This window comes from Mobula birostris, chromosome 7 (genome assembly GCF_030028105.1).
Source record: "Mobula birostris isolate sMobBir1 chromosome 7, sMobBir1.hap1, whole genome shotgun sequence".
Classification (NCBI taxonomy): domain Eukaryota; kingdom Metazoa; phylum Chordata; class Chondrichthyes; order Myliobatiformes; family Myliobatidae; genus Mobula; species Mobula birostris.
In genome coordinates this window covers 59217428-59274080 of record NC_092376.1, presented here as the reverse complement: position 1 = coordinate 59274080, position 56653 = coordinate 59217428, and the positions used below count along the sequence as shown (strand labels likewise).

The following is a 56653-nucleotide window of genomic DNA, read 5'->3' as shown; positions in this document are numbered from 1 at the left end:
ACGATGGTTTAATTTACCCTAATCAAATGGTCTCATCTTGTGTGCTCATATTTTCTTTATTTCAATTTCCAACATGCTTTATATATCTTGTATACATCAATAGGAATTGTGAAATCTTTCTAATGTACTAGGACAGAAATTAATTAAGTACACACTGTCTGAATCATTCTGTTTTATGGCATTGGGTGCAATGACAGTTTTAAAAAATGTTTGTTCATCGGATGTGGATGTAATTGGCAATAAGAAGATCTATTGTAGATCTGTAATTGCTTCTGTATTAATGAGGCAGTGAGGAATCAGGAGACATGCAGGACTGCAGATGTTGGATTCTGATGTGAAAATGAACTGCAGGAAGAATTCAACAGATCAAACAGCACCTGTGGAAACAAAGGAATCCCACTATCAGCCACATTTGGCCCTCTTCCCCATCCACCCAACCTTCTGCTTTCCACAGGGACTACTCTCTCCATAACTCTGTGGTCTACTCATCCATTCCCATCCCATCCCATCCCTCAACCTGTCTGTCCTTGGCCTTCTCCACTGCCAGGGAGAGAGCAAACACAAACTAGATTAAAAACAACTCAAATTTGATTGGGTAGCCCACAACCCAATGGCATAACCTTACATTTACCAATTTCAGGTAACTCGCACCCTCTGTATTCTATTCCCACACCCACCAGTCCACCAAAATTCTTTCTCCATTTTCTTCATTGGGTGTTGCACTCTGCACCCGTTCCTAAATTGACTAAAGATGCTAAGAGGTGCATAAAAAAAACACGGAATTTAGAAGGATGAGAGGGTATCTGATTGAAACATATAAGATTATTAAGGGATTGGACATGCTAGAGGCAGGAAACATATTCCCGATGTTGGGGGAGTCCAGAACCAGAGGCCACAGTTTAGGAATAAGGGGAAGACAGTTTAGAACGGAGTTGAGGAAAAACTTTTTCACACAGAGGGTTGTGGATCTGTGGAATGCTCTGCCTCAGAAGGCAGTGGAGGCCAATTCTCTGGATTCTTTCAAAAAAGAGTTAGATAGAGCTCTTAAAGATAGCAGAGTGAAGGGATATAGGGTGAAGGCAGGAAAAGGGTACTGATTGTGGATGATCAGCCATGATCACAGTGAATGGTGGTGCTGGCTCAAAGGGCTGAATGGCCTACTCCTGCACCTATTGTCTATTGTCTGACCTCTTCCATCCCTCCTCACTTATAACCTGGACTTGCAACCTTCTCCGGCCTGGTTCCATCTTCCATCATCCATATGACTATTCACATGGGCTTTTTCTCACTTGGTTCAACCATTCCTAATCACTCTTCCTTTCATACCTGTTTCCATCTGCCCCCACCCCTCTCTTATCTGTTTCCACCTACCACATACTAGCCTCTATCTCACACCATCATCTCCCTCCTATTCTCAATCTTCAAGTCCAAGATATGGACCATCCCTTTACCTCCACAGATTCTGCCTGGCCACCTGAGTTCCTCTAGTAGTTTATCTTTTGTTCCACTGAAGAATCAATTTTGTACTGCTGGGCCGGGAGTATCAAATAGAAACAGATAGTGCTGGAAAAGCTCAGCAGGACAGTTGGCATCTGTAAAATGATTAACAGTCAATGTTTTGGGTCTGTGACTATTCATCACGTCAGACAGATTGGGTAAGGAAGGCAGATTTCTAAGAGTAAATAATAGCCAATGATGAAAACCTGAAATAAAACAGAGTATGCTAAAAATACTCAGTCAGTCAGGCAGTATCTGTAAAGGGAAGAATTCCTACATAACTGCAGCTGTTGCCCTAAATATTTATTCCCTCCAACACACCATGGCTGTTTCGTGCATCATCTTCAACGTGCACTGCAGCAGCTTGTAACAGTGCTTCACAAACTTGCAAACACAACTGACAAAAATGGCAGGTGGATGAGAAAATTACATTAGGTATACACTGGAAGAAGTATATCGACTTCTCAGGGAGCAACACTGACTCTGAAGTCACCAAAATTCTATCCAGCATGTTATGAGAAATCACAATCCCCTTCTCCTTATTTTAAAAGAACAGGCATGGAACCAAAATGCTGCAAACAAGATCAAGTCAATGACAAAATTGCTATTATTATTCTCCCCAACCCCAGAGTTGGACTGCAAAGTTGCCATGGAGTAAAAATTCATGAACTCAAAGCTCTTCCCTGTCAAAATGTGCTTCCTCTACTGAGGGAGTAATTAAAATTGAATAAGTCATGCATGTCCCTACAAGAATAAACTGGGCTCCAAATGGACATTATTGAAAAGAGTTTGCATTAATTTTTTATGTGACCCTTAAGTTTAGTGGTAATCCCTTCACTAGAAGAACTGCAGCTGACTGAGATGGCGGTATCATTTCTCAAGATCAGTTGTGATGGGTATTAAATATTTGTGACACCAACCATAACCATTCCCGTCATTTTAATTTTTAGTTCCCCTTTTACTCTGACCTCTCTGTTCTCAGCCTCCATCAAATTCTAAAAATGCCCAGTGTTAAATTGAGGAACAGATCTCACCCTCTGCCTTAGCACATTACAGCCCATGGGATGATTTAATTTTTAAAAATTCAGTTAATGACCTTTTTTCCCTCTCTGCACAAGTGGCTGTACCTTTCTGTTTAAAGTTTTTTGAAAATCTTTTCTGCCTCTAACCACTGGTTTTATTATTATTTTGACAACTTTGGTTGATATTCCCTCTCCAGCCCTCCATTGCTTTTAAATTAAAACATGTTTGTTTTTTCAACTTTTTCAATTCTGATGAAGGGTCCTTAATTGGAAATATCAACTCTGTCTCTCCCCATAGGTGTTGCCTGTGTGCTAAGTGGTCCCAATATTTCCTATTTTTCTCAGATTTACAAAGTCTGCAGTTTTTGTTACAATTATGAAAGCCAATGTGGGTCCAAGGAAGTCATGGAAAGGATTTTTCCTCTTCTTTCACTTTCCTACTTCTGAAAAAAGTTCAGCTTCCCTTATTTTTTAAAATAATGGCTTATACATGTTACTTATCAATTTGTACAAACAATTCCAGAATCTATAGAGTTTTGGAACACAACCACAAACATATCCACTAATTCCATTGTACACCTCTGGGATGTAAATTATCAGATCTTTGATACTTTAAAAATGTTCAGGCTCATTAAGTTCTTAAAGGTAAAGTTTCTTTCAATGATTCTACAGTCTTTTTTTATCTTGTCATTGTCGTTTTTTATTGGTTTTTTGGTTCTCCAGTACTTGGAGGTTTTATAAGAATCTTCTTTAAAGATAGACATTATTATTTGTTTAATTACCCAGCTCTTTCTTAATTCCCTATCTTAAATATTCCCATCTCTGAAGAAGAGAAATTATGAAATCACAGTTAACTATTTACAATTTCACTCACTCTCTTTGTCAAAAGACTTAGGTAATTCATAATAACACACACAAAATGTTGGAGGAACTCAGCAGGCCAGGCAGCATCTATGGAAAAGCGTAAACTGTCAACATTTCGGGCTGAGACTCTTCATCATCTCGTGTTTGGATAATTCATATCTTTTTTCTTCCATGATAAGTTTGCTAAGTATCAAGATTTTTGTTTTCTAGTGAATGCAGCAACTGAAGAATCAGTTTGGCAATGCTTTCAAAATAATAAAGAATATGTCAGTGTTTTTATAAAAGCAAAGGATTTTGAGAAAAAAATCTGAATGTTCAGCTGATAGAGCAAGTTTGATAAATGGCTCCCTATTTCCCAAATTACAACTGTGTATTAATAAGCACTTGGCCAGTAAGTGAAAGTATATCTATTTTAAAATTCTTTGTCTTCTATTCAAATTAAGAAATCACTACTAGTGTCTTTTTCTTATTTATTGAGTTTAACATTTCTTAAGTTGCATTTTATTCTGCTTTACATGTGCACTACTAATTCATAATTGTTTTCTACACAAATCTCTATACAAGAAAGCAATGACTGTTGGGTAAGAAGAAATTAACTTGTACTCAACCATGAATTCATAACTGATAAAGATAATTTCTCTTTTTGTTATATACTGTATTTGGTTTAAGAACAAGTGATTACATAGTGTCCTCTTGAAGTATTTTGTTGTTGTTTCACAGTGGCACAGTAGTGCAATTCAGCTGAACTCCCAGTATCAGAGATGCAGTGTTCTTGAAACACCATGAATTTAGAGATACTGTCATATTTTTACATTGAAGCATTTGTTTCTTCTGTAGCCTTTAGCTGGTTAGTTGCGTCATGAAACTTTTCTTTGCCTGTGCTGGTAATTGGAGCTCTAGCAATGCCACTCAAAGGAACAGTATTAATACAAGAAAGCACTGGATACCATTGGTAGTGTTAAGTAACAGAAGTAGAACTTTGGGATTGTGCATTGAAAATTTGAGAGACCATGAAAAGTAGCAGATAGTCGTGCCTTGGTTTCTTGCACTTGTATCAATGAAACTAATTTCTCAACCCCTATCCCTATAGTGGGAGCATTTAGATCATTATGTTCTGGATGGGGAAACTGGTTTGAGAAATATAGGTTATATATTAAGAATGATTATAGAAACATTGCTTCCCCATATTCAGGGATAGAGGAGTGTACATTAAATATATGTTAAACATACAGCTCTTTCTTAGCCACAAAATCAATAATATTCTGGGTTATTTTGCCACTAAGTTCATTAGTAGATCAATTACTGTCTCCAATGACTAATTGGTGGCAATATACTTTTTTTAAATGATTCAGATGTGTTAATGTAGCCCATATAGTCCATTTGGTTTTATAAACACCTAGCAACATTTCACTAGCATATTTCATGTGTATGTAACATCCATTTCTCACTGAAATTCACCTAAGAATCTACTCTTTGGAAATCTCCAAACATTTCAAGTTGTATCTCCAAAGAAAGTGCTTTAAAGTGGTGTACTACAATTTTTCAATATTAACTGTATCAACAGGAGCTATAACAATGTATTTTTACAGTGCCTTTAATCAAAGAAAAACTTTTAAAGTGTTACATAGAGACATGAAGGAATTGAAGGCAACATGGCTGGAAGTGGCTTGTCAAAGGGCGAGGTTTTGAAAAAGAATCTAGGTGGAGAGACAGAGTCATAGCAGAGAAGAAGAATGAGTCACAAATCCATGGACAAAAGAAACTGCAACATTCTCACAAAATTTCACTGTTGTAACTTGACAATGTCAATATTAATAATTAACTTAGATGGTTTAGTTAACTTTTAAAGAACACAGGGAAAAGAAATTAACTCATTTCAATAATGTTTTAACCATTATTTAGGCCCAGAAAGCTCTTCATGTATTTTTCACATATTCCAAGAAAGCAAATTGTGCAAGTTTTTGTATGAAAAGTTACGTGATACATTTTATAAGACTGCCAAATGTAAAACATTGTTCTATTACAAATTAAGTGAATCACCACAGATTATTCAACATAGCAGCTGTACCCAAAAGGTAGTTGAGTCAAAAGCACCCTGCACATTTAAAATGATTTTAGGCGAGGGCTTCATACCATGGCCACACAGTACACAGAAACCGCTGGAGGCCATTTCTTCATCACTGGATGTCTGCTTGCACAAACCTTTAACTGTCTTAACAAATACCAAGCTCATTACAAAACACTCTCTTGTCTGTACCTGTTCTACACATCATAGCTTTTGAACATATGACATGTAAATACATTACTGGGATCAAATACCATTCTGTTACAATATTATATCAAAATCCATGACACTTGATAACAAACAATCATAAAATGCTACAACAAACTAATGTACTTCCCTGAAATTTTAATTCAAGCAAGCAGTATGGTTAATATATACTGATATATACTAATGCAGAATAAATAACTCAGGCCATAATATTCTGTAATTAAATTCTGGAAGCTGCATGCTGTCATGGGTTAATCTCACGGCAGAAAAGCAAACTTGAAATCCCACAGAACGTTCGCAGGATTTTGTTAAAATAATGAGCAGTTCCAAACCACAATATTTTTGTGTAAGCACTTTCAAAGCATCTTAAAAGCATCTTAACACAATTTTTGTGTATTTTTTGGTTTATGGACAAAATCAACTACAGAATTGAAGTGTAGTTACCCATTCCTTGCAGCACATGATAGCACATCAATGCAATTAGTAACGGAGTAAGCAATAAATACTGCTAGGAGAAGATGCAAAGTTGCTGTATCTCCTCCCAGTTCCCAGAACTTCTGAACAACAAGACCATGGTAGTACCTTCACCACCTGAACTACACAGGGGTTTAAGAAGGTTCATTACTCTTTTCACAAGGGAAATTAGGGATGAACAATCAATGCTGCCCTTGATAGTAATAAATACCTTGTTCCTTTGATACCCGACCAGTATGCCCAGAATGGAATAGAGGATTTCCACCCTGAAGATACAAAATGGACACCCACAAAAAACTGTAAACAATGTTTTATTCTTTTCTGTGTCCTCTTTTAAAACCTATTCAATCCTCATTGGGTTAGCTTTGAAATAATCTTCTACTGGGATTATGGTAACCCCTCCAAACCAGTTCTGGAGCCATACTTGTTGAATATTCATTTTCATAAAGAACCAGTTATGATCTTGAGACCACTTCTTCATCACTGGATGTCTGTTGGCACAAACAGTTAAACATTTCAACAAATACCAAGTTTATCTGTACAACTGTGCTTTTATACACAGTTTTACTTATGTTCAAAACATTTTATAATTGTATTTGCAGATCTGCCAAACAAAGCTGCTTCAGAGGATGCCTTCGTTGATTTAATTTACTATGTTATTAATTGCAGTTATGCTCTTGATCAGATAGCAAAACTCCCCATGGACTTTATGAACAAACTAAATGGAGAATAAGCTAACAATGAAAAAATATTTCTGGACCCTTATACTTCTATAGTGCTTATTAAATAGAAAGAGATATCTCAAATTTGTGTTAGGTTGAGGCAGCAATGTCAGAAAGGGTTAAAACACAGAGAAGGGGGAAGATCTTGAGGTTTAGCAAGAAGTAAAAGTCCATAGGAGTTTGCTGATATCTGTTGTAGGAAGGCAGTATTGAACAGTAGGGCAAAACAGGGGACTAGACTATTAAAAATGGTTTTCACATACATTCTATTCCTGGATTTAGGATCTCTGACTGATGGACATCTGTTTATATGAATGAGCTCCCGTAATATTCAAAAGTCCAATGTCTGTACACACATTTATTTCAACAAATGGAAAAACTAGCTTCCTGTCCCTCTCCACTTTTAGTAATATTCTTTCTTACCAGTCAAACATGCTTTTGATGCCTTTCATTACAAACACCACAGATGTATGGCTACCATATTGAGTAATTTTTGTGTATTTTTTGGTTCATGGACAAAATCAACTTATGGACATCTGTAAAAACAGGCTCTGTTCATTACCTGGGAATGGCCTGGACAAACTTTGTGCTATATAGAAACAAGTCATTTATTGTAATTGTAATGAGCCTTGGTGAGAACACACCTGGAGTTCTGATTATAGTTTTGGTCTTCTTGCCTAAAAAGGGACATACTTGCTCTCAATGGAGTGCAACAAAAATTCAACAGACTAGTTCCTGGAATGGCAGTCCTGACAAATGAGAAGTGATCCAATAGGCTGCATCCTCCAGTGTTCAGAAGAATGAGAGGTGACCTCAATGAAACTTACAAAACTGTTAGAAGGCAATAAAGAGTAGATATAGTGAGGATGTTTCCTTTGACTAAGAAGTTTGGAACTAGCATTATAGATTCAATTAAGCACCTTAGCACAATGTTTCACAAGGGAAATTAGGGATGGACAATCAATGCTGCCCTTCATAGTAATAAATATCTTGTTCCTTCAACACCATGTGTTTTTTTGTCTGCACTCGTTCACTTACTTTTGCAGTCCTCTCTGGGGTTTCCATCCAATGTCATTTTCTCCCTTATTTCAATCCCTGCCTTTTTGAATTTCCCTAGGACATGCCCTTAATTATTTTTGTCCATTTTATCCGTCACTGCTCTCATTCCATCCCTAACTCAGGCCCCAACCTCAGTTTTCAGTCACCATCCTTTCACGGTCAAGTACTCTGATCATCAGGAGGGATTTTTAACTCAATGTTGATTTTTTTTTTAAAAATTGGCAGGTAGAATGACATTTTGAAAAATAAAATCTTTGCCCCAATAGTGTTTGTAGCAGAACTCAGTTGTCCCTATTAGTTCTGCCAAAATCCAAATGAAGCCATGGAAATTTATATCCTAGACTGGTTTCAGGATCCTGATATAAATTTGTTATCATCCATGTTGCTATAGACATTCCTTAACCCCTTCTCACAAGCCCAAGGGAATCATATACAATGATAGTTATCAGCATTGCTATCAGTAGAAAGGCTGGAAGGGTTTATTAGGAATTTTACTTATTTTGAAGAATATGTTTGAAGATGAATAATCTCAGGAATGAAAGACTTAATATATGAGGAGTGGTTGATGAGCCTGTACTTGAAAGAGTTTAGAACAATGAGGGGGATTTCATTAAAGTACTAAAAGGCCTTGAGAGACTGGATGTGGAGAGGAGTCTTCCAGTAGTGGGGGCACCTAGGATCCGAAGGCACAGCCTAAGAATAAAGGGATATTCGCTTAAAATTGAGATGAGGAGGAATTTCTTCAGCCAGTGGGTGGTGAATCTGTGGAACTATTGCCACAGCGAGTGGTAAAGGCCAAGCCATTGCCTGTATATAAAGCAGATATTGACAGGCTCTCGATTGGTAAAGGGATTAAGAGTTACATGGAGAAGGCAGGAGAATGAAGTTAAACAAAGCAGCCCTGATTTTTACTTGCATTTCCAGCATCTGCAGATTTTTAAATTTGTGATTGGAACCCTAATTGAATGGTGGAGCAGACTCAATGGGCCAAATAGCCTAATTCTGCTCCAATGTCTGATGGTCTAATTCCTTTCAACTTCCCCCTGGGAAAAGATTCTGCTGTATTATGAAACTGATATAACAGACTTTTCCATCATGGGAAAATGATATTTAAAAATCTCTCCCAATTAATAGATTATAATAGTAACTAGATGGAACTGTGAACAAGATCAAGTGTTAAGACTCAAAGTTTGGCTCATGAAAGATTTTCTGTCTGAAGAAACCCAAGTCATGCCATTTATTTATTTCTAATTTTAAAAAATTAACTCAGCTGGCATGGTGTGTAAAATTATCAGAACAGATGTTTCATAGAAGGTACGTCAGAATCAGTTTTGAATTATTCTTAGTAGTATATAATAATGCTGAAACATTCTGACTTTGAAGATGTGCAATTCATATTACCCTGACTTCCTAATTGCATGAAGTTCATGTCAGAGACATTAATTTACAGATAAATTATAGTGGTCAGTATGATTAAAGGACAAACCTTGAAAAGAGGGCTTGTTTTGCGAATTCAGTTTCGTCAGAGGACACAGTCACCATTTGGCCTGTAACAGTCAGCTTGCTACATCTCGGATCCTCGTTGTTAATGGGATTTTGCCTATGCACAGATAAAGATAAAGAAATGAATATACAAGAAAAATATAACCAGCAGATTAACTAAGATAACACATTTGGTGTGGGACTAACTCATTTTGCTTCATGAAATTATCATTCAGGTGCATTACAGATCCTGATTGTCTTTAAAAGAAATGCCAATTCATATATGGTCCAAATTCTATTTCTGATGGGAGACCCAGCCTGACAGTAGTTAGATTTCCTTCATTTTCCCCTTCAGCAGTTTCAGTCAATTCTAGATAATCCAGGCACTTTTTAAAAATTTTAAAAACAAGTATTTCATAAAGCAACACAATGAGCTTGGATTTTTTTTCAGAATTTTGGATTGCTTCTGATCTGTTCTGTTGGTTCTCTTCCAGCTCAGTGTCTCTAATTTGTTGGTCTAGTGCCATTCATCCTCCAGAATGCCTCTGCCACCTTGCAATGGAATTTTTGGAGAGGTAAGCATCAGAAACCTCAGAATGTGAAAGATTTGTAGTTCCAAACCTTTTATGTTCACTATATTGCTCCTTAGACCATGTCGAAACTTTCTTTGGAGTAGCCATTGGGAGAAGTGTAAGAGTGGGGAGCTGAACCCTTATCAAAAAGGAGCAGAAGGTAAGAATGGGTTAGTTTTTATTTTCCTGTTGATCCGACCTTTGACTTAGGTAAAGTTGACAAAATAGCAGTGGAATGCATCTCCTGCAAGCTATCTGAAGTCAAAGTAGCTCATGGTGTCCCTGACAACTACATTTGTAGGAAGTGTTGACAGACCAGGTCAAAGTCCTGGAGGTGCAGGTGGATGTATTCAGGATCATCTGGGAAGCTGAGGATGTCATTGATGACAGTTGTGATTGTGAGAAATCGCACCTCCGGTGCAGACTACTGATAGGTGAGTGACCAACAGCAGTAAGGGAGTAAGCAGCCCGTGTAGATTCCCCTGTGGGCAATCCCTTCCGTAACAGGTACATCCCTTTGGAGATTGTTGGGGGAGATGACACTTCAGAGGCCAGCAGCAGTAGCTCGGTTAGTGGCACCATGCCCAGCTATGAGGCAAAGAAGGGAAGGATGAGCTCAGGTAGAGTGATAGTGATAGGGGACTCAATAGTGAGGGATGCAGGTAGGCTTTCCTGTGTGCAATCAACACTCCATGATGGAACGTTGCCTCCCTGGTACCTTGGTCAAGGACACTTCGTAATGGTTATCGGACTTTCTCAGAGGGAAGGGTGAGCAGCCAATGGTAGCGGTCCAAATGGGGTGTCATGGTCCTGTGGCATATAGCACATTACAGCGCAAGTGACCCGGGTTTGATCCCTGCTGGAGTCTACAGGGAGTTTGTATGTTCTCCCCCAAGACCACATGGTTTTCCTCTGGCTGGTCCAGTTTCCTGGTATGGTGGCAGAGACAAGTACATTAGAGGTTTGGAAGATATGTTTGGACAGGTATATAAATATGAGGAAGATGGGGGAATATGGACAGTATGTAGGTAGGAGGGATTAGTTTTTGGGGGTTTTTCGATTTACTCTTTAACTGGTTCAATTTTGTGGCCAAAGGGCCTGTTCCCGTTCAGTACTATTCTATGTTCTACTGCAAAGATATACAGGTTTTAGGTTAATTGGTCACATGGCTGTGATAGGACAGTGCAGGCTCGTTGGGCTGGAAGGACCTGTTACCGTGCTGTATCTCTAATATATAGGTTACCAGTGACATAGACATGAGCAGGGATGAGGTCCTGCAAGGGACTTTAGGGAGCTGGGTGGATAGTTAAAAAGCTGGATTTCCATCACTGCAATCTCAGGATTACTACCCATTCCACTGCTAGTGGGGTGAGAAATAGATACATAGTGCAGTTCGATACTTGGCAAAGGAACTGCTGCAGAAGGGAGAGCTTCAGACTTATGGATCACTGGGACTCTCTTTCAAGGGAGGTGAAATCTGTACAAACAGGCTGGTTTGCAATCTGAACTGGAAGGGAACCAATATCCTTGCTGGGAGATTTGCTAGAGTGGCAAGTAAGTGGATGAGAACCACAGAGAGGGCAACAGGTGGTGAAGCTGAGGGCAAGAAAAATGGTATGACAAGTAAGACTGAACGGAAGGACAGCAATGGGCAAACAAAGATACATGGTGGGACTAATAGGCTGACGTGTCTACTTCAACACAAGGAGTATTATGGATAAGGAGAATGAACTTAAGAGCTTGGATTAGTACACGGAATTACAATGTTGTTGCATTACAGAGACCTGGTTGCATGAGGAACAGGAATGGTAGGCCAACATTCCTAGATTTTGTTGTTTTAGACATGATGGAAAGGGAGGGGGGTGAAGATGTGGAGGGGCTACTCTTGAGATAATGGGAAATGTCACAGCTGATACCAGAGAGGACGCATTGGAATCAAGATGGTGCCAAGCTGCAGTCTCTTGAAATTGTGGCTCAGACTGACTTGTTTTGTTAAATTCGTAGGAATGGTTTTGGGGAGATAGAGGTGAGTTAGGGGTCAGGTTAAGACTTCAAAACAGTGATGTGGAGTAGTTAGAGGTCAGATTAGGGTTTAGGGTCACGGATATGGAAGAATTAAAAGTCAGGCCTCCTCTCCACATTCCAAGTCCAGCAACATGGATGGGTGACAAAGGGCATCTAGATGCTCTTGAATGGACCTCCTGTATGATAAAATAGACGCTTGGCCTCACAATCTACCTCGATATGACCTTAATCCTTATCGTTTACCTACAATGCAGATTTTTGGTAGCTTTTACACTTTATTGTGCATAGTTACTGTTTTACCTTATTTAGTTCAACGTACTGAGCTGTATGATCAGTGTGCAGGACAAGCTTTCACTCTATCTTGATACAAGATGTGACCATAATAAATCAATACCAATATCAATCTAGTAAACTATGTTGCACTTCCTCTGTTATTCCTCATGATTCCTTTTTTTTGTGCTGTTTATTTTTTTTGAAATCTATAGTAATTTTATGTCTTTGAATTGTGCTGCTGCCATGAACAACAAATCTCAATCATATAAGGCAACGATAATAAACCTGATTCTGATCATCTATCTTTAGCCAGTGAGACCCATTCTAAACACACTATTTCTGATGTGATCTCACCAGGCACATATACTCAGTGACCACTTTATCAGGTACAGGAGTGGGACCCAGTGAGTTCTGCTGCCGTCGCCCATCCACGCCAAGGTTCTACATGCTGTGTGTTCCCAGATGCTCTTCTGTACACCACTGTTGTGACACATGGTTATTTGAGTAAACGTCACCTTTCTGTCGATATTGTGGGAGAGTGCAGAGCACACAGCAGCACAGCACCATGCAGGCTATTGAACTCAACTTTATTGATAACGCTGTATGTACAATATGCGGACTCCTCCCATGTGGGATTGGCTAACTGAGTGGCATTGGAATAACACTACTAACTACCACGACATCTCCCCTCCTTGAAAAAAAACTAGGTATGAACTTCCTGTCTATAGAACTGCACTGAAATTATGGTCACTAAATTTGAGTGATTTGGTTCACTTTACCAATAGCACATAACTATGCTCCTTACATAAACATAAAAAAGAATTGCCAACATTGTAATTGTTTTTCCTCTCTGTTTTTAACGGTCCCACTCTCGGTTTTCCTCCTTTTCTTAAAGAACATTCTGATTTCATGAAATATTTTCAACATTTGAACTCCTTTTAAAAAACACTAAATCTAATGGAGGTCAGGGTAGATTACCCGAACACTGCGGCAAAGTGAGAAGATTATTCTGTCTCTTCAGTCACTTGCCCTAAACTATTCGTCTCCACACCCCACTGCCCATGGGAGGACTGCAGTGAGGAGGAGTCTGTGACCCACCTCTTTGCACACTGTCAGTTCGCAAAGAGGGTGTGGAGGAGGATGGACGGGCTGGTGTCACGTTTCATCCCCAGCAGCTGCATAACAGAGGACTCTCTGATCTACGGGCTGTTCCCAGGGACACACACGGAGACCCTCATCTGGTGCTGCTGGCAGATCATCAACTCGGTGAAAGACACTCTTTGGTCAGCCCGAAACTTGATGATCTACCAGCACATGGAGATGTCCGTGGGAGAATGCTGCCAACTGGCACATTCTCGGCTGCAGGAGTACGTGCTGAGGGACGCACGGAAACTCGGTGCAGCCACCGCAAGGGCCTGGTGGGGAAAGACCATGGTTTAGGTTTCTCCAACCGTGGGAGTGGTCGGTGGGCGGGGAGTATACCCCTCAACAATGATCTGGTAAGCTGAACTACTGGAGTGCCACATGGGTGGCTATAAATACGGATATGTACTGACTATAATGGAAATGTATGTAAAGGATGAAAAGTTCTTGAATGGTTTATTGTATATATTTATTTTTGAATAAAGTATATTTTGAAATTTAAAAAAAATTAGGCTATTGAGTATATCTCTGTGATGGGACAGATAAAACAGCCTTAGCTGGTACAGGTTCCTGAAAATGCTGGAGAAGATGGAGATGAACAGACACATCCAGCTGAAGTAAATGGGCCTTGTCATAAAGATCACTTTGTTTCTTCCTCTACATTTTGTCGACTTTGAAGGTTGATGAGCACACGCCTGTATTGTCTGATTTCACTTTGTGATGCTCTGATCACAAACGATCGTGGTGCATGCCGCTGGGCTGTGGCTCCGTTGGTGACTTGGTCTGAAACCCGAACAGCTTCACCTCTCCTGAGTGGCGATGAAGATTTTGCTCTGTGTCTGAGATCATGCATGCTCTTCATTTTCACATGCGGTGTTGTCCCAATCAGCTTGAAAATGACTGCCTAAAACTTGTCATGGAAAATCTGGGAATTCTGTGGGACAGAGAGGTTCAGTACGATTTTTGTACAGTTTCCTGCATGCTTCACACTGCCTTACATAATCTCCAACTATGTGCTCAGACCTGGCCACCATACAGATTGCCTTGCTTTTAAGCAACATTTTTCGATGCCTTGATGTCCTTGGTGGATTTGACTGATGATTTTGGCTGCATAGAAGCAGGAATGATGAGTTTGGAGCCCTTTAGCAGCAAACCATGAAGAGTGGTGAGTGTATCTCTTTCACGTGTGTAAGGCCTGAGTTCATGAGTTCCCGTTCGAATGGTTGGCCATCCACATTCACAGTACTGCAAGACCTTGCTGCAGATTTGGTCCTTTTTCAACTCAGTGAGAATTTTATCCAGTTTACTCTGTGATGCAGGCAAGCTTTCACATACCTGAGCTAAGTAAATGTTGGATCTTCCATGAGGGAGGAGTCAGCTTTCATCCACTCACTTTTGCACGGCATCCTCGACAGAGTGTCAGTGTTGTGAAAGATTAGACACTAGACGCTAGAATACTACAGCACAGTACGGGCCCTTCGGCCCTTGATGATGTGCCGACCCAGATATTCCTTAAAAAAAACATACTAAACCCACACTACCCCATAACCCTCTATTTTTCTTTCATCCATGTGCCTGTCCAAGAGGTTCTTAAATACCCCTAATGTTTTAGCCTCCATCATCATCCCTGGCAAGTCATTCCAGGCACCTACAACCCTCTATGTAAAAAACTTACCCCTGATGTCTCCCCTAAACCTCCCTCCCTTAACTTTGTACATATGCCCTCTGGTGTTTGCTATTCGTGCCCTGGGAAACAGGTACTGGCTATCCACCCTGTCTATGCCTCTCATAATCTTGTAGACCTCTATCATTTCCACTCTCATCCTTCTACACTCCAAAGAGAAAAGTCCCAGATCTGCTAACCTTGCCTCATAAGACATGTTTTCCAGTCCAGGCAACATCCTGGTAAATCTCCTCTGCACCCGCTCCATAGCTTCCACATCCTTCCTATAAAGAGGTGACCAGAACTGAACACAATACTCTAGGTGTGGTCTCACCAGAGATTTGTAGAGTTGCAACATGACCTCTCTATTCTTGAACTCAATTCCCCTATTAATGAAACCTAGCATCCCATAGGCCTTCTTAACTATCCTATGAACCTGTGCAGCGACCTTGAAGGATGTATGGATTTGAACCCCAAAGTCCTTCTGTTCATCCACACTCTTAAGTAACCAACCATTAACCCTGTACTCAGCCTTCTGGTTTGTCCTTCCAAAATGTATCAACTCACACTTATCTGGATTGAACTCCATCTGCCACTTTTCTGCCCAACTCGGCATCCTGTCTATATCCTCTTGTAACCTTCAACGACCTACAGCTCCATCCTGTACTTCTCCAAATGCTCGTAGATCCTATCCTTAAGAATCCTTTCCAATAGTTTGCAGACCACTGAGGTAAGACTCACCGGTCTATAGTTCCCAGGATTCTCCCTATTACCTTTTTTAAACAAGGGAACTACATTTGCCATTCTCCAATCCTCCGGCACCTCCCCTGCAGCCAAAGAGGATTCAAAGATCATAGCTACTGCTCCAGCAATCTCTTCTCTCACTTCCCACAGCAACCTAGGGTATATCATGTCTGCCCCTGGGGGCTTATCAATCTTGATGGTTTTAAGAAGATCCAACACTTCTTCTTCCTTAATCTTCATATTGTCCAGCACACAGGCCTGTTCTATTTCGACCTCACCCTGATCAAGGTCCTTTTCACTTGTGAATACTGAAGCAAAGTATTCATTTAGGACCTCCCCAACCTTCTCTGCCTCCAGGCACATATTACCTTCTTTATCCTTTAGCAGCCCCACCTTCATTCTTGTCGTCCTTCTGTTCTTCATATACGCATAGAACGCCTTGGGGTTCTCCTTAATCCTACATGCCAAGGCCTTCTCATGCCCCCTTTGAGCTCTCCTAAGTCCTTTCTTAAGCTCCTTCCTGGTGCTACCCTATATTTCTCATGAGCCCCTCGTACTTCCTGCTTCTTATATCTAACATAAGCTTCCTTCTTCCTCTTGATGAGTTGCCTCACGTGTTTCGTCAGCCACTGTTCCCTCTTCCTACCATTTTTTCCTTGTCTCAGTGGGACAATCCTATCCTGAACCCAGCACACAACAGGGATTCTGCAGATGCTGGAAATTCAAGCAACACACAAAGTTGCTGGTGAACGCAGCAGGCCAGGCAGCACCTCTAGGAAGAGGTACAGTCGACGTTTCAGGCCGAGACCCTTCGTCAGGACTCCTTCGTCCTGACGAAGGGTCTCGGCCTGAAACGTCGACTGTACCTCTTCCTAGAGATGCTGCCTGGCCTGAACCCAGCACAAGTGGTCCCTACACTTCCTCCACATTACTTCTGTGCTTTCACCCTTGAACATCTGTTTCTAATTTACTCTCGCTAGTTCCTGCCGCATCCCTTCATAGTTAGCCCTTCCCCAGTTAAGCACTTTCCCATTTTGTCTGTTTTTATCCTTTTCCATAGCTATGCTGAACCTAAGGGAGTTGTGGTCACTCTCACCAAAATGTTCCCCCACCAAGAGGTCTGCCACCTGGGTTCATTTCCCAGAACTAGATCCAGTATGGCCTCTCCTCTTGTCAGCCAGTCCACATACTGTGTCAGGAATCCTTCTTGAACACACCTGACAAATTCAGCCCCATCTCTCCCCCTTGCAGTCAGGAGGTGCCAGTCAATATGAGGGAAGTTAAAATCACCCATAACTACAACTCTGTATTTCCTGCATCATTCTAAAATCTGCCTGCTTATCTGCTCCTCAGTGTCCTGGGGGCTATTTGGGGGCCTATATTCTACTCCCAGCACAGTGATCGATCCCTTCCTATTTCTGACCTCCACCCACACGAACTCAGTGGACACTCCCTCTGCAGCGTCCTCCCTTTCTATAGCCGTGATACTATCCCTGACCTGTAATGCTACTCCCACCCCCTTTTCTACCTCCCATCTTATTCCTTTTAAAACACCTCCGCCCCGGTACCCGCATCAGCCCATCCTGCCCTTCCTCCAGCCAAGTTTCAGTAACAGCCATAACATCGTAGTTCCACGTACTGATCCGTGCTCTAAGTTCATCCCCTTTACTCCTAATACTCCTAGCATTGAAATAAGACACATTTCAACCTCTCTAACTGGCTACGTTTATGTTTTGTCCCCTGCCTGTCCTTCCTCACCAACTCAGAACACACAGCATCATGCCCTTGACCTTCTCCCCTAATCTCTGCACTCACATTCTGATTCCCAACCCCCTGCAAAACTAGTTTAAACCCTCCCCAACAGCTCTAGCAAACCTGCCCGCCAGGATATTGGTCCCTTTCCAGTTCAGGTGCAGGCTGTCCTTTTTGTACAGGTCAGACCTTCCCCAGAAGAGATCCCAATGATCTGGAAATCTGAACCCCTGCCCCCTGCACCAACCCTTCAGCCACGCATTCATCTGCCATAACTTCCTGTTCCTACAATCTCCGTCTTGTGGCACAGGCAGCAATCCAGAGATTACCACCCTAGAGGTCCTGCTTTTTAAACTTCTTTCCTAACTCTGTGTTGGCAGGTGGCCAAGTGGTTAAGATGTCGGTCTAGTGATCTGAAGGTCACTAGTTCGAGCCTCAGCTGAGGCAGTGTGTTGTGATCTTGAGCAAGGCACTTAACCACATATTGCTCTGCCACGACACTGGTGCCAAGCTGTATCGGCCCTAGTGCCCTTCCCTTGGACAACATCGGGGGCTTGGAGAGGGGAGACTTGCAGCATGGGCAACTGCCGGTCTTCAATACAACCTTCGCCCAGGCTTGCGCCCTGGAAACCTTCCAAGGCGCAAATCCATGGTCTCACGAGACTAACGGATGCCTATATAACTCCCTATATTCCTTCTTCAGGATCTCGTCCCTACTCCTATCTATGTCATTGTTCCCCACGTGGACCACAACATCTGGCTGCTCACCTCTCTCCTGAGAATACCGAGAACTCGATCTGAGATATCATGGTTCCTGGCACCAGGGAGGCAACAGACCATCCGGGATTCTCTATCTCACCCACAGAACAATCTGTCCCCCTTAACTATCGAATCCCCTATCACTACTGCTCCCCTCTTTTCCCTCCTTCCTTTCCGAGCTGAGGGTCCAGTCTCGCTGCCAGAGACAACTTGTCCCTAGTAGGTTGTCCCCACCAACAGTATCCAAAACAGTATACTTATTGTTGATGGGAACGGCCACAGGGGTGCTCTGCTCTTTCAGTCTATTCCCCTTCCCTCTCCTGCCAGTCACCGAGTTACCTGTCTCCTGACTTTTAGGGGTGACTGTCTCCCTGAAACTCCGATCTATTACTGCCTCTGCCTCCCGAATGATCTGAAGTTCATCCAGCTCCAGCTCTGGGGAAATGTTTCTTTTTCAATTTGGGCACAATGCTGTTCAGTAGGAGTCAGTATTCTTGATGCAAATGCCACTGCTTTCCATACACCACTGCAGCTTTGCATGAGCTCTCCCCCAGGCCAATGAAAGAGGCGTTTGCTGAGACCTTGGTTGCTTTGCTTGGATCGAAGAATGCCAATATTGGTGGTGAGGTAAGCTCTGCTTTAAGCGGTGAGACCGATTTCTCCCATGGTGTGTCCCAGATCCACATATTTCTCTGAGAGAGCAGGACACATAATGGCTTTGTTTTCTCTGCCAAATCTGGAATGAACCTTCAAGCTACACACATCAAAGTTGTTGGTGAACGCAGCAGGCCAGGCAGCATCTCTAGGAAGAGGTACAGTCGACGTTTCGGGCCGAGACCCTTCGTCAGGACTAACTGAAGGAAGAGCTAGTAAGATATTTGAAAGTGGGAGATTTTTACATGCTATTCAAAACGTTCAAAGGAACCTCTAAACAAGCCTGATGCATTTTGGAAACAAGTCCTGTGGACTGATGAAGTTAAAATAAAACTTTTTGGCCACAATGAGCAAGGGTATGTTTAGAGAAAAAAGGGTGCAGAATTTCATGAAAAGAACACCTCTCCAAATGTTAAGCACGGGGGGGGGATCAATCATGCTTTGGGCTTGTGTTGCAGCCTGTGGCACGAGAAACATTTCACTGGTAGAAGGAATGAATTCAATTAAATACCAGCAAATTCTGGAAGCAAACATCACACCATCTGTAAAAAAGCTGAAGATGAAAAGCAAATGGCTTCTGCAACAGGATAATGATCCTAAACACACCGCAAAATCCAAAATGGACTATCTCAAGAGGCGAAAGCTGAAGGTTTTTCCATGGCCCTCACAGTCCCCCGACCTAAATGTCATCAAAAATCTGTGGATAGACCTCAAAAGAGCAGTGCATGCAAGACGGCCCAAGAATCTCACAGAACTAGAAGCCTTTTGCAAGGAAGAATGGGCGAAAATTCCCCAAACAAGAATTGGAAGTCTCTTAGCTGGCTACAAAAAGTGTTTACAAGCTGTGATACTTGCCAGAGAGGGTGTTACTAAGTATTGCCATGCAGGGTGCCCAAACTTTTGCTTCAGGCCCTTTTTCTTTTTTGTTATTTTGTAACTGTAAAAGATGGAAATAATAAAGTAATCTTGCTTAAAATATTAAAGAAATGTGTCATCTTTAACGTTATGCCTTTTGGAAATCAGTTCATCTTTTACTCACTTAGCTATTCACAGTAACAGGAATTTTGACCAGGGGTGCCCAAACTTTTGCATGCCACTGTAGGCCTCAGGCTTCCAATGAAATTGGGTTGTTGGGGTGGGTGTGAGGCAATAAATTTTACAGAAGAACCAATGGCAATTCATAATATAATAATGATATCTCAACCATATCCTTTTAATTCATACAGTGTGCTATTTATTAAGGGTCATACCCTGTTGATTTAATTTCTCTCCTTAAGTCATTAATGGTGCCTAGCAGTTTGATGGCAAACAATGGGGGGATAACATCATTGCTGGGGTGAATTGTGAAACAAAGTCTTTGATTAATTTCTCAATGGGAGAGAGGGAGTGAGCTCAAACACTTCAAAACATGCCATTTTAAAATTCAAAAGCAAATGAATTTTGTTTAAATTAGTTCCAGCTCTGAGCTGTATGAAAAGATAGCAGTGGTCGGAGTGGGCAGCAGAGAATTTTGTATTTTGCTGTTGTTTGTAAAGAACCAGACTATTTTGTGTTCATGATGTGTTTAAATATGGCTAAGAAGCCCTCATGCTGAGCTGATTGATTGAGCTAGGAGACGAACCGTGGGCCAGTGGTGAGGAATCCAGTGGAATTCCAAGTAACATAAAAATCTCCCTTAAGGATGTCTGGGTTTTTAAAGTCCACTAATTAGGCTTCCACACTTCCTGGTACTAGGAGAGTGACAAACATTTTGCTCAGTTTTACCTTAAAAATATATCTATAGAGGAAATTGACCACCATTTATGAGAAACCTCGGAGTAACATGACAGGCCTGCAATTGCCATTTACAGGTCTGCGTGACCCTAGGTGATAGTGAAGCTGGGAAAGATTCACCCCTCACACCCAGACCCACCCTCCCACATAGCAGCCAGCATTAAAATATTACCCAGAACTCTTACATATTTGGTAACTGTAATCTCTCCAGAACCAGTTGGTTTAACTGCAGTCTTCCTCCGACAAATTGACCCAAGCTGCTTGATACTGGCTAAAGAGACATTGGAAACAATTGCACAGCAACCACAATAATATTTTAATTCTTAAACTCACTTTAAGTCTGTGAGAATGCTGTCACTTATTTCCCAGTTCTGTTTCATCAAATAAACTGAAAGCAGTTAAGAGTTAACCAGAACAGTTTCTTGACTGGAATCACTTAGACATTAAATTGGTTCAGTTTCAGGTTCTCTTTTTCTGAAGCCTTTTGAAAATGTAACTGCGTTACATTCTTTACTATTCTAGTTTTGCTCTGGCTGTGGCCCTCAAAAAGTCATAGGAAAGAAAAAGTTATAGGAAGTTAATTCACTTTCTTCCCTGAATAGATATGCCTTAATTGGGATTTATACAGAGAAAGGCAAGTTTATCCAATTAGTTTCAGATAGAAATTTATCTGTTCAGCAGGGGGAGAGTTGGACATACCTGCAGTAATTCGGCTCAGTTTCTGACAATGTCAGAGACGCACTGGGACTGGTCATCAGATCTGCAACTGTTCTGTCTGCTTGACTGACGTAGAAGAATGGAATACCAGTACTGTTGTCTGCGGAGCCATCACTAATCAAAAAAATGTTTCCAAAAGGCAGACCTTTGATCTAGAAATAAATTTTCATCTGCATTATATTCATAGAAAAGATTTATTCTTAAGTCAACACTGCAATAACCATTCTGGTTTGGTTCCTGGCATCTGATGCAGTAGGTCGCCAGTACAAATGACCTATAACATTGCATTTATGTCACTAATAGAACAAAACACTTCTTGGAGATTTAGGGAAAATAAGGGAAGCTGGTGAGAATATATTAAGAAGTTGCTCAAAGTTTCTCCCCTCAGGCAGTTAACCTGAAGAACCATTCTAGTTTTCCACCCCAGCCCCCTCTATATAATATATCAGTCACTGCACTGCATTGTAAACATTTTAAACCACTTTTTATAATCCTTTTTACATCTGTGTAATGTACATGCTGGTATTTATGTAGTTATGTACATTTTATTCCACATCCATACTTTAATCTCTAACTTTATTTTTTATATAATTCTTTATTCTTCCAATTATTAATTAATATTTTTGTTACCCGTCATGCCAACACACCCCAGCAAATTCCTAATATATGTGCATTTATATGATGATTAAAGTTGATTCTTGATTTGAAGACATGCCATGCAAAATAAGATTCCAGAACATGAGCTATAAAAATAATCGTTTAACTTGCAATGTTGGTGTTAAAGAGGAGCTTTTCACCAGACCCCAGGCACTTTTACAACTTCCTTCTCTCCAACACGTTCTTCATCACACCATAGAGCAATTACATCAATTGTTGTTCTTACTGCACACATACACTAAATATCTTCCTTACAAGCTCCTTATGGCCCCGTGGCAACATTTTCCTTTCACTTACATCTATTTTAGGTCAAGATAGCAAACAAAATAATAAGCAGGGTAAGTCCAAGATGAAAGGAGAAGCAAGTGGGAACCCATTTACATCCAGCAAGCAGTGGAAACATATGGACCTATATGAACTGAAAGGAATATCCATTTGCAGCTAAAAGCAGCACTGAACAGAATTGCTGACAATTATGTAATGCTTAGATTAATCTGAAGAACAAATTCAGCTACGTAACTTGACTACTTCATTTTGCAAAATACCGTACGTCTGTCTTCTAATTCCAGCTCAAGCCTAGTTTTTTTTTTACTTCTATTCTATAGGTGTCTACTGCAGCTGACAAATCCTAAAGAAAGCAACTGAGAGGAAGGTAGAAACACTCCGCCGGTCAGGCAGCAGCAGAAGAAAGTAGGACAGGATCAAGGAGACAGAGCAAGACAGTCTCTCGGAGGAAGCAGATGCGTATTCCATTCGTACCAAAGAGTAAAACTGCGATTCACATCAAACCTGTGTTCGGAAGTGAAGCTATTTGTTTTGCTGGTGACACACCAGCTACTGGAAGACTTACAATCAGCACTGACTACCCGCCTTTTGATCTTTGCTAGGGAAGGAGCCTGTGAGTGGACTATCACTGTGGGGTAACTCCCTGTGCCCCAGGGGTAGGCCTTGCACTTTCGATGATGTTACCAAGATTCCGTGTTTATGGATTTGGACTATGGACTTTTTCAGTCTTATGGTTTTTATATTCTGTGTTTTTTGGCAATCCTTTCTCCTTTTTTAATGTGCAGGGGGCAGGTGGTTTGGAGGTCGATGTTATTGTTGTGTTTTTGTTCATTTTTTGTGTGGAAGAGGGGGATTTGGGGGCTGATGTTCTTGTCGTGTTTTTCTGTGGGGGAAAGGAGTTTGGAGGTTTGATGAACATCTTGCCATTTTGTTTTTGTGGGGGGGGCAATGGGTTTGCTGTTTGAACTGGCTTCCATGGTTTTCTTTGTTTTATGGCTATCTGGAGAAGAAGAGTTTCAGAGTTGTATACCGCATACATACTTTGCTAATAAATGAACCTTTGAACTTAACTAAAGGTATACAGGCATCACGTGCAACCTTGTTTGCATCATCTGACATGGCAATAATATTCTGCAATATAACAGAGAATCAGTCACTTCCTGGAGCATGTTGGCTAAACTCTCACAACAGCCGGTTATGTTCTGGAGGAAGTTTACAAAGTTGCCATGCAGACTCTGGACTGCAATCACTTTTCCTAGATTACTGAATGGAGTGATTTCCAAGTAGGAAAAAGTGGCGTAGAGGATGTGTTTGATACTGTCAAAATTTATTCACTCACCACCAGTAACTGAAAACCAGCCAGATAAGACAACAGAACTCTGCAGCCAGCACCATTTAGCTTCCACCACACACCGTCTGGCATGATGTTCTTAGCCCACAAAAGCACTACTCTTCCAAAGCTTCAAGGAAACAGAGGCTCTATTAATTGTATGTTATTATTGATTCCTGTAATTTCTAAACCCCACACCTCCCTTCAATCCCTGTGCATTTCACTCCTGGTTCATATGGAAATCGAGAAAATTGAGTGTGAAGTGGAGTATTAAAAAAGAACTTTGATTGAATTCAGGTTGGAAAATGTGTTTGAGTAATGCAGTTTACAAGCAAAATCACACTAGGATGTAATATTCCCAAAAAGAAAAATCCTGCTTTTGCTGTCCTTCCTTAGGGCATAACATACAGACCACAGAACTACACAGCATAGGAACAGATGCTTCAGCCTACAACGTTGTGCTGAACAAATTCAATTAGTAATCAAATGGCTAACTAAACTAATCCCTCCTACCTACACATTGTCCATATCTTTCCATTTTCATCACATTCACGTGCCTTTCTAAATGTCTTAAAAGTTCCTAACACATCTGCCTCTACCATCACCCCAGGCACCCACCACTCTGTGTAAAAAATTTGTCCCTCACATCTCCTTTGATATTACCTCCTCTCACCTTAAATGCATGTCCTCTTGTATAAGATATTTCAACCCAATGAAAAGATAGAAACATAGAAACCTACAGCACAATACAGGCCCTTCAGCCCACAATGCTGTGCTGAACATGTACTTACTTTAGAAATTACCTAGGTTACTAGATTACTGGATACTGCCTGTCTACTCCATCTATGCCTCTCATATTCTTATAAATTTCAATCAGATCACCCCTCAGCTTCCACCACTCCAGTGAAAACAACCCAGGTTTGTACAACCTCTCATTATGGTACATGCCCTCTAAGCTAAACAGCCTGGTAAACCTCTTCTGCAGCCTTTCTAAAGTCTCAACAACCTTCCTATAATGGGATGACCAGAACTGTATGCAATATCCTAGATGCAGCCTTACTAGAGTTTTATAAAGCTGCAACATAACTTCCTGACCTTTGAACTCAATGCTTTGAGTAGTAAAGGCAAGTGTGCCATATGACTTCGTAACCATCCTATCAACCTGCACAGCCATTTCCAGGGAGCTAAGAACTTGGACCCTAAGATCCCTCTCCTCATCAACACTGTTAATGGTCTTGTCCCCAGCAGCATACTGTCCCTTTACATTTGACCTACCAAGGGGCAACACTTCGCATTTGGCTGGTTTAATCCTCATCTGTCATTTTCTCCATCCATATCTGCATCTGATCTATATCCTGCTGTATTCTTTGCCAATCTGACATTATCCACAACACTACCAATCTTTACATCATCTGCAAGCTTACTAACATACCCATCTGGATCTTCATCCAGGTCATTTATATACACCGCAAACATCAGAGGACCCAGTACAGATCCCTGTGGAATACCACAAATCAGACCTCCAGCTAGGATAAGTCCCTTTGACCACTACTCTCTGTCTTCAATGGGAAAGCCATTTCTGAATCCAAATATCCAATTCACCATGGCTCCCATACATCTTAATCTTCTGGATGAGTCTCCTATGAGAAACCTTGTCAAACGTTTTACTAAAATCTATGTTGACAACATCCACAACTCTGCTTTCATCAACCATCCTTGTCACCTCGTCAAAAAACTCAATCAAGTTAATAAGACACGACTTGCCCAGTAGAATGCCATGCTGGCTCTCCCTAATTAGGCCATGGTTTTCCAAAAACTCATAAATCCTATCCCTAAAAGTTTTCCTCAGTAATTTCCCTGCTACTCACACGAAACTCACCAGTCTATAGTTTCTAGGATTATCCCTGGTTCCCTTCTATAACGGAACAGTATCAACCACTCGCCAGTCCTCTGAGACGTTGCATGTGGTTAGAGAGGACATGGAGATATTGGTCAAGGCTGCAGCAAGTTCTTCCCTTGCCTCGCTCAATATCCAGGAGTATATCCCATCAGGCTCTGAGGACTGATCCACCCTACTGCTCTTTAAGAGACCAAACACTACTTCCTCCTTTACTTCAAAATGCCCTGGCATATTAATACCCTTGGAACTGATCTTCCTATCCTCCATGTCTTCCTTGGTAAATACTGATGTAAAGTACTTATTAAGGACCTTAGCCACATCTTCCTCATCCAACAAAATATTCCCTCCTTTATCTCTGAGTGTTCCGACCTTCTCCCTAGTTATCCTCTTGCTTTTGATATGTATATTCTCTGTAATCCACTTCCCAAGGACTTTTCATGGCCCCTCCTGGCTTTCTTAATTCCCTTCTTGAGTTCTTTTCTGGCTTCTTTTTAATCCTCAAGAATTCTGTTTGATTCTAGCTTCCTACACTTTACCTACTTACTCCTTTTCTTCTCGACAAAATTCATCACCTCTCTCAACATCCAAGGTTCTCTTACCTTGTCACTCTTATTCTTCCTTCTGACTGGAACATACAGTATTGGGCAAAATTCTTAGGCACAAACACATAAAGCTAGGGTGCCTAAGAATTTTGCGCAGTATTGTATTTGCCAACATGGAGCGGAGAGCGTAATTCTGGTGGCAGCAAAGGATGTTGAGAATGGTGAGGGTGCTGTGCCGCAGGAGGGTGTGGGACAGGTGGCGGAGGAGTGCCAGAGGTGGGGAGGTGGCATGAGTGCAGACACACCCAGTCCTGGGACACCAGGCAAGGTCATTTGATTCCAAATAATTGGTTTATTGATCATTACAGAATGTCCCTCTGGTGCTTCACTCTCTCTCCCTTCTCCCTTCCCCTTTCCCCAACCATGATTCCCCTCTCCTTGCCCCTTCCTACTCTCGGTCCACAAGAGACCCATATCAGAATCAGGTTGATCACTCATATTTGTGTTTTTTTCTTTGCAGCAGCATTACAATGCATTTTTTAATAGGCATCCGTTAGTCTCGTGAGACCATGGATTTGCGCCTTGGAAGGTTTCCAGGGTGCAGGCCTGGGCAAGGTTGTATGGAAGACCGGCAGTTGCCGATGCTGCAAGTCTCCCCTCTCCATGGCACTGATGTTGTCCAAGGGAAGGGCATTAGGACCCATACAACTTGGCACTGGTGTCATCGCAGAGCAATGTGTAGTTAAGTGCCTTGCTCAAGGACACACATGCCTCAGCCAAGGCTCGAACTAGCAACCTTCAGATTGCTAGACGAATGCCTTAAATACTTGGCCACGTGCCAACACAATGTAAATTGCATTACAATGTAAATTACTACAGTAATTCAAAAGTCTTAGGCGCCCTAGCTATGTACATGTGCTTGAGTATTTTGCACAGTACTGTACCTGTTCTGAACTCTGTGCAGTTGGTCTTTAAACACCCTCCAATTGTCAGATGTAGACCTGTCCAAAAACAGCTCTACCTTGTTCCTGCTGAATGCTCTCGTAATTTGCCCGGCTCCAAGGTCTGTGCTTACCCTTATCTATAACTATCTTAAAACTTAGAGTTATGGTCACTGTTCCCTAACTGCTCACCCACTGAAAGGTCCATTACCTGGCCTGGCTCATTACCCAACACCATTCCTCTTGATGGACTATCTACATATTGATTTTAGAAACCCTCCCAGATGTACCTAACAAATTCTGCCCCATCTAAACCCCTTGCACTAAGAAGGTCTCAGTTTATTTTAGTGAAGTTGAATTCCACATGACAATAGCCTTATTGTTCCTTAATTGGCCTGCATATCTGTTCCTCAATATTGCAGTGGTTATTGGGTGGTCTGTAATACAATCCCATCAGAGTGATTGCACCCTTCCTATTTTTGAGTTCTATCCACATAAAATCAGTGGACGAGTCCACCATTATGTCCCCTCTGAGTGCATCTGTGATATTGTCCCTGAATAATGGTGCAACTTCCCCCCTCCCATTTTAACCTCCCTCTCTATCTTTTTTGAAACATTGAAACCCTGGCACATTAAGCACCCAATCCTGTCCCTCTCTCAACTAACTTTCTGTGGTGGCCACAACATGACAATTCCATGTACTGATCCATGCTCTAAGCTCATCATCTTTACCTACACTTCACACACACACACTTCAAACTATCCATCCCATCCTATCTATTACTTTGTTCCTGTCTGTTTTTACTGGCTCTGACATCCACCTTTCTCTCCATCCCTCCACTTCCTGTCCTGGTACTCAGCAAGGTTCTCTGGTGCCCTGGTTCCCATTCCCCTGCAAAACAAGTTTACACCTTCCTGAGGAGGTTTCCAGCTAGAATATTGCTTCTTCACTAATTTAGGTACAATCTATCTCTATTGTACAGGTCATCCTTGCTCCAAAAGAGGTTCTAAAGCTCCAAGAACCTGAACCCCTGCCTCCCTGCAACAGTTCAATCCAATTCCTTGACCTGCTCAATCAGGAGCTGAAGTTGGGTGCACTTCCCACAGATGTAGTCATCAGGGAGACTATTAGGTACCCTGATATCCCCACATCATACAGGAGGAATATTGCACTGCCTTAACTGCCATTTTGCCTACACTGAATTAGGGACTATTGTTATCTACAGACAACAAAAAAAAAGCTTATCCGTTCTTACCTGTGCCTTCTTCTGAGACCTAGATTTCACACTCACCTATGTCACTTACACAGCCTCTCCATGCTGAGCTTGTTATACCTTTGACTCTAATTTATGTTTAAGTTCTACAAATAAATAAATGATTCTAAATGACTCAGCTCACTTGCCTCTGCCTGCTCTCGCCGAAGCCAGTTAAGTCAAAGCCTTCCACTCTATCTCTGGCCCACTCTAACAATGGCCACTCTCACAATGGTCACTCTCACAATGGTCACTCCACTTAAACCTAACTTATTTTTATTGGCCCTTGCTAAGTTAATAATAACCCAAGTAATCTCCCACTCTGATAAGCCCCGGTCTCTTTTTAAAACTGGTGTCTAAAGTTCACAAGGAACTCATTCTGGCATCTCCCGCTCCACAGACACATGTCAAACAACTCATCAAATCACGACAGCAGCAATGGTGAAAATTTGGAGAAAATACTATAATTGGGCATTTTGATATGCAATTCTGCTCTAGTAATACATACCTCAAAGTTCTGCAGTTGTATTTTGATTGTTGACTAGGCTGAGCTTAACTAATCAACCTTCGCAGAATACATACCTTTGGACTATAATCAAGGTTTTAAAACTGACTCCAAATTTCAACTATGAACAGATTGTGAGAGGATACAAGTGAACATTCCATTTCCTGTACAAATAACAAGAGCTTTAGGTGGTTACTGTGCTGGACAGAACATATGGCTCTCTCCAGAGTCAAGCCACAGAAATGAGCTAATTATGATTCGCAGTTCATAAGTCAACAAATACTTGTATTTTCAGAAGCCTTTGACAAGGTGCCACACATGAGGCTACTTCACAGGACAAGGTCCATGGTTTTACATGACAGAAGATTGGCTGACGAGCAGAAAGCAAAGAATGTGAATAAAAGGAGTCTTTTCTGGTTGGCTGCCGGTGACCTGTGGTGTTCTGCAGGGCTCGGAGTTGGGTCTGCTACTTTTCCCTTTACATGTTAATGACCTGGATGAAGGAATTGATGGCTTTGTGTCTAAGTTTGCGGATGCTACAAAGACGGGAGGGGGCAGGTACTGGTGACAAAGAAGGTAGTGTGCAGAAGTGCTTGGACAGATTAGAGATGAGCAAAGAAGTGGCAGATGGCATACCGGGTAAAGAAGTGAATGTACATGCACTTTGACAGAAGGAATAAAGGCATAGTCAATTTTCTAAACAGAAATCAGATGTGCAAAGGGACTTGGGAGTCCTAATGCAGAATTCCCTAAAGATTAAGCTGCAGTTGATTTGGTGGTAAGGAAGGCAAATGCAATGTAAGCATTCATTTTGAGAGTACTAAAATATAAAAACAAGGATATAATGCTGAGGTTTTATTTTGCATTGATGAGACCACATTTGTAATATTGAGAGGGGTTTTGGGCCCCATATCTAAGGAAGGATGTGCTGGCGTTTGAGAGGGTCCAGAGGAGATTCATGAAAATTATCCTGGGAATGAAAAGGTTTACATATGAGTCGTCTTTGATGCGCTGGGCCCATACTCACTGGGGTTTAAAAGAATGTGGGAGACATGGACAGGATGTTTTCAATAGTGGGAGAGTCTAGGACCAGAGGGCACAGCCTCAGAAAAGAAATGTGTCCTTTTAGAAAAGAGGTGAAGAGAAATTTCTTTAGCCATAAGGGGGTGAATCTGCAGAATTAATTGTACAGACAGCTGTGGAGGCCAAAACATTTGGTATGTTTAAAGCAGAGTTTGACAGTTTCTTTATTAGTGAGGACAAGAAGGTTATGGGGACAAGGTAGGAGAATAGGGTTGAGAGGGAAAATAAATCAGCAAATGTGGAGCTGACTTGATGGGCCAAATTGCCTAATTCTGCTCCTATATCTTATAATTTTATGGTCAAATGCAAAACTGTTACAGAAAAGATTAAAAATCCAATAGTCGGTCATGGTGAACATGAAGCATTTAAGGTTGAATGTTTAGCAATGGCTTTGAGTAATTCGATGTTTCTCAATTAAAATTCAGCTCCACTCATAACTTAGTTTAAGAGACAATGGAAAGGAGGTCAATTCGATAATTTTGTTTTGGATTCTATAATTCTGTGGTATTGTACAGCAAGGTATTGTACAACTTGGCATGCTGTACGTTAAAACTCTGATAAACAAGCTAGTTCGTAATGTAAATAGAAGACAGTAATCAGCTTGAAGTTGAAATGAACGGGTTGGCAAACAGAAGCACTGTATATAATAGACTTGCTGGCTCATAGCACCTGTCTTATTGCTGAAGAGTTGAAGTACAATATTAGACAACAGGTTACTTAATTTGTCTTGTTTCAAAACACAACGCTGGCTAAGTTGTTTAATTCAAGGAAGCAACAATCACTTACACATCAATAACTGATCTATTAATAAGTTATGGTATATGTGTACCCATGGAGTCACTTTCACAGCATTAGTCATGGATGCCTGGGAACTATGTCTTCATGAAGTTTTTAAAACGTTTATGTTAAAAGGTACTTGAAACAATATCATATATGTGTGAAGTTACCCAAGCGGCAAAGAAATTGTATAAATGTCGACAGCAGTACAGGCTTATTAGGAGTGGTTGAGGAGCATCAAGAAGCATGAAAAAAAACATGGGGTGAACTACAGAACGTTCCTCTGCCTTTGACTTCTGTGAGAAATGACTGGTTTGTCTACATCATTCGCGTATTCTTTTAGTTTATAGAAAACGTAGCTGTGATTTGGAAATCCTTTGTGTGTTCAAAATGGTTTGTAATTTGTTAGTCTTTTATAAGGTAGAAATCCTCTGAGTTTTAAAATGTGTTTTATGAATATGGTTTGGATTTAATCGTGTATCACTGAAATAAGATGAACTGTGTTTAAACTACTTTGTTAGCTGTAATTATCTTCTCCTTGGTAGTGATGGGAAGGGGACCCACCACTCAAATAGTAGATACTGACAGCTAAACTTGCCATGGAGAATAAACAGGGAAGTGAGTTAGTCTTTGAAGATTGGATAGTTACAGTACAATCTCCCTTTAGTGAGGGTACCTGTGGCTATTTATATTGGAAACGGCTTAACGTCTTCATTTGATTTTAGAACTTTGCGGTCAGCAAACCCAGTATCATCACAGAAGTATGTATCATTATCACTGGTTAAATTTTATGTTGCTGTAAGCATTTATCTCCATAGCACAGTCCTTGTCTACCATTAACCTTGGAGACCAAGCCTGGTTCAACATGAGGTGCACAAGGGCCTTCTTGAGGCAGAACCTTTGAATGGAGTTCATGCCTCGTGAATTCAATAAGTGAATTATACCCTGGGCTTCTGGCTCACATTCTGCACTGATGAGTGAGCCAGTTGCTTGACCATCAGGATTTTTGAACAGTCCAATGCTGGTTTATCTGAACAGGGCATTGTACAAAAACATGCCAAGTTGTACAATGTCCTCTGGTACAGTCCCACAAAATTGTAGTGCCGAAAACAAAACGTGACTAATTGGTCTCCCTTCCATTGCCACTAAAACTAAGTTATGTGCCAGTAATAGTGGTTAGAGGCAAAAATAAACAATCTAACAACCAAAATATCCCAGTGATATCCGTATGATCATGGATCATATGGGCAAAAAGTGGGTGCAAGGGACAGTTTAAGTCTTTGCTTGGTTTCCTATTGATTTGTATCAAAGGGCTGACCACTATCAGTCTTTTTCTGTGATCCCTATCACGATAGATACCAGAGTTCAGCCATTTCAGAGCTGAAAGCACAGAATCTGGTGTCAGCAAAGGATTCCAGTGTGATGACGGAGCAGTGAGAGATCATAGCTAAATGGCTAATTGAAGTCGACATGTCCAAGAGGGGAACTTGGACATGTCAATTTCAATTAGCCATTTATCACTGATCTACACTGGAATTCTTTGCTAACACCATCTGACAAGGAGTGTGACCACACAACAGCGCTTTCTAAAGATTCCAAGCAATTGCTTTAAATATGCTTATGCTCAGGAAAGCACCTTGCAAACAAATAATTTTTAAAAATTAAATAGCTTTTTCAAAACCTGCACAACTCCAGTTGGTCACTCTGTCTAAAGCTTTAAAGTGAGGGTGAGGCAACATTGCTTCAGGAAAAGGTAATTAAAAAGAGGCCCTGATTTTAATTCCACATATTGACAATTCCCACTTTTGTTTTCACATTTCAGGAGGCATGTGAAGTCATCGCCATACACACCTGAGAGCTTCATACACAATTGAGAAAACCACACCACTGGACGAAATTGAAGGGTCAAGCAACATCTGAGCCGGCAACTGAATAATCGACAGGACCAACCTAAAACATTGACAGCACATTATTCACCACAAGTTTCGCCATCTTCAGTGGGATCCGACCACCAAACACATCTTTACCTCCCCCTCCCCACTTTCCGCAGAGACCAGTCTTTCCATGGAATTGTACTCTTACACTTCTTGGTAGATATTTTTAGGAGAGGGCGACATTGGCCATTCTCCCCTTTCACTAAGTGTGGTTCCCTTGTCCATTCATCCCCCCCGACTAATTTCCCTCCTGGCACTTTTCCCTGCAAGTGGCCAAGGTGCTACACCTGCCCATTCACCTCGGTTATTTCCGCCATCCAGAGCCCCAAAAGGTCCTCCCAGGTGAGGCAACACTTCACCTGTAAATCCACTGGGGCTGTCTACTGCATCTGGTGCTACCGATGTGGCCTCCTCTACATTAGTGAGTCCCGACATAGATTGAGGAACTGCTTTGTCGAGCACCACCACTCTATCCTCAAAAGGCAGGATATCCCGGTGGCCAACCATTTTAATTCCTATCCCCATTCCCATTCCAATAATGTGGGTCAATGGCCTCCTCTTCAGCCATGATGAGGCTACTTCATGTTGGAGGAGCAACACCTCATATTCCATCTAGGTAGCCTCCAATCGGATGGCATGAAGATCAATTTTCCATCTCTGTCTTCCCTCTTCTTCTATTCCCCATTCTGGTCTCTTATCTCCAACTCACCTGCTTATCACCTCCCCCTGGTCCCCTTCTCCTCCCCTTTCTCCCATGGTCCTCTCCTCTCCTATCAGATTCCCTTTTCTCCAGGCCTTTACCTTTTCTTCCTATCACCTCCCAGCTTCTTGCTTCATCCCTCTTCCCCAACCTACTTGACTTCACCTATCACCTTCTAGCTTGTCCTCCTTCCCCTTCCCCCCACCTTCTTATTCTGGCATCTTCCCCTTTCCTTTCCCATCCTGATGAAGGGTCTCGGCCCAAAGCATCAACTGTTTATTCATTTCCATCGATGCTGCCTGACCTACTGAGTTCCTCCAGCATTTTGTGTATGTTGCTTTAAAATAATGACTATCCCCTTGCTTCCACAAATGCTCGTCAGCGCACAGGCCATACAGCAGATTATGTCTTGCTCAAGATTTCTCTTGCGTCTCCTATGTGTTTGCAAAATCGGTGCTCAGTGTTGTTAACTAACCACAACCAAGTCAACTGTTGTGATTTGGAACAGCGGCAAGTTAACACAATTCTTTTTTTTTTTTTTTTTTTTTTTTTTTTTATATAAAGGTTATCGTTGTGGGCATGGAAAAGCAGAGGTAACTTAGCTTTTCCTGTCCTGGCTTCCCATCCTCTCCTGGAATCACCAGGAATACCTCCCTATCTCTAGCCAGGATACAGATCTGTAGAAACACTAGGAAAGCAATTTATAAAATAAGAAGTCAGGCCCAATGAAACTGGGAGAATAGGAAAATGAGGAATGGACCTGCAATTTATATACACAAAAACAAAGAATAGAGAAGTGAACATAGAGCCTACAGGATATGGTGGTTATCAGGAAGAGTTGTAATACATTCTGACTTTGAAAACAGACCAGGCTTGTATCACCCACAAGCCTGTCCACCAGAACAAGCGGGATCTCCCAGTGGCTACTCATTTTAATTCCACTTCCCATTCCCATTCCGACATGTCTATCCATGGCCTCCTCTACTGTCACGATGAGGCCACACTCAGACTGGAGGAATAATAGCTTATATTCCGTCTGGGTAGCCTCCAACCTGATGGTATGAACATCGATTTCTCATAAACACAAAATAATCTGCAGATGCTGGGGTCAAAGCAACACTCACAACATGCTGGAGGAACTCAGCAGGTCGGGCAGCATCCATGGAAAAGATCGGTCGACGTATCGGGCCGGAACTCTTTGTCAGAACTGAAGAGGGAAAGGGCAGAGGCCCTATAAAGAAGGTGGGGGGTGGATAGGAAGGAGAAGGCTGGTAGGTTCCAGGTGAAAAACCAGTAAGGGGAAAGATAAAGGGGTGGGGGAGGGGAAGCAGGGAGGGGATAGGCAGGGAAGGTGAAGAAGGAATAGGGGAAAACACAATGGGTAGTAGAAGGACGCGGAACCATGAGGGAGGTGATAAGTGATAGGAAGATCGATTTCTCCAACTTCTGGTAATGCCCCCCCTGCCTTCCTTCACTATTCCCCATCCCCTTTTCCCTCTCTCACCTTATCTCCTTGTCTGTCCATTGCCTCCCTCTGGTGCTCCTCCCCCTTTTCTTTCTTGCATGGCCTTCTGTCCTCTCCTATTAGATCCCCCCTTCTCCAGCCCTGTATCCCTTTCACTAACTTCCTAGCTCTTTACTTCACCTCTCCCCCTCCTGGTTTCACCTACCACCTTGTACTTGTCTCCCCACTTTTTAACTCCAACTCCTCGTCTTCTTTTCTCCAGTTCTGCTGAAGGTCTCGGCCCAAAACATCGACTGTACTCTTTTCCATAGATGCTGCCTGGCCTGCCGAGTTTCTCCAGCATTTTCTGCGTGTTGCTTGGATTTCCAGCATCTGCAGATTTTCTCGTTTTTAAGTTTGTATCGGAGACGATTTCCTTATTTATATTCCTAGGAGATCAACCCTATTTTCTCAGACATTGAATCTCCTGTTGGTAAAACTTAACAACTCTGAGTTAGTCATCAGACAGTTCTTCTTAATGTGACCTTTTAAAGCATTTCTTTTGTATTGTGCCAGTGAGCTGTGCATCATTATTTTGTGCTGTAAGGTATAATTTAGCAGAAAATGCCACCATTTTCTGCAAACATGGTAATGGTAGTGCTCCTTCCTACATGTGGTCTTGTTTAGCATATCAAGGCTTTGACTAAATGTTCAGACATAGAATGCTCTTGGTACTGTCAAGTATTTAATACCTCCATTACATAATACACAAGTGTAAGCAAAGAAGATAGGACTTTTACCATGTGTTGTTTGAAGACGTCAATCATTGTACAGCACGGGTGTTAGAGAGCACAGATAAAGGCCCTTCTGCGCGAGTCCATACCAACCATGGTGCCTTCTCATCTAGTCCCAATTTCCCGTGTCCCCTCCATATCCCTCTAACCTGCACCTATCCAAATGCTTCTTAAATGATGCTACTACACCTGGTTCAACGACTTCTTCTGGCAGCTTGTTCCATATATTCACCACCCTCTGTGTGGAAAATGTTGCCCCTCAGGGCCCTCTTAATTCTTTCCCCCTCACCCTAAATCTATGCCCTCCCCTACCATGGGGAAAAGACTGCTACTTTAACTATGCCACCTCATGATTTTATAAACCTGTGTAAGGTCGACTCTCATTTTCCAACGAACAAAGACCTAACTTGGCCAACTTCTCCCTATAACTCAGTTCCTAGTAACATGCTTGTAAATCTTATCTGCACTCTTACCAGTTTAACCACATCCTTCTTATAACAGAGCAACAAAAAACTGTACACAGTACTGCAAGTGTGGTGTCACCAACAGTTTATACAATTGTAACGTAATGCCCAGCTCCTATACTTGATGCCCTGACTGATGAATGCCAATATGCTAAATGCCTTTGTCACCACCCTGTCTACTGTGATACTGCTTTCAACTAACAATGCAGGTCCCTCTGTTCCAATACACTCAGTAGTGCCCAACCACCACCCCTTGACCCATTACCTTAATTGATCAAGATCCTCCTGTAATCTAGGATAACCTTTCTCACAATCAAAACCAACTCTTAATTTTGCATCATCAGCAAATTTACTGATCAAGAGAGAACCAAGGTGACATTGTGTAGGTCATTCTTTGAACTGCCTGTCTACAGGTTGTGAAGTAGGAATGCCTGTCTTTTAATAAGTGGAAGGAATTTTCTCTCTGACCGAATGAACAGAACAAAAAAAAAAATTGTTCAATTTTTTCCTGCCCTTACCCAAGTAATGGAGGATGGCGTGGAATGAGCACCAAGGAAGCAGATTTAAAATAATTTGTGTAAGAACAATAGGCGACATAAGAACCAGTTTTTTCGAAGGGAGAGGTCAGTGTTTGGAAATAGATTTTGGGTGGCAAATGCAGGAACTTCAAAAGAAGATTGGATAAGATTGAATATTGGAGGAAATGCAGAGAAGGCCCACTAGTTTGCTTCCTTTGACGAAACAGTCATCACATGAGAGAAGTTTGAGTTGGTTCTGCCACTGCCCACTGGAATTTAAAAGAATGAAGAAGTGAAACCAACAGGCAAGCCCCAAGACTGCCTCTTTTAAAATCTCCTGCTCTCATTCCATCCTGTGTCCCATAAGGTGAAACTCACAAGCAAGCCCCAAGGCCCAACTCTTTTAAACTCTCCCACTCTCGCTCCTGTAAAGTGAAACTCACTTGGTCAATTTGACAGAGGTAAATTTATTTTCAACAGCTCAGCTAACCTGCCACAAATCAATGAAAACAATGGCATACTGCTGACAAACTATTTATAGTATCTGATTTCAAATGGTTGTTTGCCAGCTGTATGTGAAACCAGGAATGAAGGGTAATCATCTAAAGGAATAATTACAGTATTTCATGAAGGGATGCTTAAAATCAAAAATTTCTTGAAAGGATTGTTTTAATCTGCATGGACTTCAAATTGTTGTCTATAAGATGTCTAAACAATGCATCCCACTGTTATCCTAATCATATACCACACTGGTAAACCGCTCAAGGTCATGATAAAATAAATAGCCACCAGGCTTGAACAAACACCTAATCATGAATTCAGATGTAACTGGACATACCAATGCTCTATCCTTGTGTAATGTTTAACTCGAAACATAAACACTGCTCACAAAAGTGCCTATCGAGTCATTGCAGTAGCAATCAATTCAAGTGTCACGGGGAGAGTACAATATCACATTTCAGTGTAAAACATCAGGACTTTTTTGTTAAATATGTTTTTACAGTTTTAATGTTTGTCTGCTACTCAATACATTAATCTTAATGTTTGCCAACTACTCAAAAATATTTTTTTCAAGGCACTATTAGGGACAGTATACGCATGAAGCTGGAAATCTGTTTTATTAGATCTGATTGCCGTCATTTACATATTATTATTAATTATACGTATCATGGTGATTTACCACAAAGCAATGGAACATATGTTTAGGACTGTGATACTCCACATTGTGAGTTCAAAGCTTCAAGCATTCTTTTCACACTCCCCATGAAAAGAATGGTTTAATCGTGCTTTGTTGTTCTTGTGTACCTCCATGTGGCCCTACATAGAATGACTGGACCCTGAGAAGTTTGCCTTATTCAGTAACGTCTTGTCCAACACTACTCCTTTCACCACTTTAGCACATTCTAAAGTACTTTAGGACAGGGACCCCCAACCTTTTTTGCACCGCGGACTGGCCGACGGCGGGGGGGGGGGGGAGGGGGGTGTTCAAGTAGGGTTGAACTCACCTCAACATGTCTTTTACAGTTAGGGTTGCCAACCTTCTCACTCCCAAATAAGGGACAAAAGTAGCAGTCAAATCCTGATGAAGGGTCCTGGCCTGAAAAGTTGACTGTGCCTCTTCCTATAGATGCTGCCTGGCCTGCTGCATTCACCAGCATTTTTTGTGTGTGTTGACGGGACACTTGCACTTACCCCGAGAAAGACTACCATGACCATGAAGCCTTGCGCGGGCACCTGTGTGTGCATGTGTGATGTGCGCATATGTGACGTGCGCATGCGCGTACGTGCCGATTTTTTCCCCACAGATCGGTTTTGGCTTAATCTTCCCGGCCACACTGTACTTACATTATTTCTACTTTATATAAGCTGTGTATTTATCATACCACTAATGTTTTTACTATATGTTAGAGTTATCTTAGGTTTTGTGTGTTATTTGGTATGATTTGGTAGGTTATTTTTTTGGGTCTGGGAATGCTCAAAAATTTTTCCCATATAAATTAATCGTAATTGCTTCTTCACTTTACGCCATTTCAGCATGAAAAGTTCCATAGGAACGCTCTAACTTTGCAGGGGAAACACAGGACAAGGGCGGTCCCGTATGGGACAAACCAATTTAGCCCAATATACGGGATGTCCTGGCAAATATGGGACAGTTGGCAACCTATGTTCAAGTTCAACAGTGCATGGCAGGAAAAGAGGGAAGGTGCAGCCGAGTCATATCGTTTCCTCGTGGCCCGGTCACACATGCTTTGCGGCCCGGTACCGGTCCATGTCCCGACGGTTGGGGACCGCTGCTTTAGAATGTAGTTACTAATGATAGCTAAAAAGCACAGCAAGCTTCCACAAACAGCAAACAGGCTATGATGACAAGTCAGTTCTTACCTTCTTACCTGTTGCTTCCAGATGTATATTCACAAGTATACCAGGGATAAGACCCATGCTCTAACTTGAAATTTCAATATGGGTTGAACTTTTGTGTATTATGGATCTTAAACATTTGTGCACCAAAGACAGCAAGTGAACTAGTTGCACATCTTACCTGAAAGACGCCTTCTCCATTTATATCTCCATATTTCTTTACGATGCAGACAGAAGGCATTCCAGCCCAACAAGTCAATGCCAACTCACAAAGGGTTCCAATCCCCCTATTTTTTTTTTCCTTTGTCTAGTCTCCACATGTTCCCATTAGCTACCCTCAAATGTGACCTCTCACTTACACACTATGGGCAATTTATAGGTTAACATACCAACCCACATACAGTATACGAGGGATGCAGTAGCACCCAGGGGAAACAAAGAGGAGTTCAGGATTGAAGCTGGGTCCCAGGAGCTGTGAGGTACAGCTCTATTGATCGTATCTTTTTACCTTCCTCTGAACCTTCAACGTAGACTTGTGTACCCAACTTTCTGCATTGGGTATACACTTGCTCAGGATTTTGCACTGTTATATGGGTAAAAGCTCCCTGTATTTGTCCTGATTACATTACTGAACAGATGGTAACTTCAGTATTTATTGAGAAACATAGTTCAATGCAGAAATCACAATCAATAATTCAGTTCTCCTGCAGAGATGGACTGCGAAAGTCATCTCCAACAGAATCAAGAGAAAGCACTTGAACTGATGTAGGCTTAAGCTATTTAAGAATTTATTTCACTGTAAAGTATCATGAAAATCTAATGCTTTGATACTTTAAGTGAGCATTTAATGGAATATTATCCATAATTACTACTGAGTAAACCAACACCATTACTTACAATCCACCCACATAAAAATAATGGATTTTGAAGCTCAGTTTCATTCATTGCCGATTTATATTTCAGCATCTACCTAAATTATATATTTATATTCCTATCCTCAGTTAGTGGCCTTTTAAATGATTAAAACATTTGTAAAAAATGATCCTTTTCTCACCCCCTTTGCTCTGTGATCATTGTTTCATGTTTCATGTCTTGTTCAGCACATCCTTGTGAACTGAAGCAACAGTAAGTGGTGGAAAAGGATTAGTTCGCAGAGACCACCAGACCTTTGGGTGCTGCCTTCTCATGGCATGTACCAATTACCATAGGTCCTAAAGTCTGGACTGACATTCACCACGGAGAGACACACAGCACAGAAAAATATAGAAATGAATTAAAAAGTGAATCAGAAAACAATATCCATCTTTAGAAAGAAATCTGGTACATTTGAGATTGTCAGCATTTTAGAACAAGTATTGGGCAATCAAAAATACACATCAAAGAAGTGAATTAAGATTAAAAGTGGGTGAAGTCAAAGATAACCAATGACATAGGTAGACAAGGTGAGGAGGTCCTGAAGAGAGATTTGGGGGAGCCAAGTAGAAGGCTGAGAAACAGGATCTCCAAGGTAGTAATCTCTGGATTGCTGCCCATGCCATGTACCAGTGCGGGTAAGACCAGGATGATATGGCAGGTGAATGTGTAGCTGAGGGATTGGTGCAGGGGACAGTGGTTCAGATTTATGGATCATTAGGTCATTTCTGGGGAAGGTATGACCTGTACAAAAGGGTTGGGCTACACCTGAACCTGGGAGGGTCCAATATCTTGCGGGCAGGTTTGCTAGAGTTGTTCGGGATGGTTTAAAAGAATTTGGCAGGGAGATGAGAACCAGAGTGATAGTGCTGAGGATGAGGTAGTTGGTTTACAAACAGAGGCAGTGTGTAGTGAGACTCCTAGCAAGGAGAAGTGATGGTAGGACAAAACTGCAGTCAACAGGATGAGGTGCAATGTAAAAGGCAGACAAAATTGAAAAGGGTGAATACAGGACTGATGGTGTTATATTTGGAAGCATCCAGTATACAGAAAAAGGTAGATGAACTTGTAGCACAGTTACAGATTGGCATGTATGGTGTTGTAGGCATCACTGAATCCCGGCTGAGACACGATTATAACTGGGAGCTTAATGTCCATATTGTATTGAAAGCACAGGCAGTTAGAGAGAGTGGGTGGTATGGTATGCCAGTTAGTCTGACCTCAGTGGTTGGGAAGTTGACAAAGTAGGCCACAATCAGCATGGTTTCCTCAAGGGAAAATCTTACCTGACAAATCTGTGTTGAAATTCTTTGGAGAAATAACAAGCAGGATACACAAAGGGGAATTGGTGGATGATATTCACTTGGATTTTCAGAAGGCCTTTGATAAGGTACCACACATGAGGCTGCTTAACAAGCCCATGGTATTAAGGGAAAGATACGAACATTGATAAAACAGTATCTGATTGGTAGGAGGCAAGGAGTGGGAATAAAGGGAACCTTTTCTGATTGGCTTCCGGTGACTAGTAGTGTTCCACATGGGGTCTGTGTTGGGACCGATTCTTTTTATGTTATAGGTCAATGACTTGAATGACGGAATTGACGGCTTCGTTACAAAGTTTGTGGAAGGTACAAAGATAGCTGGAGGGAAAGTAGTTTTGAGAAACTAGAGAGGCTACAGAAGGACTTAGATTGGGAAAATGGACAAAGAGTTGGCAGATGGAATACAGTGTCAGGAAGTGTATGACATGCAATTTGGTAGAAGAAAAGGGTAGACTATTTTCTAAATGGAGAGTAAATTCAAAAATCTGAGGTGCAAAGGGTTTTTGTGCAGCATTCCCTAAAGGTTAATTTGCAGGTTGAGTGGTGGTGAGGAAGGCAAATGCAATGTTAGCATTCATTTCAACAGGATTAGAATATAAAAACAAGGATGTAATGTTGAATATTTATAAAGCACTGGTGAGGCCTCACTTGGAGTACTGTGAGCAGAATTGGGCCCCTCATCTTAGAAAGGATGTGCTGAGACTGGAGCGGGTTCAAAGGATGTTCACTAAAAAGATTCCAGGATTGGTTTATTATATGAAGAGCATCTGATGGCTCTGGGCCTGTACTCACTAAAATTCAGAAGAATGAGCGGTGACCTCATTGAAACCTATTGAACATTGAAAGGCCTCAATAGAGTTGACATGGGGAGGATGTCTCCTATGATGGGAGAGTCTAGAGCCAAAGGACACAGCCTCAGAATAGAGGGGTGTTCTTTTAGAACGTAGATGAGGAGGAATTTCTTTACTTAGAGAGTGGTGAATCTGGGGAATTTGTGCCATAGGTGGCTGTGGAGACCATGTCTTTAAGGCAGAGGTTGATAGATTCTTGATGGGTAATGGGTAGCCCAAATACATGAAGGGATACAGGGAGAAGGCAGGAAAATGAGAGGGAAAATGGATCAGCCATGATGAAATGGGGGAGCATATTCAATGGGCCAAATAGCAAATCTGCTCCTATATCTTATGGCTTTGAAGGTCATCTATAGTAGGAGATAAAGAAATCATTTAAAATACCAAACAAATAGTTGGTATGCACAATGCAAAACGCACAAAAATGTCTGAAGTGGTGGGCAACCAAGCAGAGCATGGTGACCTGCCTGTATGACAGCATCAGGTATCGAATTATAATGAAGTGCTTCAAGAGGTTGGTTACAGAATAAATCAATTCTTGTCTCAGAGGTGGCCTGGATCCACTACAGTTTGCCCACCACACAATGGGTCAACAGCACATGTGATTCCTCTCGCTGTTCACTCTGCTTGGGACCATCTGGACAACAGGAACTCATACATCAGCTGTAGCTGATGAACTTATTCATTGACTACAGCTCAACATAATGATCCTGTCCAATCTCATCATCAAGCTTCAAGACCTGGACTTCTGTACCTCTCTCTGCAACTTCATACTTGAATTTCTTATTGGCAAACCTCAGTCAGTGAAGAATGGTAACAACATCTCTTCTCTACTGACAATCAGCATAGGTGCACCTCAAGGCCGCATGCTTAGCCCCCTGCTCTATTCTCTATACATACTGGACTGTGTGCCAAGCATAGATGCAACATTATCTTCACAATTGCTGATGACATCACCTGCTGCTGGAGTGAATCATAGGTGGCAATGAATCAGCGTACAGGAGCAACTAAGTCACCTGTTTAAGTGGTCCTGCAGCAACAACAGCTTCTCGTTCAATAGCAGCAAAACTAAAGAGCAGACGGTTGACTTCAGGTAGGGGAAGGGGGAGGGGTGAACATGTGCCAGTCTATATCAGGGGATTAGTGATGGAGGGAGCCAGCAGCTTTAAATTTTTGGGTGTTAACTTACCAGATGACTTCTCCTGGGCCCAGCACATAGATGCAATTACAAGAAGGGTACACCAGGGCCTTTACTTCCTCAGGAGGCTCTGGAAACCGAACACTCAAAAAAAATGCAACCGATGTACTGCTGAAAGCACCCTGACTGGTTACATCATGGTCAGGTACGGCACTTCCAAAGCACAAAAACGAAGAACTTACAGAGTAGTGGACCCTGCCTAATGTATGATGGGTACATCTCTCCCCTCATTTGGTAGTACCACTACAGTTTAACAACACTATGACCATTCTGATAGTGATAGTGAAGTAACCAAAACTATTAAAGAAAATATCCTGAGCAAATTAAAAGGATTAAAATCCAACAAATCCATAGACCTGACCTGATGTTCCAATGAAGATGCCTGCTTAGAAAGTGGATGTGTTAGTGACATTGTGCTAGAGTTCTTCATTTTCTATAATCTTCCCAGTGTTTGGAAATTAGTAAATGTAACACTACTATTTGTGAATAGAGCTACCTTCTGTACCTCTCTCTGCTACTTTCATGAGTTCCCTCATGAAAAGAACTACCCTTCAGTCAGGTCCGCGATCAAGATTTAGAAGCAAATCTTCACGCCAGTTTTCTCTGAGTTGGACAATCCACGTAAGGGGTGCGTCAAAAGAAATACCAGTTATTCAGGAGGGCGATCGAGATCTTAAGGGCAGAGTTTCACTGCAGTTTCTCTGAGTTGAGGAGCAAACTGTCAGCAAGAGGGATTCATGAGAAGGGCCAATAAAAATAATTCAAATGTAAGCAGAGTGGCCATTGTTTTGGAGTGTGTTGGTGTTTAAGAATGTTTTTTCTTCTCTCTCTCTCTTCTCCCCCCCACCCTTTCTCTCTCTCCCTCTCCCTCCCTCCTTATTTGTTCATTCCTGTTACAGTCATAGTCATACTTTATTGATCCCGGGGGAAATTGGTTTTTGTTACAGTTGCACCATAAATAATTAAATAGTAAAAAAAACATAAATAGTTAAATAGTAATATGTAAATTATGCCAAGAAATAAGTCCAGGACCAGCCTATTGGCTCAGGGTGTCTGACCCTCCAAGGGAGGAGTTGTAAAGTTTGATGGCCACAGGCAGGAATGACTTCCTATGACGCTCTGTGTTGCATCTCGGTGGAATGAGTCTCTGGCTGAATGTACTCCTGTGCCCAACCAGTACATTATGTAGTGGATGGGAGACATTGTCCAAGATGACATGCAACTTAGACAGCATCCTCTTTTCAGACACCATCGTGAGAGAGTCCAGTTCCATCCCCACAACATCACTGGCCTTACGAATGAGTTTGTCGATTCTGTTGGTGTCTGCTACCCTCAGCCTGCTGCCCCAGCACACAACAGCAAACATGATAGCACTGGCCACCACAGACTCGTAGAACATCCTCAGCATCATCCGGCAGGTGTTAAAGGACCTCAGTCTCCTCAGGAAATAGAGACGGCTCTGACCCTTCTTGTAGACAGCCTCAGTGTTCCTAGGGCATAGTAGATTAGGGAGAATGGCTCTGGGGCAGTGTTTTGCACTTTATATGGGATGTGAGAAGTCTGGGAGACTGGATGTCTCCCGGGTAAACACATCTGCACCAGGTGCACAGAGTAGCAGCTCCTGAGAGAATGTATTAAGGAAAGAGCTGGAGCAGCAGCTCGATGACCTTCGACTCATATGGGAAAATGAGGAGGTGATAGACAGGAGCTACAGGGAGATAATCACCCTTAGGTTGCAGGAGATGGGTAACTGTGTGACTGTCAAGAGAAGGAGGGGAAATGTACAGCCAGTGCAGAGAACACCTGTGGCCATTCCCCTCAATAATAAGTATACAACTTTAGATAGTATTGAGGGGTCGACCTAACAGGGGAGCCACAGTGACTGGGTCGCAGGCACCGAGTCTGGTGCTGCGGCTCAGAAAAGCAGAGAGGTAAAGAGGGCTGCAGTGTTGATAGGAGATTCCTTAGTTAGAGGAACAGAGACAAGGTTCTGCAGGCACGATAGAGACATCCAGATGGTATGTTGCCTCCTTGGCGCCAGGATCAGGGATGTCTCCGATCATGTCCATGGCATTTTCAAGGGCGAGGGTGAGCAGCTAGAAGTCTTGGTACATATTGGAACCAATGACATAGGTTGACAAGGTGAGGAGGTTCTAAAGAGAGATTTTAGGGTGCTCGGTAGAAAGCTGAAAAGCAAGACCTCTGGGGTAGTAATCTTTGGATTGCTGCCCTTGCAAAGCACCATTGAGGGTAATAATAGGATGATTTTGCAGATGAATATGTGGCTGAGGAATTGTTGCAGTGGGCAGGGATTCAGATTTATGGAATTTTGGGATCTCTGCTGGGAAGGTATGACCTGTACAAAAGGGATAGGTTACACCTGAACCCAAGAGGGTCCAATATCCTTGCGGGCAGGTTTGCTAGGGTTTTTCAGGAGGGTTTAAAAAATTGGGCAGGGGAATGGGAACCAGAGTGATACTGCTGAGGATGAGGTAGTTGGTTTACAAACAGATGCAGGTTGTAGTGAGACTCCTAGCAAGGGGAGGCTGATCATGGGGCAAAATTGCAGTCAGCAGGATGAGTTGCAACGTAAAAGGTGGACAAAATCGAAAAGGTGAGTACAGGACTAAAGGTGTTATATTTGAATGTGCGCAGTATATGGAAAACAGTATATGAACTTGTGGAACAGTTAGAGATTGGCATTGTATGATGTTGTACGCATCATTGACTTATGGCTTAAAGAAGACTATAGCTTGGAGCTTAATGTCCAAGGATACACATTGTATCATAAGGAAAAACAAGGCAGAGGGGGTGGCGTTGCTCTGTTGGTAAAAAATTAAATCAGATCATTAGAAAGAGATGCTGAACCATTGATAGAACTAAGGAACTCCAAGGGCAAACAGACCCCGATGGGAGTGATATACAGATCACCAAACAGTAGTAAAGATGTTGGCTACAAATTAAAATGGGAGGTAGAAAATGCATGGTAAAAGGGGAATGTTACAATAGTTACGGGGGATTTCAATATGCAGATAGATTGGGAGAATCAGGTTGGTACTGGACTCCAAGAGGGGAACTTTCTAGAATGCCTACGAGATGGCTTTTGAGAGCAGCTCATGGTTGAGCCCACAAGGGCATCAGCTTTTATTGAATGGGTGTTGTGCAATGAAAATCGATTAGAGACCTTAAGGTAACAGAACCCTTAGGGGAAAGTGATAATTATATGATCAAATTTCCCCTGAAATTTGAGGAGGAGAAGCTAAAGTCAGAGTATCGGTATTACAGTGGAGGAAAGGAAATTTCAGAGGCATAAAGCAGGAGGAGTTGGCCACAACTGATTGGAAAAGAACACTGGCAAGGATGATGGCAGACAGCAATGGCTGGAATTTCTGGAAGCAATTTGGAAGGCACAGGATATTTATATCACAGGGGAAGAAGTATTCTAAGGCAAGATGACATAATCATGGCTATCTGGAGTAGTCAAAGCCAACATAAAAGCCAAAGAGAGGGCATATAATAGAGCAAAAGTTAGTGGGAAGTTAGCAGATTGGAAAGCTTTTAAATACTAACAGAAGACAACTAAAAATGTCATTAAGGTAAATATGGAATACGAAAGTAAGCTAGCCAGTAATATTAAAGAGGATACCAGAAGTTTCTTCAGATACATGAAGTGTAAAAGTGAGGCAAGAATTGATAACAGGCAGCTGAAAAACGATGCTGGAGAGGTAGTAATGGAGGATGAGGAAATAGCGGATGAACTGAATAAGCATTTTGCATTAGTCTTCACTGTGGAAGACATGAGCAGCATGGTAGAAGTTCCAAGTGTCAGGAGGCATGAAGTTACGATTACTAGGGTGAAAGTTCTTAGGAAACAGAGGTCTGAAGGTAGATAAGTCACCTGGACCACATGGTGTACAGCTCAGGGCTCTGAAAGAAGGGGCTGAAGAGATTATGGAGGCATTAGTAATGATCTTTCAAGAATTACAAAATTCTGGAATGGTTCCAAAAGACTGGAAATTTGCAAATACCAGTCAACTCTTTAAGAAGGGAGAGCGACAGAAGAAAGGAAATTATAGGCTGGTTAGTCTGACCTCAGTGGTTGGGAAGATGTTGGAGTCAGTTGTTAAGGATGTGATTTGGGGATACTTGGAGGCACATGATAAAACAGGATGCAGTCAGAATAGTTTCCTCAAGGGAAAATCTTGCCTGACAAATCTGTTGGAATTCTTTGAAGAAAAAAACAAGCAGGAGGGACAAAGAATAGTCAATGGATATTGTGTACTTGGATTTTCTGAAGGCCTTTGACAACGTGCCACACACGAGCAGCTATAAGCCCATGGTATTACAGAAAAGATTCTAGCATGGATAAAGCAGTGGCTGACAGGCAAGAGGCAAACAATGGGCACCTTGTAAAACCATAAGACATTGGAGCAGAATTAGGCCATTCAGCCCTTTGAGTCTGCTCCATCATTCCATCATGGCTGATTTTGGATCCCACTCAACCCCATACACCTGCCTTCTTGCCATATCCTTTGAATCAGGAAACTATCAACTTTTGCTTTAAATATTCCCATGGACTTGGCCTTCACAGCTTTCATTCCACAGATTCACTACTCTCTAGCTAAAAGAATTCCTCTTTACCTCATTTTTAAAAGGTTGCCCCTCAATCTTGTGGCTGTACCCTCTAGTTCAGGACACCACCACTATTGGAAACATCTTCTCCACACCCATCTTATCTAGGTTTCAATGAGATCCCCTCTCCTAAATTCGTGAATATAGGCCCAAAGTTGCCAAATCTCCTCATATGTTAACCCCTTAATTCCTGGAATCATCCTTGTGAACCTCCTCTAGACTCTCTCCAGTCTTAGAAAGGATGTGCTGAAACTGGAGAGGGTTCAAAGGAGGTTCACGAAACGGATTCCAGGTTTGAACAGCTTGTCTAGTGCAGAGCATTTGATGCCTCTAGGTCTGTATTCACTGGAATTCAGAAGAATAAGGGATGACCTCACTGAAACCTATTGAATGGTGAAAGGTTTTGATAGAGTGGATGTGGAGAAGACATTTCCTATGGCGGGAGAGTCTAAGACCAGAGGACAGAGGTTAAGAATAGAGGGGAATCCTTTTAGAACAGAAATGAGGAGAAAATTGTTTAGCCAGAGAGTGGTGAATCTGTGGAATTCTTTGCAACAGGCAGCTGTGGAGGCCAAGTCCTTATGTATATTTAAGGCAGAGGTTGACAGAGTCTTGATTGGTCAGGGCATGAAGGGATACAGGAAGAAGGCAGAAGATTGAGGCTGAGAGGGAAAATGGGTCAGCTATGATGAAATGGGAGAGCAGACTCGATGGGCCAAATGGCCTAATTCTGCTCCCATACCTTATGGTCTTATGAATGGAGGGAGAAAAATAGTACAGGCCAATTACCATGTCATCAGTTTCCATACACATGCTATAATCCATTTTTAAGAATCTTTCTACAGGGCACTTAACAAATCCATACTACAATTGTGCAGAGTTAAAGTAATTTTATGAAAGGCAAATTATGCATTACAAATCTAAAAACTATTTATGATAATTAACAGAGATGCAGTGTATGTAGCTTGTAAAACATATTTGATCAAGAATGACATGAATGTTTGGTAGTTATCAACATGGATAGAAGAAAGGTTAATTGACAACATAATGTCGGAATAATTTGTTTTTTTATTAAGTTGGCAAGTTGTTACTAGAATGGCACAGGGAATAGTCTTCAGCTACTTACAATCAAGGACTTAAAGAAAAGGTAAATGATAATATATCTCAGTTTGTTGATGATACAAAACTTGGTAGAAATTCTGATGTGTAGGTTCACAAGTGGCCATGGACCAGCTAAAGGAGTCTGCAAGAGCCAGATGGAATAAAATAGTGACAAAATACAAGGTTACTCACTTTAGCAGAATGAAGAGAAGAACAAGATATTTCTTAAGTAACAATAACTGTTAAATGTTGGGTGTTGTGGGTCACAAAACACTTAGGGTTTTAATGGCATGTAGACTCTTCTTCAAAGAAGTTGGAGACCAAAACACTTTGATGTAATTATACAAGGATTTAGTGAAATTGTACTTGGAATACTCTGTTCAATTTCAGTCTCTAGCTAAGAAAGAATATAGAGAACTTGTCTTGAAATCAGTGCAGCATGATTCCTTTGGTTAGTTCTTGGGATGAGACTGTTGGCTTCTGAGATTATTTATAAATAATGGATAATCAAAAGGTGGACATTACTGGCCAGCAATTAATGCCCATTGCAACCTGCCCTTGAGAAGGAGGTGGGAGCTTTTTGAAATTATGTAGACTTCAAATAAGGTAACACATGCAAAATGCTGGAGGAACTCAGCAGGTCAGGCAGCACCCAAGGAAATGAATAAACAGTCGACATTTTGGGCTGCCACCTCTCTTCGGGACTGGAAAGGAAGGGGGAAGATGCCAGAGTGAAAAGGTGGGGGGGGGGGGGAGGAGAGAGGAAGGAGGATAGCTAGAAGGTGATAGGTGAAACTATTGGAAAACGCAAATGCATGCATTGTATTTTCTATGTATTACAGTATTTACTCAACAGTATTTACTCGAATGCACACATTGTATTTTCTATATTTACTATGTAACCACTGCTAGCTCAATAGAAGTTATTCACTATGTAGCCATGACTTTTGACCTGTTCACTATTAATTCATGAAGAGAACTAGAATGAAACCAAGTAGAAAGATAACGGTGGCGAGTAAGGTGATGAAATATGTGGCAGTATGTCAACACAAGAGTAATTAAGAAATAACTCTGGTTAGGGATGAGAGGACATATGGTCTAAAATGTAAACTAGGACATGATTAAATTGGGGAGTAAAACAACAGTGGAAAGTCGAGAGCGGATATATTGATGATATGTAATCACAGGCCGCCTGGATATGATAATGTAGCTAAGATAGGAAAATTGCTATAAAAAATGCTGTTTACAAGCCTCCACGGGCAGTCAGCTACTAGCTTTCTGATTGTCTCAGCTTTAATTTGCAAATTAAAGTTTAAAACGTCTTGACGAGTTTTCTGCGTCTCCTTGTCGTTTGTCAGAAACGAGAAACCACGACAAAATCTGGTGGGAAGGAAAGGTAAAATGCTGGAGAGGAATGAATCTGATAGGAGAGAAGACTGGACCATAGGAGATAGGTAAGGAAGAGTTAATTCTACATTACTTTTAGGTGAAGAATTACAGAATTTATGCCAAGTCTCAATGAAGGATTGGCAGGATGGGGTGTTTTACAGGAGAATCTGCAGGTGGTGAGGTGTTAAGAGGTCCTGCCATCTATGGTGATAGAGGTCAAGAATTTGGGAGATGTTGTCAGCGTTTTCAATCGACACAAGTTGCAGTTACTGTGTAATGGTAGAGGAGGGAATGAATGCTTCTGATGATGGATGGGGAGCTAATCAGGCAGGCTCACTTGTCCAGGAATGGCATTGAGTTTTATGCATTTTTGCCGGTGTTCTCAACAAAATTCCTCAAGGTTGCTATAGCCAGGGTGGTAGTGGGGATAAGCTCCCACTAACTATTAAATGTTCCCAATTGCATCAAATAGTCTCTGAAAGCCAAGTCCAGCTCACAGCCTTCACCTGTGGCTTAGCTATTAAGCCGGGCAGAACCATTTCTACTGACAGATGAAGGGGAAAAGGCGGGTTACTGATACCTGAAAACCAGTCGCTTCGGGCAGATGGGGCTCATCAGCCGTGGTTGGCAGCTCATCTGGAAGAAGGGCAACTCTGATCCCTTTGCTGCCCTGCGGTTATACCCAATCATGGAGAAGGGTTTGGGAGTAAACCCCAAGAAAAATCAAAAGCTGGAGTCCTAAGGCGGTCCATGTTGAGTTCAATGCTGACTGGAAACTCCAGGTGGTGCCAAACTCTATCGGTCTCCGCTGTTCATTTGGATTCATCAGCTGTGTGGAGAGAGGGAGTCCGTTGCATGGGCAACGGCTTACTCTCCATATCGTACTGCCCTAGCTTGTGCATTATGCAGATAGCTGGGGCGTAACATCCATTGTCAACCTCGACCAACTGTGAGCCTCTCTCTCAACAAGGCAAGTGGAGATGATTCCATCCTGATTCATGACCTGTAGATAATGCATGGGCTTTGGGTCAGTAGGAGGTGAGTTCCTCACTACAGTGTGCCAAGCTTTTTCCTGCCCAAATTTTGGCTGACCCAATTTGAGATTCTGGTAAATGGTTAGTCTTGGGATGTTTATAATAAATGACTCAGCAGTGTAATGCCATTAAGTGCCATGAGTAAGTGATAAGACTCATTTGTTGTAGACAGTTGTGGCCTTACGCATAAATGTTGTCTCACTTTGAAGTACGCAGACAGAGACCTATTCATTTGTTGAGCTGTTGCAAACGGAATTAAATATTTTGCAATTGTTATCAAACATATACATTTCTGCCCATATGACTAAAGGAATATCATTGATGGTGCAGTTGAAGATGGTTGGGACGAGGACGTTGTTATGAGAAGTTCCTGCAGTGATATCTTGAGCTGGGACGATGACCTCTAACAACCACATCATCTTCCCTTGTGTGAAGTATGACTCCAATTACTGTACTACTTTCCTTCCGATGCCCCTTGACTTCTGTTTTACCATACCAAGTCACACATTGCCTGGATGTCAAAGTTAGTCATTCTCACATCAACTCTGGAATTCAGATCAATGGTTTATGTGCAGGTCAAGGCTTGCGGTCTGAATGAGCCCTGGCAACACCCAGAAAGGGCATGATTGAGCAGTTACTTGGTGTATAAGCATTGCTTCACAGCACTGTTAATCATATCTCTCATAACTTTGTTAATGTTGATTGAGTGAGAACGAGTTGGATTGGAATTATCTTGCTTTTGGTAAACTGATCAAGCCTGGGCAATTTTCCACATTGTCAGAGAAGCCAGTGTTGTGATGGTACTGGAACAACTTGGCCAGATCAAAGCTAATTCATAGATACAAATTTTCAGTATGACAGCCAGGATGTTGTCTGGTACCATGGCCTTTGATGTATACTGTAGTGTCAGGTCTGCTTTCTCAGAGTTGTGTGGAATGAACCAAAATTGACTGAAGATCAACTTGTGATGATGGGGATCTGAGATGGATCACTTCTGGTTGAATGTAATTATAAATATTTCAGCGTCATCGTCAGAACACAAATATTGGACCCCACCATTACTGAGGATGAAAATGTTCTTGGAACCAAGAGGTTATACATTAGTAGGATTGGACCAATTTGACTGAAATGCATATTTAAAGGCTGCATTGAATGTTATAAGGATAGCGTTGTACTTGCCTTATTCTGTTTATGAAAACCATTACAGTACTCCACAAAGTAAACAAATGAGATGGCCAATAGTCTTTCCTATACACCAAACTATCTGTATGTAAAATGTTTTTTCCCTGAAATACGGCGCTGAAATCTCTCTCCCCAGTGAGTACTTCCACCTTTTTACTAACATAATATACAGCAGTTGTACTAGAGATAGACGATTGGCTCTGTATCTGCCTCTGATTGATGTGATTCGTTCCTCCATACTTAACAATATTGCTAAAACAATCTTTCAACCGTGCAGAAATCTGCTGGGAACTGCACAGTGTTAGAAACCTGCAGTTTTTTTTCGAGCTGGATACAATACTCAAACAAACTGCATTTTGTATCATTCAAGGGGAATAATCTTTCAAAGTTATCGAACTCTGCCGCAGCGTAGTCACGGCTGTGTCTATCAGCATTGTAAAGACAACTTTGAAAAGCAATGCAATGTATCTGCATCTGTCCGGCATGAAAGGGTGCAAGGGGAACGGGGAGTTGCCTCTACCTTTTCCAGGCTGGAGAGTGTGGCCAGGAAGCCCCAGTTACTGGACTGAAGCAGGTGGCGTGCGATCCGTGCTCTCCTCCGATGAGGCGGCTCGGAGGGTGTCTGTCCGAACCCTTTCACACTCAGTGCATCTCTGCGGTAGGAGAACATCCTGGAGGGGAAACCGTGCGCTTCTTTGTGACTCTGCAGTTTTGCCACGGCGCGGGGCTCTCCACTGTCGTCCTGCTGCTGTGGCTGCGGCTGGTAGACGGCGGCGGGGTAAGGGGCTTTCCAGATGCTGCCGCCGTTGCTGCTGCTCTGGAACAGCCGGTTGGGCAGGACTTCCCCGTCCTCCTCCTCGTCCTCGGTGGACACCGTCCCCTCCTGGTTCGTGACAGCCCAGGACACGGAGTTAACGATCACGTAGCCGCGGCTGCGGTGCAGCATCCAAGCTAACAAGACCACTGTAAACAGAGACCATACGGCCATGGCTCCTGTCTGCTGGTAAACAGCTCAATAAACACCAAAAAAATACCGTTTCTTCCAGCGCCGCTCCACTTGAAAGCACCACCATCTGGTGGCGAATGCGAGACGCACTCCCGTTTTTCCAGCGTGGTGTCTTAAACGTTGTCAGCGGCTCTTACTCAAAATCGGAAAGAAATACAATTAGAGATTTTTTGCAGTCAAAATGTTCTCGTCAACTTTTTCTTTTTTGTTACACTCATTGGCAAACATTCCATCTGATATCAAGAGTAACACAGACAAAATGCTCCTAATTTTAAACTTCAGCAGGTCAGTCAGCTTCAAAGTTAATGAATGAACAGTTGACATTTTGGGCCGAGACCCTTCTACAGGACTGAAAAGGAAGGGGGTAAGACGCCAGAATAAAAGGGTGGGAGGGGCTGCATCTACAGAGTCCTTGTTTACTATTTGATACTAACTTGTCCACTGTCTACGTATCGCATAATGTTCTTCATGTTAAAACGATTGTTGCCAAGTTTAGTTAAGATCTGAAGGTGCTACTATCCATATGGTCTGTTTCTAATGCATTATATGCTATAAATTTGCCTGTACCACAAGGCTCACATTGATGTGTATTACTCTATCTCCGTCCTGTATGAAGGTAAATAAACAATTGATCAACAAAATAGCATATTACCCAAGTAGCTTTCCTGACTAATTTTGTTCAAAAATATAAGTTAGCTGTATCAATTCTCATCTTAGTCTGGTGATGTGAAAACTGATATAGCTTGATAGCTTTCTCATTTTCTTTGGAGAAGATATAAATCTTTGGAGAAGATTTATACTGCTGTTGGATAGTGTTGCAGCAGAGATGTGTGACTTGTGATGTTGGTAATCGTATAAGTTCTTTCCAAAGCAGGAATTAATCATGGGACAGAGAAGTAGTACTGGTAGAGTCCCAAAAGTTGGTACTCCCAGTAGAAGAAAAGGAGAAAGACGCAGGACTCTTGGGATCCCAACTGAGGTAGGAGATAGTGATCCAAAAATCGGTGGGGATGTTGGCGCCTAATGATCCCTACCCAAGGCCTGGATCACCAGCGGACATAGTTTTCAGAGAAACTGAAGTAGGTAGTTACATGACCCCTTTCTGTCCAAATCTGTATGGGTGGTACCGGTATCAAATCAAAAGAAGGTGCCATCTGTCCTGGAAAGCCTTTTGAAAAAGTGTAAGTCGTACATCAGCAGGCAAGGGGTCGTAAATAATACAGGTTTGTTCAAGCCAATTTAGAAAAGCAGCAGGTTTCTTGAGGGGATTAGGAGCGTTAGAAAGCATGTCCCGAGCCTCTCCTGGGGTCCAAGGATGCAGAATTGCAGCGTTCCCGACCATGATGTGCGGAAATTGAGAGGCATTAGAGTCCCATTATAGGGCCAGTTCCGTTCTTCTAGAGATTGATACCGGTACCACCCATACAGATTTGGACAGAAAGGGGTCACATAACTACCTACTTCAGTTTCTCTGAAAACTATGTCCACTGGTGATCCAGGCCTCGGGTAGGGATCATTAGGCACCAACATCCCCACTGATTTTGGATCACTATGTCCTACCTCAATTGGGATCCCAAGAGTCCTGCGCCTTTCTCCTTTTCTTCTACTGGGAGTACCAACTTTTGGGACTCTACCAGTACTATTTCTCTGTCCCATGATTAATTCCTGCTTTGGAAAGAACTTATACGATTACCAACATCACAACAAGTCACACATAACACTGAACACAGACGGACAGAGCGCTCACCAAGGTCCCGCTTCGACGTGAGCCCGTAGTCTCAATCAAAAATTTATAAAAATTTGTCTTCTCAATTAAAAATTTGTAAAGATTTGTCTTTTTGTACGGCCACTTGCCGTAGTCACCCGGACTCCCCTGGAGCTAGAGCCCGGGACAGGGGGAATCCTTACCTCCCCTGCAGACCTTAATATGCCTAAATGTCTGAATCCTGTCAATGGGATCCTGCCAACTACGCCAGAACTGTTGCAGCAGAGTTAGTACTTTTTTCCAAATAAAAGAGACGGAGACTCTTTGGGCTCACTTTGTAGCAAAGTCCTTTTATTGTCGTGATGATCACGGACAGCCAACCCTCACAATGGAGCGGCGGGCTCTGACCGGATGCATAAGCAAGTTGACCTTTTATACAGATAAATGAGACAGCTCTACATAAAGAGAGATGATTACTTCTTAGAACATGTCTAGTTTGCAGTTGATGATAAAGCAGATAGCTTTACAATTCTTGTAAGAACATTGCTTTGACAGAAATAAATTGTTAACACCTTTGCAAACTCAGATGCATCAAAGGGAGCTCTTAACAGCGAGCAAAGAAGAGCTGCTAATGCAGAATTTTCCAGTTACCACAATAGCAAGATTAGGAGCAAAATCGATCAAGGTGGAGATTGTAGAGGAAGTTACTTTTTGTCCCACTGTATGAGTGAGTGGAATGGATTGCATAAGTGATGTAAACGGTGAGCTTAATAAAGGGTTATGTAACCATAGAGACATGGTTACAAGCTGAATATAACCGGGAGCTAACAATCTCATGATACGTCTTTTTCTAAGGACAAGAAAATTCAAAAGTGACAATAAAAGAATCATCAGAGTATGCTCTATTCAGATATCGCTGGCAGTGTGCCAGGATGACTTGGTGTACTGAGAGTTAGTAATCCTTGCAATCCACTGTAGCACCATATCACATCTCCTCCCCACTTCAACAACACCAACAACCCCCAGCCAACCAAAGACTATCTGTAGCTTCTGTAATACCCAAATCATCACAATGATTTAGGATATTATTTTTTGCAATAGCCAAAAAGGACAGCTTTGTGCAAAGGTCAAAATCTACCTCATATTTTGAACAGAAAGGTTGCCTTTACAGTTATGTTTTTAAGCAGGCATAACTCCAAATTTTAGGGAGAAATATCAAAAGTAATGCTGAAAAATGAAAGGAAATTTACAAGGTTGAAGATATTTGTGTAGCACTGCAATCTTGGACCAAGCTGATTGAAAAATAAATTAATGAAATTGGTGCAACATTTAATGAAACCATGCAACATTTACACCCACATGCTCAGAT

The 56653-nt window shown here is 41.9% G+C and overlaps 1 protein-coding gene across 2 annotated transcripts; it reads right to left on the bottom strand.

The window, feature by feature from the left end:
* Positions 1-3884: 3884 nt before the first annotated feature.
* On the bottom strand, positions 3885-53571 carry creg2 (cellular repressor of E1A-stimulated genes 2). Of its 2 annotated transcripts, XR_011886580.1 has the most exons (5): positions 53094-53571; positions 21450-21619; positions 9397-9510; positions 6341-6620; positions 3885-5080 (listed from the first exon to the last, which is right to left on the bottom strand). XR_011886580.1 is itself a non-coding variant. In XM_072263255.1 (4 exons), exons 1-4 carry the CDS (start codon positions 53559-53561, stop codon positions 6470-6472), a joined length of 903 nt encoding a protein of 300 aa, XP_072119356.1. In that variant the 5' UTR covers positions 53562-53571; the 3' UTR covers positions 3885-6469. The 2 variants fall into 2 exon arrangements, 1 of the variants encoding a protein (XP_072119356.1); XM_072263255.1 differs by having other exon boundaries at positions 3885-6620.
* Positions 53572-56653: the final 3082 nt, after the last annotated feature.

Excerpts from the sequence above, each read along its gene's own strand:
- creg2 (XM_072263255.1), bottom strand. The coding sequence starts at position 53,561 with ATGGCCGTATGGTCTCTGTTTACAGTGGTCTTGTTAGCTTGGATGCTG. Across the intron at positions 21,620-53,093 it reads CACTCTCCAGCCTGGAAAAG|ATCAAAGGTCTGCCTTTTGG; the intron begins GTAGAGGCAACT and ends ATTTATTTCTAG. Across the intron at positions 9,511-21,449 it reads ACTGAGCCGAATTACTGCAG|GCAAAATCCCATTAACAACG; the intron begins GTATGTCCAACT and ends ATCTGTGCATAG.